This window comes from Coptis chinensis, chromosome 4 (assembly GCF_015680905.1).
Source record: "Coptis chinensis isolate HL-2020 chromosome 4, ASM1568090v1, whole genome shotgun sequence".
In the NCBI taxonomy this organism is placed as follows: domain Eukaryota; kingdom Viridiplantae; phylum Streptophyta; class Magnoliopsida; order Ranunculales; family Ranunculaceae; genus Coptis; species Coptis chinensis.
Window position 1 is genome coordinate 80,138,288 of NC_141459.1, and position 71,870 is coordinate 80,210,157.

Below are 71,870 nucleotides of genomic sequence, written 5' to 3' on the forward strand. Positions count from 1 at the left end.
GATGACAAAGCCAAGCAGTGCATTTTTCTGGGTTATGGAGATGAAAAGTTTAGTTACAAACTCTATGATCTGATTAACAAGAAGGTAATTCGAAATCGAGATGTTGTGTTCTTGGAAGACCAAACCATAGCAGACTTTGAGGAGGGTGAGAAGCTACAGGCTTTCACCAATGATCTTGTTGATTTAGAACCAGAAGTTTCTACTGTGGAACATGCAGAAGGCATTAAGAATACAGAGAACCATGAGTTTGAAGCTCATGATGAGAATCCTATTGCTCATGATGGGATAGAACCTATTGATATAGAAGATGCATATGAAATTCATGAACCACCACCTGAGCAAGCAGAAGTGCATCCTCCTAAGGCACCAGCAGATGGAGCAAGGAGGTCTGACAGAGAGAGACAAGCTTCAATCAGGTATCCATCACATACATATGTTTTACTATCTGATGGTGGAGAACCTATGTACTATCAAGAGACACTTGAAGGTACAAACAAAGAGAAGTGGTTGAAGGCTATGCATGATGAGATAGATTCTTTGCATAAGAATCATACTTATGAGCTAGTTGAGAAATCGGAAGGAAGAAAAATTCTCAAGAATAAGTGGATCTACAAAGTCAAGTATGAGGAGAACAATCCACACCCAAGGCACAAAGCTCACCTTGTTGTGAAGGGATTCGGTCAAAGAAAAGGGATTGACTTTGATGAGACTTTCTCTCCTGTAGTGAAGATGACTTCTATCTGGATGGTATGGGTATGACCGCAAGTATGAACCTAGAGATTGAGCAGCTAGATATTAAGACAATTTTTCTTCATGGAGACCTTGAAGAAGATGTCTACATGGACTAGCCAGAGGGGTTTGAGGTCAAAGGCAAGGAGCACCTTGTATGCAAGCTGATAAAGAGCTTGTATGGGTTGAAGCAAGCACCGAGGCAGTGGTACATAAAGTTTGATTCCTTTATGGCGAAGCAAGGATACAAGAAGTCTGCTTCCGATTATTGTGTGTTTGTTCAAAATTTCCAGATATGGATTTCATAGTGCTCTTGTTGTATGTGGATGATATGTTGATAGTTGGCCCGAACATCAACAAGATATCCAAGTTGAAGAAAGACTTGAGTAAGTTCTTTGAGATAAAGGATTTGGGTCAAGCAAAGTAGATACTTAGGATGCGGATCACTCGTGACAGAAAGAGTGAGAAGTTGTGCCTTTCTCAAGAAAGCTACATTGAGAAGGTGTTGAAGAGATTCAACATGGATCAAGCGAAGCCAATCAGTTGTCCGCTTGGTGGCCAATTCTGCATGACCAAAGAGATGTGTCCAAAGGGTGAGCATGAACAGAGTCAAATGGAAAATATTATTTATGCATCCGCAGTGAACAGCTTGATGTATGTAATGGTATGTACAGACCAGATATTGCTTTCGCCGTTGGTATTTTAAGTCGATTTCTGTCAAATCCGGGGAAGGAGCATTGGGAAAGTGTTAAGTGGATATTGAGATATCTCAAAGGTACTTCCAAATCATGTTTATGTTTTGGTGGAAGTAAGCCCTTACTTGAAGGCTACACTGATGCAAACATGGCAGGTGATGTTGACTCGATGAAGTCCACCTCCGGTTATCTGGTTATTTTTGCAGGTGGAGCAATTTCTTTTGGCAATCTAAGTTGTAAAAGTGTGTTGCCCTCTCCAGTACAAAAGCTGAGTATATTGCAACTACTGAGTGTTGCAAAGAGATGTTATAGATGAAGAGGTTCTTCGACGAACTAGGACTAACGCAGAAACAGTTTGTAGTTCTATGTGACAATCAGAGCGCCATCCATTTGAGCAAGAATTTGAGTTTTCATTCTAGATCCAAGCACATACATGTGCGTTATCATTAGACTAGAGAAGTACTCGAAAATAAACATTTGTGTATCGAGAAGATCTATACAGACAAGAACGGGTCGGATATGATGACCAAAATCTGACTGAAAGCTAAGTTTGATATTTGCTGTGCTATCGCTGGAATGGTAGCAGACTCCTCCTATTGATTTGGAAATTACATGGAGGTATCCCACCTCACTATTTAGGAGGGGGAGATCGTTGGAGTTATCCCTCACATGAGGAGAAGAAGAAGTTCAGTTTGTGTGAAGAAGAAGGGTTGAGCGCGCGCGCGCTCAGTTTGGTCTTGCCCAAGGTGCGACCCGCGCCCATGCCATGATCGACTTCCAGTGTTTTTAGGGCGCGCGCGTTCGAATTTGGCCTTGCCCAAGGCACGCCCCCGCCTATTTTCGTTAGGATTTCTATTTTTGTGAAACCGCGAGTTTGCAATATAAGGTTTGGGTTTTTGGCAAAACCTAACACATGTTGAGACACGAAAAATACACAGCACATAGAGAGAAAACGCAATTTTGAAAGCAATCAAGATTGAGAGAGAATCTTTACAGAGAAACAACCCTGTAAAGAGAGAGGAGTTAATCTAGTAAGGTGAGAGACTGAAAATAGTGATTGTAATCTTTTTTCCTACTTTATAAAAGAATTAGCTCTTGTGGAAGTAGGCATCATTGGCCGAACCACGGTATATCTTTGTGTTGTAGTATGTTTTTACTGTTTTATATTATTATCTGTTGTTAATAGTTGTTTAGCGAGTTTGGCATGTTAGTTTGGTTACACTATTATCTGTTGTTAATAGTTGTTTAGAGAGTTGGGTATGTTAGTTTGGTTGTAGAAAATATTTAGATTGTTGTCTGGAGTTGTTATTGATCCTAGTACAAACTATCTGTGTAGTGGGGATCGATAATATCGGTGTTAAACCCCAACATATGCATTATGCATTCCTTCAAATTAGTTGTTGCTATATATTGCACTGTTAGTCCCAATATTCTATCAATCAGTTCCGTGTTTGATTTTTGACCCTCTTGCAACATACACCTTCATAAGCCACCAAGTTATTCCTACTGCACAAAATGTTGTTGTAACAAGGTTGAATGAAGTTTTTTCATACCAAGCTCTGCAAGTTTGTTTTTAGGACATACAAGGAGTTGTTGAGTTTCAGAGTGAACCAAGCCTGGGGATTGACAGGTAAAAATTTGCTCCTAAAGAGTACCATGAAAAAAACTGTATAGGCCAATCAAAATTTAGTGCAACTGAGAGAATCATTCGAATGCTTGTTTTTCTTTCATTAAATGAATTCGAGCGGTTGTTGGCTTAGCAACAGGACTAAAAGTCGAAAACTAGAAGTATCATTTTTATTAATGTTGTCTATATTACTGGTCATAACTTTTGGCTGAAACGATAATTTTCATGAAACCAAGAAACGTGCGTACAATTCCAGCCCATAGAAAATCACACCTTATTTCGTCATGACAATTTCACAAAACAAACGAAAATTGAATGAAAATACTTTCACCTTTTTCTTGTTTTTATGTGATCACAATGAAGCACCTCGAGCACAAGTCCACAACTCGCCCAAATTTGTTGCTGACTCTAAACCATCCTACTAAATTTGTTAAACAATTGTTATAAATTTGGCCGACCAATTAGCTTCATTTCATTTTCACTGTCCTTGTCAATGTCTCCTTAGAAAAGAATACGTACATAAGATAAAGAACAACGAAAATAATAATACAAGTAAAAGTAAAGATTTAAAATAATTTTCACCATCAATATCGAAATTGAAAAACAATGCAAATTGCGTAAAGTACAAACTAATGAACAACTGGACAAACAAATATTATAAATAAAAGTTACATTTGCAACTTTGAGAGCAAACAAGTGAAGCAATGGGAGAAGAGGGAATGATGATACCCATAATTGATTTAGATGACTTCCCAAACCAAGCTGAAAAGCTAGTTTGTGCATGCAAGGAGTGGGGAAGTTTCAGAATTATCAACCACAAGGTTCCTCTTACACTTATGTCAGATATGAAGAGTGTAGTTAAGTCCCTTTTTGATGTTCCAGTTGAGATCAAGAAAAGAAATACAGATGTGATTGCTGGCAGTGGGTATGTTGCACCTAACAAGGATAATCCTCTTTATGAAGCTTTGGGTCTGTATGATTTAGGATCATCTCAAGCTGTGCAAGAATTTTGCAATCAGTTGGAGGTATCAACTGATCAAAGGTATATTCATTTTTTTTTTTTTTTTTTTTTTTTTTTTGAGTAATTTTAGCAACTGGACATTGTCACTTTGGACACGTAACATTGGTTCAATTTGCTAGGTTTTAGGAAAGATCAGGTCAATCTGTATTTTTCTTATCATTGTCAAATGCAGGCAGTCGAGTTTTGCTCAAATTTCTTAAAATCAAATCATTTTAAGGGTAAATTTTGTTGGCATAGTATGTTCTCTTTGGCTTCTTGATCATCAGCTTCACATGAAGTCAAGAAGGGAATCCTAATTTAATGGGAAGTGGCTCATATGATTTTTACACACTTTTAATCAACCAGAACCTAAACAATGCTTGAATTTGATTGGTTGTAAATTTTAATCATCATTCATCGTTTCATAAGTTGGCGCAGGATCTAAATTATCCAAACTATTGCCCATACTGCTACTTGTGCATTATCTATATTTAGGCATTTTGAAATTCTTCAACAATTGATGGATATTATGATGTATATACCCATTGGGGTTTGAATCAAGAACCTGAATGATACAACAATACTAACATTTTGTTGCTTGAAGATGTAGCACTACTAGAATGTTTATATTCTTCTGTTCTTATCCGACTGAGAATGAATTATGCCTATGCTGGATGACTGATGCAGAGACACAATCATGGTTTATGCGAGTGCATTGCACAACCTAACGACTGAAGTTTGGAGCAAATTAGCTGAAAGCATGGGGGTTGGGAGTGACTCAGTGAAGGAATGGAAATGTCAGTTCAGGATCAACAAATACAACTTCACACATGAAACTATTGGATCCACAGGGGTATGCATCCATACTGATTCTAGTTTCCTGACCATACTTCAAGAAGATGAGTGTGTTGGTGGCCTCGAGGTTATGCCCATATCATCATTGCCTATGGGGTCATTTGTACCTGTCGATCCCTTACCAGGGTCTCTCCTTGTCAACCTTGGTGACATGGCTACGGTAACCTTACCTCCTTATCAATCTCTTCAATTAATTCCACTAACATGCTGAAGAGCTACGTTTGTCAGAGAAATATGAGCTACCCTTAAAAGACAAGATTTATGTCCTGGCCAATACAAAGAATTTAGAATGTTCCACTTTTTAGGTTTACAAGGAAAACACATTGTCTCTATAGGGTAGCTTGGCATTTCTCGTTATAATCATGTAGACAATTGATTCACAATGTTTGGAACTGATCTGTTCTTGATGTCATGACATGTATTGGCCTTTTAAGCTGTGGAGCAATGGCACTCTCTATAATGTAAAGCATCGCGTGCAATGCAAGGACGCAGCGTTACGATTCTCAATTGCAATGTTCCTTTTAGGACCAAAGGACAAACTTGTGAAGGCCCCTCCTGAGTTTATCGATGCAGATCATCCTCAACTCTATGCTCCTTTTACCTTTATAGATTTGCGAAAGCTTCGTCTGTCATCTGGATCTCGAGCTGGTGAAGTTCTAGACCTTGCACGCCTCCCACCAATTGCCTCCCAAACCGTTTAGCTTTTGGTCCTGCTGACTCCCGCTCACTCTAGTACTGTCTAGTATGATATCCATGTCCTAACATTACAGCTTATATGATGATATGTTAAATTCTTCATCCTACATAGAAGGGCCTCTTTCTTGTGAAACTTATCTATTCTAGTCGTCTGTTATTTAATAAACAGTTTTCTAGCTTTGCCCGCCCGCCCGCCCACCCCCCCCCCAAGTTCTAGCTTTACCTCTCCAGAACTTAGGCTAATTAGCTTTATCCCTCCATTTTACCCCCCCCCCCCCCATAACTTAGGCCAATTAGCTTTACCCCCTAGTTCTTTCATTTAGAGGTTTACCCCCAAAACCACAACACATCCAAGTCAACTGAGTTTGACCGTAGTATTTTTGGTCAATACAAATGAAAATACTCTAATGCCTTTTTTTAGGTATAATTATATAAATATCCTGTGACTTTGGCAAATACAAAATTCAAATTCAAATCATCTAGGACATATGTCATGATCTTGTGAACTATATTCGATAGTCATACACCACTCTAAGGGTGTGGATGTCATTTGATAAGGATTGGTATATAACAAAATATATAAAATATATAATTTATTTTTTTTATTTTTTATTGTATAAAATATTATATAAAATCATAAACTAATAATATAAAATTGTAATAACAAAATAATAATAATAAATGATAAATATATATATTTATACTAATTTTTATAGTGGTAAAATGAATTATTCAAAACAAATAAAATTTTAATTAATTTTAATTTTCGGATCGGATATTATCCGATATCCGATTCAGATATTTGAAATCGGATTCGGATAAATTTTTTAATATTCGTCGGATTCGGATACGGGTTCGGATATCGGTATAAATTTTCGGATTCGGATTCGGATTCGGATACAGCCATATCCGAATCCGAACCTATCCGTTTGCACCCCTAGATGGTAGTGATGGTGTATAGCCATCGGATATAGTTCACAAGATCGTGACATGTGTCCTAGATGATTTGAATTTGAATTTTGTATTTGCCAAAGTCACAAGATATTTATGTAAGGGGACAAAACTAAAAAGGACAAAATTCCGAAATAATGAATCAAAAAGCCCACCCGCATTTCAAAAACACTCTCAAGGACAATAGTTGACTTTTGTCCGAAAAAAGACAATATCATTCTGGTATGCATTGCAGTGTCGGTGCGACTTACCTTAGTATATGCACAAACATCAATGCATACCAAACATCACAAAGAAAATGTTATGCACAAGTGTCATTGCATACTACCTCTTGGAATGCAAGGTATGCATAAACGTCGGTCGCATACCAAACATCACAAAGAAAAAAATGGTATGTACAAATTGTCGGCATACATACTACTTTGGTATCGCGAGATATGCGAGTATATCGGTGCATACCAAATATCACAAAGAAAATGGTATGCACAAGTGTCAGTACATACTACTTCTTGGTATGCGAGGTATGCACAGACATCAGTGCATACCAAACATATGAATTTGATTGTGGAAATGTATGTTGGCCGAATGGATGAAATTGTTAGTTGCAACTTTCAAGTGCCACTGATGTATGTTTTTGTTGGATAATGAATTTAAGTTGAAAACAAGTACTTTTTTAATGAATGTTACAATCTTTGGTTTACATTATATATTTTTCTTTTAATGAATTTAATTCATGCAATTGAATATAGTATAAGTATTAATTGTGCATTAACCAAGTTTACATCTTTGTGGTTTTGTACAAAACAAACAAACAAAATCTCTCGGTGCATACCATGTCGATTAATAGGATACATTGTTTTCAATTAGCGGTAATGTTTCAACCACACTACTTGTCTCTCCTTATGGATTTGCTTCAATGCAAAGCTTGAGATGGTTGTGTGTATGTATTGTGGTAGTTGACAATTAGTTTTTGTTGATGAACTACCACCACCAAAAGGCAAAACTGTCGGTTACACACCAAAAAGAGGGTATGCACCAAAGTCCGCGCATACCCTTTCAAGTGTCTTGTTCGAAAACTACGCGATACCCTCTCACATACAAAAATAATGTGGGTGACAAGGGAGATGAAATTCCGGGATAGATCGTAAACAAAAAAATGGAACCAACAAACTAAAATAAACTTTTATTGACTGAATATCCAATAGAGAATCATGTATGTTTACTTGAATGTATGTGCAACTTCCTCTATGTTTCTATCGACATTGGAAAAAATAATTGCAACATCGAATGCCTCACTCCTTTCCCCTCATTCCATTGCCCCTCATCTTTTTTTGATTCTTTTTTTCCCGGTGCAAGTCTTGCGATTGTGGTGGTCCGTCGAATGACATTTTTGGCACTTATGACGCTTTTAAAATTCTCAATTCTCTTAAAACATGGTCTACCAAGACCCTCTTGACATTTGGTGGTAGCACACTAAAATCCATAAGATAAACTTTGCAAAATCAACCAACCACATCATTAAAAAAATGTGGTATGCATAGTTGTTAGTGCATACTCAAAAGTTAGATCCATAATGAATCGAACAAAAAACATCGAATCAAATAAAAATAAACATATATTAATAAAATAGTTAACAAAACAAAGCGAAAAAACCTTCTAATTCAACAAACAAATAAAATGAATCAAAACAAACATCGAATCGAATCAATTTCGATTTGAATAATAAAGTTGAGACAAACCTTCAAATCGAATCAAATGAAATATAGAATCTCTAGATTCAGCTTTTTAATCTTCAATCGAAAGCGATTGATCTTGTTTTCCTTTTGCTTCGCTCGATGGTTTTTCCAATTTTTGTTTCTAGTTCAAATGAATGATGAGAAACATAGAAGGGTATAATTGGATATTAAAAAAGAAAAAAAGTCAAGTCAACATGGACTTGTCCTTTTGAATGATTAAAAACCAAAAACCAGTTTTATTAGTGATTATGACGTCTAATTTGTCCTAACCAATGATTTGTAAATCCGGTTGGTTTTATCAGTGATAAAAACTGGAATTAGGGCCTTTTGGCTTATTTCTTGTTTATGTAATTATACCTAAAAAAGGGCATTAGAGTATTTTCATTTGTATTGACCAAAAATACTACGGTCAAACTCAGTTGACTTGGATGTGTTGTAGTTTTGGGGGTAAACTTCTAAATGAAAGAACTAGGGGGTAAAACTAATTGACCTAAGTTCTGGGGGGTAAACCTCTAGATGAAAGAACGGGGGGGGATAAAACTAATTAGCCTAAGTTCAGGGGGGATAAAGCTAGAAAACTATTAAAAGGACAAAAGGCAATGAAGTCTTTTTACATGCATTGACCAAAAAGATAACAGTTGATTTGGATGTGGTGTGATCTTGAGGGGATAAATTTCTAAATAAAATAATTGGAGCACCAGTTTCTGAACATTATCTATCTAGTGAAGGCAACGATTCAATACAATTTCGCAATTCTTGAGGTGTGGATGAAGTGATGAAACCTTCAGGACTGGCATGACCGCAAGTCGTGATAATCTCGTACACATGCCGAGAAATGCACATCGGCACATGGAATTATCCGAAAACTGGGAAATACGAAAATTTCATCCGAGAACTTAAATTTTTGAGCCGTAAATACCGAAACAACTTGAAGTAGCAAGTGATAAAAAAAAAGTCCACTCCTACTCTTTGAGTTGTAGCGAGTGAAATGAATGAAATAAAACACAATTACATAAAAACAAGAGGACTCAACCTTCACAGAGCCGAAATTGGATCAGGTCCAAGAGTGGTTATTTTCGTGCATGGGTTTCCGGAAATATGGTATACGTGGAGGCATCAAATGATTGCAGTTGCAAATATTGGGTACCGGGCAATTGCACCAGATTTAATTGGGTATGGACTATCCGACCCGCATCCAGATTTAGAGAAAGCATCGTTTGATGATTATGTACTGGACCTTCTTGCCATTCTTGATACCTTGGGCATCTCTAAGGTATGGTCTAAATTTTGTATTGAGCTTATTTCTTGGGTTGGTTTTATGGTTATTGCTGACTATATGCTGAATAAGGGGTGGTGATAAGTATGGAACACTCTATTCCAGTTTTACCAAGTGGATGCAAAGGTGTTATTTCTTGGTATTTCAAAATTATATAGTAGCATGAGTAATGAAAGTGGCATTAAACAAAATAATGAGTGGTCACTATACTTAAGTGTAATAGTTCTGTTACTATACAAATCATGATATCTTAAGTATAATAGTTTTGTTACTATACAAAGCATGATGTCTTAAGTGTAATAGTTTATTTTATAAATTATAAATAGGACCTTCATTCATAAGCACACCATTCTTAAGTTTGATACTTATTCTTCTCTCTAGTTTTATTCTTCTACAACACATTACTTTTGGGTTTAGAACCAAAAATACTTTGAGAAACCAAAATTGATGTATACCTTCAAAACTCCTTAAGATCGAAGTATCAAACTTAGGATGATATGCTTATGAATGAAGACCCTATTAATAGTTTACAAAAGTAAACTATTGCACTTAAGACATCATATTTTGTATAGTAACAAAACTATTATACTTAAGACATCATGTTTTGTATGGTGATCACTCATTAATTTGTTTAATGTCACCTTTATTACTTCTCATGCTACTATATGATTTTGAAATACCAACATTATTGGCTTAAGAGCATCATCAACACATTGCCAAAACCCATTAATATGTGATGATATAGCAATTATTTTGAGAATTTGGATCCCCAACGCATTGTTAAAACCATTTGCATCTACCACCCATTGCCATAATCATAACTAAAATATATTGAAATTTAGCAATGATTGGGACGGGATAAGTTTCGCCGCTCCAGTTTAGAGAGTAAGACAAAATGAAACTTCTTATATAATATGTAAAAATTTAATTTTAAAATCATTTTAAAAAGGAAAATATTTTGGGACAGCACAAGTTATCGCATCCTAATTTTAGAATGAAACACAATAACTTGTGCCGTCCCAAATTATTTTTCTTTCTAAAATGATTTTAAAATTGAATATATATATATATATATATATATATTACAAAATGAGTTTCATTTTGTATTATTCTCCAAAATGGGACGGGAAATTTATCCCGTCCCAATCATTGCTAAATTTCAACATATTTTGGCTTGGATTCTAACAATGGGATGGTAGATGCAAATGGTTTTAACAATAGGTTGGTGACCCAATTTGTCAAAATAATTGCTGTCATCAAATGGAACCGCATTTGGCCCGTTGACGATGCTCTTACTGTATAAAATGTGAAAAATCAATTTTAAAATCATTTTAAACAAGAAAATAGTTTGGGAAGGGGACATAAGTTCTCTCGTCCCATTTATTGAACGAGAATAAAACAAAAATTGCATTGGTGCTTAACATAGCAATAGTACTGTTTGGAAGACACAAGAAAAACTGACGCGTTACAATTTTTTTTGTTAATGCATTGATGATGTTGTAAGACCTTATAGCATCATAAACACAGTTGCAAAAAAAATTTGGACACATTAGCATTTGAAACCATCAAAAAGTGCAATTGCTATCTTAAGCTTCAATGTGTTTTTCACTTTATTTCCATTTGATAAATGGGACTAGAAAACTTGTGCCGTCCAAAGATTTTTTTCTTTTTTAAAATGATTTTTTACATATCATATAATTATTCGGTTTTTGTCTTATTCGCAAAACTGGAATGGTGAAACTTGTCCCGTCCCAACCATTGTTAAATTTCACATAAATTTTGTTTGGATCTGGCAATTGTTGGGATTAGGATTTGGAAGTGACTTTGACAATGCATTGGAGATACAAATAGCCAAATATTTTGCCACCTATGACATTTGAAATCAAATTTATCAATGTGTTGATGATGCTCTTAGAGGACATTATTATTCTAGCAATGTCACATAGGATTATTTTTCACTCCAAAATGGTGTCGTTTCTATCCTATATCCAATGTTGCAATGCTAGCTGACTTTTATTGCTATACTTGAAAGTGGACGGCATAACCTTAGTTTAAATTTTCTATTATAAAATCTTAAGTTTCCTTTTTATTTTCTGTGTCAAACTTGGGACGGTTGAAGTTGTGTTGTCCCAATCCTTTCCATAGTTAAGACCATTTTCGCTTCCTATCCCAGCAAATGCTAAACTACATAACATAATTTGGTATTGGCATTGGGGTCTAAATTTCTTTATTTATTCCTTAAAGACTAAATCAATCTCCATCTTGTGTTCTAGCAAACGAAAAAATGAAAGCAAAACAAACCCCTAATGTTGTACTAACGTAAAGGACAAAAGGAAACTTAACGTAATTAAGAAAATTAAGAATAGGAAAATAATATCTTAGCAGCTCAAGTTTTGCCGTCCACGTTTTTAGTGTAGCAATTAAGACAAGTAGTGTTGGTACATAGGATAGTTATGCAGTTATGCTACCTTTTCGGAATGAAAAAATCCTATGTGAAATTAGTAAATTACTAAACTAGTAATGACTAGGGGTGTCAAAATGGCCCTCAAACCCTTAGCCCGCCCGCCCCGACCCAGCCTGGCCCATGGGCCGAAAAAGCCCTCAAAATGAGGCCTTCACCATTCGTGGGCTGGGCCTACCTGGCCCTCAAGCCTTTGAGGGGAGGATAAGGGCCTAGACTTTGAAACTTAAGCCCTCTCTTAAGCCCGGCCCTCATTAGGCCCTCAACATTTATTACATATATTTTAATAAATTTTTTACAATATATTTCATTTTAGCATTAATATGTTAAAAATCACTTAAAAGAACGTTTATCTATTAAGTTTGCCAACCTTATAATTTCATTATAATATTTTATGAAATGAATTTAACTGATCTTAATTGACTAATACAACTTTAACAAGTTTTTTTAGAAGTTTAAAGGTTTAATTGTGCATTCGATTTTATCATTTTTAACTAATGTTTCTAAATTTATTTTGTAAATCAAATGTATAACATAGTATCCGGCCCTCATGTTTGGCCCTCAAGCCCGGCCTTTTAAGCCCTCTCGAAAGGGTTGAGGGGCGGGTAAAGGCTTCGAGATTTAAGCATTGGCCCAACCCGACCTGGCCCTCGAGGTAAATAAGAGTAGGGCTGGCCCGGCCCTCAAAGTATGAGGGCTTCATTGTTTGAGGGCCGGGCTAGCATTGGTATCTATGTAGGGCATCGCCTCTGTGGGTGCGCCTATGTGAAATGATTGAATTACTAACCTTAGGGCATTGCCTCTGTGGGTGCACCTATGTATCGGGCTTAACCATTTGTATCTACCACCCATTGCTATAATTCAAACTAAAATACGTTGAAATTTAACTATGATTGGGGACGGGATAAGTTTCGCCGTCCCATTTTGGAGAATAAGACAAAATGAAACTTACTATAGAATATATACAAATTCGATTTAAAATCAGTTTTAGAAAGGAAAATAATGTAGGACAGCACAAGTTATCGTAAAATATTATGTAAAATTGCTTTTTTACATATTAAATAATAAGTTTCATTTTGTCTCCAAAATAGGACGGCGAAGCTTATCCCGTCTCAATCATTGCTAAATTTTGACGTATTTTGGTTTGGATTCTGACAATGGGTGGTAGACGCAAATGGTTTTAACAATGGTTTGGTGGTCCAAATTGTCAAAGCAATTGCTATAACATCAAATTGAAACCACATTTGGCAATTCGTTGACGATGCTTTTACTATATAAAATGTGAAAAATAAATTTAAAAATCATTTTAAAAAGGAAAATGGTTTGGAAAGACACAAGTTGTCTTGTCCCATTTATCGAATGAGAATAAAAAAAAAAATGGCATTGGTGCTTAACATCGCAATAGTACTATTGGGGCCTTGGGGGACAGAAAAACTGATGTGTCACAATTTTTTTTTGGCAATGCGTTGATGATGTTGTGAGTTCTTAGAGCATCATCAACACATTTTCCAAAAAAAATTGGACACATAATCATTTAAAACCATCAAAAAGTGCAATTGCTATCTTAAGCTTCAACGCGCTTTTAACGTTATTTCCATTCTATAAATTGGACAAGAAAATGTTTTCCGTCTAAAGTTATTTTCCTTTTTAAAATGGTTTTTCAAATATTTTTTACATATTATATAATAATTTTGTTTTTGTCTTATGGACAATGAAACTTGTCTCGTCTCAACCATTGTTAAATTTCACACAAATTGCTAGGATTTGGAAGTGACTTTGACAATGTGTTGGAGACGCAAATTGCCAAATATTTTGCTACCTGTCACATTATAAATCAAAATCAGCAATGCGTTGATGATGCTCTTAGAGGACATTGTTATTCTACCAATGCCACATGGGATTATTTTTCACTCCAAAATGGTGTCGTTTCTATCCTATATACCAATGTGGCAATTTTAGTTGACTTTTATTGCTATACTGAAAAGTGGATGGAATAACTTTAGTTTAAATTTTCTATTATAAAATCTTAAGTTTCCTGTGTTTTTTCTATGTCAAACTTGGGACGGTTGAAGTTGTGCCGTCCCAATCGTTTCCATAGTGTTAAGACTTAAGACCATTTTCACTACCTATCCCAGCAAATACTAAACTATAACTGAATTTGGTACTAGCATTGGGGGTGTAAATTTGTATATTTATTTCTAAAAGACAAGATAGAAACCAATTATAGCAATGCATTGGTGAAATGCAGTACTAAATCAATCTCTATCTTGTGTTCTAGCAAACACAAAAATAAAAGCAAAATAGACCCCAATGCTGTACTAAATACAGTTCTAAAATTCAGAAATTGCTGAGATAGGAACCAAAACCCGTCTGAAATCATAGTCACGATTGGGACGGCTAAAGTCCCAAATTGGACGCAAAGGACAAAAGGAAACTTAACACTTTATGTGAGACAAAATTAAGAACAGGAAAATGATATCTGGCGGCTAAAGTTTTGCCGTCCACTTTTTTAGTTTGGTACATAGGATAGCTATGGTACCTTTTTGAAGTGAAAAAAACCTATGTGGAATTACTAAGTTAGTAATACCATTGGTGATGCTCTTAGGGAATCACCTCTGTGGGTGCGCCAAAGGCTTACTGTTATGTATTGGGAGTCATTGCCACATGTGTGCCGAGTGCACACTATTGTCGGAAATATTCTTGGACAGTCTGCTTGACGCGTGCAAGGGTGCATTAGGGCACACCCTAAGTGGTGGTGCCACATGGGCATGCCATGGCACACCATTATGTCATAACTGGCTTAGCTGCATGTCACCGCTAGTATGAACAATAAAGTCTTCAAGGGGGATAGGGTTATGATATTCTCCAGCTGGATACTCCTTTTCCAAAAGTGGAGCTAGGAAGAATTGAAGGCTTAGCTCTGGTGATCTTGTGAGGACGATCCCTCCAAAAGTTCTCTCATGTGAAGACGTATAATCTTGTCAAATTGTGTTCTTTTGGGAATGTTAGGATATGGAAATGAGCTCATATTATGGTGCGATGATTTGCAAGTGGGCAGAGCATCTGCACCTAAAATAAGCCCTTACTTCAATTGGGAGGTCTTCTTTTAAATGTATATTACATCTTGTGAGGTATGCCTATTACTGCCCAACTCAATATAAATATAAACTAGCAAAGCAACTTATCCTCTATTAGGCATTCTATTTTATTTTAATTATCAACTATTAACAAGGCAAGATGGGGTTAGGAAGATTCCTCTATGTTTGGTGCGTATATACATCCACATAAAAATGGTCTGTAATGTATTGGTGCAGTAAAAAAATAATTCAGAATCTAATGTCATACATTGACCTCCAAGTGCAGCTGTACACTTGATAAAATCGACTCTGTATCTCCGAGAGTCTACTCTGCATGTATTCTCTCATTTCCTTCAAGCATCTTATATTTGCCAATCAGTGTGCACCTCTGAGAGTCTACTTTGTTCTTGTGTTTTTTGGTATATATGGTATTGGAATTGACTCTTAGTATCTTGTCAAGGGTATTCCATCTTTGTGTACTTGTAACACTACTTTTCTCAGAAATGAATTGCATTCTATCAAGAAAGAGAAAAAAGACAGGCCGAACATGCTTGCATTTCCTTCCATGTGTATGGATTGATACACACACATATACACACGAATATTGTGAGTTTTGAATATCTGAATCCAAATAGTTATTATTCAAATAGTTCTATAATGTTCACTCCAGTTATTTCTATAACAACGTATCTTCATCTTACTTTCATCAAATTCTTATTGTACTTAAACTACACCTAATATCTCCTTACCAAAGTTGTAGTACATCAAATTGCTAATCTTGTGTAGTTCTTTGTAAGCAATTAAAATGCTAAGCTAAGAATTAGTAGTCAAAATTATGTGATTCAATTTGACTTTTTTGTGCAGATAAGTAAGGATTAGTCTTATTTATAAGGTGAAAAACTGTGTTCAGTTTGACATGTCTACTACCTTTGTTATTTTGATATTTTCTTAAATTTGTGTAAAGTGACCTTCTCACTTCATACAAGTGATATAACATGCTCTGGCTTTCCTCATTGGCAAAGATTTTGGTGCCTTGCATGTTTCCTTGGTTTCCCTTCAAAACTCCAAGAGGGTGTTAGGTATTGTAACAGTAGGTGTTCCATTCATGCCTCCAAGTGCCCGTAAGTTCCATCAACTCCCTGAGGGCTTCTACATCTCCAGATGGAAGGTATTTCGACTCTCCCTATCTCTTAGAATTCATTTTAATTCTTTGTCTGCAGAAGAATCAATCAGATCCCCTCGATCAGAGCTGATTAAATTGAATTCGTTCAATCAATATTCATTTGTTTTCTTCTGACAAATTGACTCCAATATTTAATAGATACGTGCAAGATAGTTAAATCTAGTAATGTGCTTGGACTGAAATACACAATCATCATACAATGATACTTGAGTATTTGATGAGGGTTGGTACTGTTTTAGGAAGTTTTCAAGCTCAGTTTAAGTGCTTGTAAGCTCACTTTTTCCTACCAAAAACTAAAACGTTCGCCTTAATGTGCTTCATGGAAGGAACTCGGTCAAGCTGAGGCAGATTTCAGGCGTTATGATGTTAAGGTTGTACTGCAGAATATCTACATTCTCTTCTCTAGAATTGAAATCCCTATAGCAGAGAAAGACAAGGAGATCATGGATTTAGTGGAGCACTCTACACCTCAGCCACCTCGGTTCAAAGAAGATGACCTCTCAAACTATACAGCCTTATATGAAAGATCTGGATTAATTGGTCCGTTGCAGGTCCCATACAGGTAATGTTGTTTTGCAGCATTCAGCTAGTTGATTTACATGGCTTGTCTCAGGTTCTGTTGCATTCCTTCTTCCTCCTTATATTCTGTGTGGTATAGGAGAATAATTGCATGAAATTGGTGGCTGAGTTATGTATGATGTAACTGTTTCGAGGGTTTTCGTTTTGTGCTAAAATGTTTTGACACAAGGTTGGTAAATGATGAAGATTTTGCTTGCACAGTTTGTTTGTTGGATCTTCTTGCAAAACATAGTCATGCCAATCAACTCTTTCTAACATGATTATTCATTGTCCACTTTGCTATTACTAACTTAATATGAAGGCTTTAACATATGGAGTATTATCTTGACTTGAACAATCAGTATTTGCCCATATTAGTCTTAGATACCAATCCATAGGATCTTATAGGAACCAATTCTGTTTCTTTCTTGCTTTGGATTTTATTATATTATATATTTTTTTTAATATTTGTTATAAGGTACTTACACTGTTAAACTTCGGATTCACGCAGGTCATTGCGCAAAGAATTCACTATTGTTAATCCAAAAATTCAAGTTCCCACGTTAGTGATCATGGGTGGAAAGGATTACTATCTCAAATTCCCTGGAGTTGAGGACTACATAATGAGCGGAAAGGTTAAGGAATATATGCTTGACTTGGAAATTACATTCTTGCCAGAGGGAACCCATTTTGTTCAAGAGCAATTTCCAGACCAGGTGAACCTGCTAATCACCACCTTCCTCAAAAACCATACTTGATAAAGTACCTACCTTTTATCTAAGTTCATATTCCTACTGAATGATTTTGTAGAATATATTAAAATGTTTGGTCCTATATATTAGACTTTGTTTGTGTCCTCAATGAACTCAATTTGTAGTTTGTTGTGATGCTAAATGTTTTTATTTGCTGTGTGTTTTACCTGTGATGCTAAATGTTATTATACTAACATATTTCTGCACTTTTATCTTGGAAGTTGGAACTGCATTATATGTCTATATCTCATTCTTGTGGGAGTCGTGCGAGCTCAAATTTACATGTAGAGAAAAAAGATGTTTTTCTCATTCTGGTGTGAAGGGCGCGACCCGCGCTCCATTTATACATGGGCAAGGCGCGACCTGCGCTCAACTTTGCTTGGTCGAGGGCGCGACCCGCTTCAACTTTGCTTGGTCGAGGGCGCGACCCGCACTCTATCTTATTTCAGCATGAATTTGCCATTTTTCGGAAGTTTTATGAAATAGTATAAATATAGATTTTTTCTGTAGAAACCTAACTTTTCCAAAACAAAGAAAGAGAGAGATTATAAGTGAGCAATTCTTTGTGAGTTGAGTGTTCATTCTTTGTGAGTGAATTGAGAGACTTGTAATATGTTACTCCGGACATCTAGTAAAGCTTGGAACTCGCAGTGTGGACGTAGGCAAATTGCCGAACCACGATATATCTCGTCTTGTGGTTTGTTCTTCTTTTATATTAATTGTTTTACTTTAGATACTTGTTATTTGATATTGAGAAGTGTTGGGATTACTTTGGAGGGTGTTGAAATCTTGTCTAGTAAGAAAGATTGATCTTTGTGTAAGATTGATCTATTGTAGTGGGTAACGTTGTTTCTATAGTGTTATATTCACAACAATTAGTATTAGAGCTTAGGTTTACGACCTAGGAATTTGTCTAGACAAGGTGTTCGATTAAATTCCTGAGTTGAAGATTTTTTTTTTTAGGTTATTGTGTGTAACTTGAAAAAATGGCTCCCAAAATGTCAAATGCTAAGTTTGAAGTAGAGAAGTTTAATGGGAAGAATAATTTTGGGATTTGGAGAATCCAAGTAAAGGACATCCTCATCCAACAAGATTTGCATAAGGCTTTCAAGGAGATTAAATCTAAGGCGGCGAGTATGAGTGATGATGATTGGAAAGAGTTCGATCTACAGGCTTGTTCATCAATCCGGTTGTGTCTTGCTAATTTTGGGATTTGGAGAATCCAAGTAAAGGACATCCTCATCCAACAAGATTTGCATAAGGCTTTCAAGGAGATTAAATATAAGGCGGCGAGTATGAGTGATGATGATTGGGAAGAGTTCAATCTACAGGCTTGTTCATCAATCCGGCTGTGTCTTGCTAATGAGGTTATGTATAGTGTGATGGGAGAAGATACCGTTGCCGGTATTTGGCTCAAGCTAGAGTCTATGTATATGACCAAGAGCATGACTAACAAGATGTACTTTAAGAAGTGTTTTTATCGGTACATGATGGTGGATGGTTCAACGATGCAAGAACACGTTAGTGAGTTCCGTCGACGCCCAGCGAATTATTTGAATGTTGGCATAAAGATAGATGATGATGATCAAACGGCATGTTTAATATTCTCTTTGCCAGAAAGCTATGAACATCTAATGACTAACTTTATGAACAGAGAAGATGTAGATCTCGATGAAGTTCAAACTGCGCTTCTTTCTTATGAGTTGATGAAGAAGACATGAGTTGATAATAACATTGATGTAGGACAGGGGCTAGTGGCAAGAGGAAATTCGTATGAACAGAATTCTACAAGCAATGAGAATTCTAGGTCCAAATCAAAGAAGCCTTTAAAACATGTACAGTGAAAAAGGACATTACGCAAGTAATTGTTCTCACCTGAAGAAAGAGAACAAGAGAGATGGTCAGAAGAAAGGCAAGACAAAAATTGAGGCAAGTTATGTTTTAGGCTCTGAAGGGGATGAGTTCAGGCTCTGAAAGGTGGATTCTTGATTTCGGATGTTCCTATCATATGTGCCCGAATAGAAAGTGGTTTACTTCCTATGAGAGCATTGATGGTGGTTCCGTTTTGATGGGTAATGACGTTGCTTGTAAGACGGTAGGAATTGGAAATATACGGGTCAAGATGTATGATGGTGTAGTGAGGACTTTAACCGATGTGAGATATGTTCCTGAGCTAAAGAAAAGTCTTATTTCTCTTGGTACTTTGGATTTCAAAGGCCACAAGTTTGTGGGCGAAGGTGGAGTCCTAAATATTGTTAATAGCTCTTTAGTTGTTATGAAGGGTAAAAAACATGAAACTTTGTATACTCTGATAGGTAATACGGTGATAGACGATGTAGCAGTGGGTGCATGTAGTAATGATTCTAAGTGCACTAAGATATGACATATGCGTTTAGGGCATATGAGTGAAAAGGGTTTGTCTGAGTTGTGCAAGCGAGGGTTTTTGAAGAATTTGAATAAGCCAAGTATGGGGTTTTGTGAGCATTGCGTCTATGGGAAGCAGTACATAGTCAAATTTAAGTCAAGCAAGCACACGGCAACAGACATCTTTGACTATGTGCATACGGATGTTTGGAGACCCTCCAGGGTGGCTTCAAATGGAGGTAACCGCTATTATGTCTCATTCATTGATGATCATACTCGCTATGTGTGGGTGTATATGATGAAATCGAAAGATGAAGTGTTTGAGACATTTAAGAAGTGGAAGACAAGGGTTGAGAATCGCACAGATAGGAAGGTAAAGACATTACGGTCTGACAATGATACTGAGTATACCTTTGGACATTTCCAAGAATTTTGTATGCAACAGGGAATTGCCAGACACTGGATAGTCAGGGGCACGCCACAGCAGAATGGAATGGCAGAGAAGATGAATATAACCTTGCTTGAAAGAGCGAGATGTTTGTTGTCTAATGCCAGTCTAGACAAAGAGCATTGGGCAGATGCAGTGTCTATGGCGTGTTACCTATACATTAGGTCACCAATACCAGCTATAGATTGCAGGACACCTTATGAGGTATGGTCAGGTAACCCAGCTGATTATAGTATTTTGCGAGTGTTTGGATCGACAGCTTACTACCATGTGAGGGAAAACAAGCTAGATCCTAGAGCTAAGAAGGCCATATTCTTAGGCTTCGCAAATGGGGTAAAGGGATCTGATTGTGGTGTCTAGAAGACCACAAGTTCCGGTCGATAGAGATGTTACTTTTGATGAGACTTAGTGTTATCTTTCGATAAAAGGAAGTAGTTTGGTAGAATGGTGAGTCTATAGAAGTTTCAAGCTATTGAGCTTGAGTTATGCGATCACGATAGATGATGGTTAGATCATGTTGAGGTACCAAATCATGGAACCACCGGCAACAACAGGGAAGAAAAAAAGAGCATCCATGAACTTGTAGTGGGCGACCACTACAAGGCTAAAGAGACAAGTTAAAGAAGTGCATAAGTATGGGTACGAGAAGTCGGTGAAACACTATGGTCAGGTGAATTTAGTGGCATATGTACTGAATATCGAAGATGATGAGCCAGATAGTTTCAAAGAAGCTGTTAGAGATACTCATTACAGAGATTGGTTAGTAGCTATGTAAGCAGAGATGGAATCTTTTGATAAAAATCAAACATGAGACCTAGTTTTATTGCCAAAGGGCAAAAGGACTATCGGTAGTAAATGGTGTTCAGAAAGAAAGAGGTCATTCCTGAGTCCGACAGTACTGGGTACAAGGCAAGAGTGGTAACAAAGTGTTTTTCACAGAAGGAAAGAGTCGACTACAATGAGGTATTTTCCCCAGTGGTCAAACATATGTCCATTCGTGTATTATTGAGTTTAGTTGCTCACTTCGACTTGGAGTTAGAGCAACTTGATATGAAAACTGCTTTCTTGCATAGGGACTTGGAGGAAGAGATCTATATGAGACAACCTAAAGGGTTTGTCGTTGCTGAGAAAGATCACGTATGCAAATTGAATCGGTCACTATACGGGTTAAAGCAATCGCTCAGGCAATGGTACAAGCGCTTTGACACGTTCATGATGCAACATGAGTACACCCGAAGTAAGTATGATTGTTGTGTTTACTTTCGTAGGCTTCGTGGTAATGACTTCATATATCTTCTACTTTATGTAGATAACATGTTTATTGCTTCTAAAAGCATGGTGGAGATAGACAAGTTGAAATCTCAACTTAGCTCTGAGTTTGAGATGAAAGACTTAGGTGGAGCCAAGAAGATACTGGGCATGGAGATTGACCGAGATAGGCAGAATCGACGAATAGTTGTATTTCAGAAGAAATACCTTTAGAAAGTACTTTCGCGTTTTGGTATGGAGAATGCAAAGTCGGTTTCTACGCCTTTGGCTGGGCATTTTAGGCTTTCAGTTAAGTTCTCTCCTAATTCGGTGGAGGAACAAAAGCATATGACACATGTTCCTTATGCTAATGCAGTGGGCAGTTTGATGTATGCTATGGTGTGCACACCCCCAGACATTTCACAGGCAGTTAGTGTTGTAAGCAGGTATATGGCTAATCCTAGGAAGCAGCATTGGGAGGTAGTGAAATGGGTATTAAGGTACTTGAAGGGTACTTTAGATGTGGGATTAGTTTATGGTGGAGGCACTTGTTATGTCAGTGGATATGTAGATTCAGATTATGCAGGTGATCTAGATAGACGACGATCGACTACTGGTTATGTGTTTATGATGCATGGTGCACCGGTTAGTTAGAGGTCTATGCTACAAGCTACAATTGCTCTATCTACTACTGAGGCAGAGTGTATGGCAGTAGCAGAGACAGTGAAAGAGGCATTATGGCTTCGAGGTCTTCTGGATGATATGGGTATTGAGCAGAATAATGTTGTTTTGCATTGTGATAGTCAGAGTGCTATTCATTTGGCGAAAAACCAGGTTCATCATGCTCGGATCAAACATATTGATGCCTGTTATCACTTTATATGGGATGTCGTTGAAGATGGTGATGTAGCACTTGAGAAAGTGGACACCCATGACAATCCTGCTGATATGCTGACTAAGGTTGGCACTGGAGTTAAGTTCCAACACTGTTTGGACTTGCTCCAAATCCTACATGCTTGATAGAGCCTTTTGTGGGCATGGCCCTTAGGGGCTGATGGACTGTGAGTTTCTTGCTAGATGTGTTATTGCTAGATGTGTTCGGCTCGGTTTTATGTGTTAAAACCTCACTGAAGTGGAGAATTGTAGATAAAAAATATGTTTTCTCATTCTGGTGTGAAGGGCGCGACCCGCGCTTATGACTTTGGTGACTTACAGGCTCTTCACCGCGACCTGCGCTTAACTTTGCTTGGTCGAGGGCGCGACCCGCTCTCCACCTTATTTCAGCGCGAATTTGCCTTTTTTCAGAAGTTTTTTGAAATAGTATAAATATAGGTTTTTTCTGTAGAAACCTAACTTTTCCAAAACAAAGAAAGAGAGAGATTATAAGTGAGCAATTCTTTGTTAGTTGAGTGTTAATTCTTTGTGAGTGAATTGAGAGACTTATAATCTGTTATTCTGGACATCTAGTAAAGTTTAGAACTCGCAGTGTGGACGTAGGCAAATTGCCGAACTACGATATATTTCGTCTTGTGGTTTGTTCTTCTTTTATATTAATTGTTTTATTTTAGATACTTGTTATTTGATATTGAGAAGTGTTGGGATTATTTTGGAGGGTGTTGAAGTCTTGTCTAGTAAGAAGGATCGATCCTTGTGTAAGATTGATCTATTGTAGTGGGTAATGTTGTTTCTGCAGTGTTATATTCACAACATTACAGTATATGTAGCATCTGACTGGTAATGTGTCATCTTATCATTGAGTTTGTATCGTTTTCATTAGTAGTGTCCTTCACAGTTCAACAAACTGGAAATGACAGTAATGTAGATGCTACTTGATAGGAAGGGAAAACCAAATTGCTGATGCCTCAGTTTGAAAGTAGCATTGGCTTTGCCCTAAACTGCCTTTCAAATCTACAAGAAGTATTTTAGAATATAATATCATTTTTCTCTTTTGATTAAATTTTTTGTTTAAATATATTATGATGCTTTGCTTTTAATATCTTTACAAGTAATTCACATTTAAGAGTTGAGATTATGCTGATGCATAAAATGTCCATGAGGTATCATCTGCCTCAACAAAATGACTTGGCATTCGGGTGGATTCTGGAAGGGCAATACGCAGGGTTGGCCGGTCTGGTTAGGGAAAAGAGAATTAAGTAGTCAGTCTTACCAGTCAGAGTAGGGTTAACTACCTCTATTGACCATAGGGTGGTGGGTGGCCTAATAATGACCAACTGATCAATGCACTCTCAGATTGTCAAGCCCCGATGCTAAATTAGAGCGTGAAATTGATCATCGACCATTGCTGTACGGCTACAGCGTTTGCTACACCATATCTATATGGATGCCATCTTCATGGCTGGAGTCAGACTCGCTAACCTTTTAAACTGCGGGTATTTAAAGCAAATCTGACGCTCTCAAGATAAGGATCAGCTTATCTGAAGTAATTTCACTTAAGGATATGGACTAGAGACATTTTCCCGTTTACTCTTCCTGTATATAACCTTTGAATATTTAAGCAGCTTCGTCGGAGGAAAGACTAAGATTAGAACCTGTCATGTAAGTATAGGTTATGAAGAATATTAATCCTATAGCTCTGGAAGGCTTTTGGTTCCACGATCCTTGAATATTCAGAGTCTCTGGTGCACCTGTGCTGTTATCTGCACGGAGTGCCTTTGTTCAGGAGTCAGGAAAGCTTTGTTGGTCGATGTATACACTTCTGCAGGATGGGGGCTCCTGGTTCTACTGCAACCCCAGTAAGGAAAATTGCGGACCCTTGATTGCCCATGTCATAAGTTTGGGAGGTGGGGTGGACACTCACTAGTCATATACCATGGAAGGGTACGCAATATGGGATTCAGAGCTGCTGCTCCTAAAATCTATTGATTCGAGATTTCGATTAATGCAAAAAATGCACAGATGCACCTACCATAATTGATCAACCTTTGCAGGTAGACAGAATTGGGATTATCAATCAGTCAATGGACTTGAGAAAGTTGTAGTCAATGAAGGTGTATATTTGAATGTGGCATGTACAGAACCACATGTTTGTTCACATCGCATTCATCTTGATGGCGAAATATGGGCTAATTTGCATATTGAATTTCTCCTGATCGAATCAATTCAGTATGCTGAATACATGTGAAAGATCAATATATTGCATAGATTGTACATTTACATCCTCCTCAACAGTGCCATGCAATTGTTTATCTAATGGACAGTGTTCTAAAAAAACGCTAGGCGGTGGGAGAGTGTCTAGCGCCTAGGCTTTCTAAACGGGCTAGGCACTAGGCGGTTTTTTTCCCTAATATATATAGTAATATACACCTATACTACAAGAAATGAAGAAAATCATTTACTATAACTCAAAAAATAAATACAAACAAAAATATTTATTACAAAAATGTGTAACAGTTGAAGAATCTCGACTTCATATAAAAACATATTCTTTGTTATAGTGGCATATAATTTATATTAGATTTTAGTCTTTTAAACTCATTCAAATCTTAAGCCTACACGGGCTTTTAATTTTTGAAATTTAATCATAAAAAAAAATGACTGGACCGCTAGAGGCCGCCTAGCCCGCCTAGACCTTCTTAGTCAATCTACCGATTTTTTAAACGACTTGGGCCTAGGCGAGGTCGGTTGGGCACCGCCTAGAGACCGCCCTAGACCGATTTTTAGAACAATGCTAATGGAGGTACAAAATACATAAGAAAATCAACCAAGTCATTTACAAGTTTTGCAAATAGTCCGCGGCCCGTTTGTTTCCCTATAGCAATGACATACGGTGCTACTACCAATGATCTCTCTCTTCCTCTTAATTGACAATGTAGTGTTTTGGCAATACCATGGTGCATTGATCACACCATTCACAATGTGCATAGCAACCATAGAATCAGAGTTAACTTGTACCTTGTCAACACCATCTTTCAGACATATATCTAGTCCATCTTCAATTGTCAGCAGCTCCTGATGCAATATGAACTTCTTGGAATTGGATGCAGAGTAGGAAAATAATACTGCACCATTCTCATCTCTAGCTATACCACCAAATCCTTGGTTAACAGATTTCAAAGAGCCATCTGTATTCAGCTTGACATAGTCATCGTCTGGTCTGTACCATTTGCACAAAATGGGCTCTTTTGAGATGAAAGTAGCCTGCATATAGTTTTTCATCTCTTCTAGAATCTTTACAAGTACCTGCTGAGGAGGGCTATTGAATCTAATCAGAATTCGTTCTGCCTAGCCATTTGCCTGGCAAACAAACTCGCCTATAAAAAAATGCAGTTGGCAATCGGATTCGGCATGTTTTTTTTGTAAGGAGAAGCTCTGAATTCGTCCGTGGGGACGGAGGAGATTGACACATTTGGAAGTCTTCAAAGTCAATTCACTTGACGTCCTAAGACATGTAACCATTCGAAGACAAAAACACTAGATCAGCATATCTTCCAAATTAAATCATTGCACATTGCCATCTTCATTTGTTAATTATATTGGAGGACAGGACATGTTTGGCATTGACCATCAAAAACTTGTTTATCCATGTTAATTAAGGATGGGATCTCATAATCAACCTTTATATAATATAATATAAGCTCATCTTGACTTGGAAAATGCCTTCATAAGCAACATTTTATCTTCAAACTGGGATACTGGATACTGGATACTGGATACAGATCTCTTTCTATGGATCAAATTCAGCACAAATTTGTAGACATCAAAGACCTGAAGCTCCATGTAGCCGAGATTGGAACAGGTACCAAACTATCCTAAACTTTGTATATATGTTTTTTTCCATATCTAAATCCAAGTTTACTGCTGTATTCAGGTGACAAAGTGGTGGTGTTTTTGCACGGCTTTCCAGAAATATGGTACTCATGGAGGTTCCAAATGATTGCAGTTGCAAAATCTGGATACCGTGCAATCGCACTTGATTTTAGAGGATATGGGCTATCTGAAATACCACCAGAACCCGAAAAGACTACATTCAAAGACCTCGATGATGATCTTGCTGAGATTCTTAATGTTCTTGAGATTCCCAAAGCTTTTTTCGTTGGGAAAGATTTTGGAGCATCAGTTGCTTATACTTTTTCAATTCTTCATCCAGAGAGAGTTCAGGGAGTTGTTACACTGGGTATCCCGTTTATTCCTAGTGCTCTTGTTGGTCAACTCTTTAGTTCACTTCCTCAAGGGTTCTACGTCATGAGATGGAGGGTATTGTAAATTCTTTTCCCCCACTGTTAATTAAAATCTATTGTAGTATTTGGGACGAAGTAAGCTAGGTGCTCTCATGCTCACAAAATTTCTTTTGTAATGATCTTAAATAGATACCGGGAAGAGCTGAAGCAGATTTTGGACGATTTGATGTCAAGACAGTAATAAAGAAAATTTACATCATGTTCACTAGTAGTGATCTCCAAGTAGCAGAAGATAATCAGGAGGTCATGGACCTGGTTGATTCGTCTACTCCATTACCATCGTGGTTCACGGAGGAAGACCTGTCTACTTATGCAACCCTGTATGAAAAATCAGGATTTCGTACGCCATTAACTGTTCCATACAGGTATAAATTTAATAATTTGCACAGTCAAATAAGCCCTAGATCTTTTGTTTGTATCAGTTGCGAAAACTACTATGATACTTATGTTGTGTGGTTGTTTGGCAGGGCTTTACCAGTAGATTTAGGTGAAAATGTTCCTAATGTTTCCGTTCCATCAATGTTGATTATGGGGAGGGGTGACTATGTCTTGAAGTTCCCTGGGTTAGAACAGTACTTAACAAGTGGAATGATGACACAATTCGTTCCTAATTTGGAAGTCACGTTCGTGGATGAAGGTACTCATTTTGTTCAAGAACAATTCCCAGACAAGGTGAACGAACTTCTTACAAGTTTCTTGAGCAAACATGCTTGAGGGAAGTACTGTAATAAGTCGCTATGAAGATCAATCAATCCAGTAAAGAGTCCGTCGTTGTTTTTCATCTAAGCTGGTTGTTCACTATATATGTATGCTTGGAATTGCAAATCTGTATACATAATACAATTCAGATGTGTAATAAATGGTTGGAAGGTTGTGGCAATTTTGATAACTCCATAACTATGAATGGCTAGTGAAAATCCTTGGATATTTCTAAAACTCAATATTGAGAGTGTACGCCTCATTTGAAAGCTACAAAATTCAAAGAGGGCACACCTCACTCGATAGTATTCCCGAAAGTCAAACTATATCAGAAATTAATGTATCACAATTACAATGGTTTCTATATATATATATATATATATATACTAGGGTAAACCCTGCGACGCTACTCCGAAAAATGAACAATCAATGTTCATGTATGTTTTGGGTATGAACATTTATTGTTCATATTTGTTTTGGGTATGAACAATCAATGTTCATATTTGTTTTGGGTTCATGTTTTTTTTTTGTATGAACACGGATTGTTTATACCTAAAGAAGGTATGAATAATCAATGTTCATATCTGTTTTGGGTGTGAACATTTATTATTCATATCTGTTTTGTTCATACCTTCGGCGCGAAACAAATTGGCATAAGGCGAACACGCGCTTTCGGCGCGAAACAATATACTTGTGGACTTGCGGTTAGAGGTAATTATTAGAAGGCAAGTGGCTTAGTATTCTCAATTCTCAAACATCTTGGACCAACAGGCGGAACATAAAGTGGAAACCTGAGTTAATTTTCTGCCATGCCAAAATCCAAAGGGGATCCGTATAGACCAGATGTGTCTCTTAAAACAGCAGCCTTATTTCTACGTCACCATGGCCTTTGCAATGTAGAAGTACACTGTTGTCTGCTCAGAACGCGCTTCATTGGCTAGAACTAATAGACCAAATGGTCCTAATGTGCTTCTTCCAGCAGCCCCATTGCCGGTGCTACAATTGTAGCCAACATCAGCTTCCATGACTCCTAAAGCTTTCTTGTCGACCTCAAACTCTGCGGTTATGTCTAACTGTCACCAGTAAGGAAATGCCATACAAAAGTGAGGCTAAAACTGCTCTTAACATGTTTTGATAACATTAAAAGTTAAGAGAAAGCACACACCTGTGAGGCTTTGCCCACAATTGAGAGGCACAATTGACCCAGCTTAAAGCTTCACAGTGTTGAATCCATTCGTGTTCAATCTCAAGCTCTCTACCTCCTTTACAGGCCATTGAAGTACATTGGTCTTAGTCTTATCATCAAATAAAACAACCCTTGGAACAGTCTGTAAAAAGAAACAAGGGAAAAAAAATATAAGGCCATCATACATCTTAATACTCTTTTAATAATTGAATTCATCTAATATTAATGCAATTCAATTTGCAAACCTATACCTGAACTGATGCCCACCCTTTCTGAATATCAGCGAGTTCGCTGTCAGTCTCTCCAGTCCAGCCCCATAGTATTCTCCTCTCTTTGTTCTGATCGTAAAAGGTTTTTGATGCGTAAAACTTTCCATAATCATATCTGAGTCCAATTCCAACATCCAACTCAGAATCATCTGGTGTCCAAACATCCTTCTCAGCATCATAGCTTCCAAGTGCATAGTAATCATGTTTGTCGTCATCAAGGCTGGCTCTAAGAACATGCTTCACTCCGGGGCCATTAACAGACGTGTCAAGGCCATACGTCCCTGTCAATGAGACAGGATAAAAGTCTATACATTCCCACATTCCAATACCAGGAACTTGATGAAGCAAGCCATCCAAGAGTGTGTACTTACTGAAGTCTTTTGTTTCGTAGACAAGGGATATTCCGGTTTTGTTAACCTTTGATCCAATCGTGATTCTCCAATTCCCATTTGGTGCAGAGCATGCAGTGGTGGGGTGTCATGGAAGTCCTTCATTCCTATTCCAGGTGGTGGGACAAGGATCGGGTTTCCAGCGTACTTAACCCAGTCTAAGAGAAGCGGGTCAGAGGGGTCGGCAGGGTACGCTAGGTTCTGAACTTGGACACTCTCATTTGTGGATCCAGTATAGGGCATGACAATGGAACCATCTGGGAGGATCGTAGCTGACCCAGTCCAGACACCATTAACTCAGAAATGCATAGCGACATTTACATTAATCTTAGCTAGACCGTAATCAATATATTTGTGCGCATTTCACATTTATTTGTGCGCCAAAATGACAGTAACTCTGTCTCCAGAATCCAGACACAATGTCACCTCCTCATCACCTCCTGGGCCACTAAGTACCAACCAAAACAGCCTAAACAATAGCTGCTAGATCATTGTAAATTCTCAAATGAGTCTACATAAAAGTGTGATCAGATTCTAAAGCCATACTTGACATAGAGTAATATTCTGATTACCGAAGATGCGAAATTTCATCCATCTTCTAAATGTACTTAAACATAAAACAACACCAATACAAGCATATATATCAATAAGATATGAGAAGCATAATAGATTAATAGATAAAACAGTGTTCTACCAAAGTGAGGGTACATTGAGGAGAAATCCAGCAAAAGATTACAAAGAAGGGGCTGTAAGAGGACCCCACAAAAATATGCCCTGAGGAGAAATATCACTATTTACGATCATAACTTGTCCATAAACCCCATGAGGACCTTAATTTGAGTTGCCAAGATCAGCACCTCTGTCGTAAATCCCATGCCTGAAGAACACTTAATTGAAGAATTAAGTAATTGTCTTGTATGTCTGCTTGGAAAGCATTAAATAAGAGCGTAAGTAGAAAGTGAAAATATTATCTAGCAAAAGAAGGAACTAAAGATTCAAAGTGAAACAAAGACATAAAGCGATGTTATAGTAAAAGTAAATAGAAACTGACCACGTTGCAAAACTGGTTGTGAAAGACTCTTGGCTAGTGTGAACAAAAATTGAATATCTATTCAACTGCAGGAAGTAAAGTTTTTAAATAAAATGAGTGCAAATAGATGGACTTGTTGAATAAGTAAATGTAAACAACCATGAAAAGAAAATAAAACTAATAATAAGGAAAAGAAACTACTTATGCATTGACCTGACAAATGCTTAAAGCAAGACTTCAGGGTATACGACATTTGTAGTAAACTTTTCAGCGTTTGGAAGTAGAAGAATACTTATGCGGGCTGCGAAAGTGCACCTGGATAATGCCACATATAACTGGCCATGGCTGAAAACTTCAGTTCGAAGATCGATTCCCATAAACTTCACAGATTGTCCTTGTGATTTATTTATAGTCATGGAATAAGCCAAACGGATAGGAAATTGTCTTCTTGTCATATCGAAAGGAAAATCTGAAGAGGATGGTGACAAAGAGATCCTTGGAATAAATACACGGTTATCCGATTTTTCACCTGTAAGAATTCTGGCCCAGATAACGTGTGGTTGACATTGCAACACCATCAAGCGAGTCCCCATTGCATAACCCATCTCTGGGGGCAATATTGCAGCAGCGGCATTATTGGACAACCCTCTTTTTAGCTTGAGTCGAAATGGTGGCGTAGGTGGGATCAAGTGAGTTTAGGTACTCATTTGGATCTCGATTAATATTTCTTGGATTATTTGCATCCGCCTCATCCAACTTGTCGTGAGCCGGGGAAAGTCATAGTTTCTCCGGGAACATACGTAAAGCTCTTTGCATTAATGGCATTGACATCATCATTCCTTGCAGAAAGAATTGTCCGCTCAGTTAAATAGTCAGGGGTGACAGTGGAAGTTTCATCCAAATGAGGATAAGTAGAAGAAATCAGGTCCTAAAAATGTATGCAATGATGGATCGTTTAGGGTAGCTCAATAACCGCTTCAAGATTGTTTCCAACCTGATGACATAAAATGTGAAATAGAATATTATGAGAATTCTAATATAGAGGAATATTATAAATTAGGACAAAAATGTTCGTACCTTTGTTAAGAACTCTGCAAATAGTAAATTCTCATAAGTGCCACGCTCTAATCTCATGTTCTGTACCAAGGTGAGAACATTGACGTGATTCCAAAGAAAAGAGCATCGCAAGGAAGCACGAACAATTTGCTCTCGGGCCCCTTTGGGTATAACTGGTAGGCATTGACGGAAGTCACCACCAAGAACCACAGTAATCCCCCCGAATGGGTTGTCATTGTCTCGAATATCACGAAGTGTGCGATCAAGCGGACTTCCAAACGTAACTTGTTTTGCATCGGGACCTCATCCCATATGATTAGGTTAGCTTGTCTGAATAATTCAGCTTGTGGTGAACATTTACTGAACCCACATACAGAGTTATCCATAATATCTAATGGGATGCAAAAGGTTGAGTGAGCAGTTCGACCACCTGCCAATAGCAAAGAAGCTATTCCGGATGAAGCCACCATAATAGCAATGTGTCCTTGAGTACGACACGTAGCAGCAATGGTGTTGTAAACAAAAGTTTTTCCTGTGCCGGCTACTCCATTCAAGAAAAATAGTCGTCCACTGTTATGAGCCACTGAATCTGTCATTTCACTATATGCAAAGTGTTGCTCAGCATTTAAGTGGATGGCATTGGCGTGTGTCTCTTCATTGCGTGGATCAAATTGAAATTGTCTTTGCTCCCATATAAGTCTGTTCCCAGCAACCAAGCTCCAATTTCTAATTGGGAGTGGCATTGTAGGAAAATGAGTAAGAGTTCTACCACCTGACTCGTAGAGAATATCATTTAGGAGAAATAAGCCATAATCTTGTACTTGGGCATCTGTAGGATGAGGAATGAAAAACATGGTTTGAAGCTTGTGTGGGAGGTCATCACAAATGCTTTCGCAAAATTCATTCCATAAGGCTTCGGGTTGCACCGGATTGCATTCTGTGAGAATACTACATAAAAGTCGACGAAGTTGATACCCAGTTTGCATTATTGCAGCCTCTTGTAAACATTGCACCCATTCTCTGTCGTCTTCAAGAAGTCCACGCATAACACACGCTTCTTTGAAAGTAGGAAGCGGAGGACCATTTCCAATTCTCTTTAGATCATCAAAGGATTGCGGACCTTTTACAACAGTTAGAAGTAACCACAAATAAAACCGCTCACCAGAGTTAGGACTTGCAAAGTACATTATGCCAATAGCAGGTGTTTGAGTCCTTTTTGTCCATCTATGCCACCTTTTACTCTAAACATAATATTTTGGAAATTCTTGATATGTAAGCCCTTGTGCATCAGGGTCTGAAGCACACTGCTCGAAAAATGCAGTTAGAGTTGACTTTTGTTGCTGAGCCCTTAAGAGAATAGCATCTGTTGATTCATTCGGATTGTAAACTACTCGATGCATTCCAGGGAGATGAAGTGCTAATCTCACAACAGATGGCTTCTCTTGGTGAAAAGAAATCCCGAACAACCTCCAAACCGCTTCAGGTGGCCCGATATATCGTGCATCTAAATATTGTTGTATCTCATCCAAGTCATTGAACACCACTGTTGTCCTGTCATGTCCTTTGAATATGTATTTGTGAATGTATTTGACACAACGTATCCCGGCACAAACTTCGACATTAATATGGCAATCGAACATCTTAGAAAGATAAGGATTGTATGGAACAACATCCCTATTATCAACTTCATGCCCTCTAACATTATATTTCTTGCCAGTGTCACGACGACGGTAGATAGGATATCCAGTCTTATCCATGGTGGTAACATTTTCGAAAGCACGGGGATACTGACTTTTGCAACGCCTATTTACCATACATGGACAACTTGGATTTTTTAAGCCACATGGCCCATGAACCATACATTTGATAACAGTGTGGAACAATTCAGGCTCATTATCTGGATCAGGAAATTCAGCACAAACAATACGGTCAACTTGAGCAGGCACACGAATTTTGTCTTGATGTCGAAGATATATAAGGGCGTGCATATGTGGTAGACCACGTTTCTAAAATTCAATTGTGTAAACATGTGCAACATAAATACCAAGCACACCTTTGTCTCTGATCTCTCTCATTAAGGCTTTTCGTTTGAGTTCAAACACACGGGCTACCACTTCCGGTCGATCAGTAGCAGTTTCGTTCTTCTGCAAGGCCTTAATAACTTCCTCCCAATGCGGGTTCGCAGTCATGGTGAGGAATATATCTGGATGATTGTTGAACCGAGTTATAGCCACTGAGTCCTGGAATATCTCAAACATATGCCTTAGACTACCGAAGTATGATGTTGGTAGAACTACGCGCCTTCCAACTTGATCTGGATTTAAGGTTTCTGCTGGGACATCAGTGAGATTTTGATATAATTTAGCACGAAGTACATCTTGCCTAAATCTGTAGTACCGTAATCTGTTTTGTTTAGTGGTAGCCCATGCATCAACTAAGAATTCCTGAAATAGTTTTTTCCCTCGTAGAATAGAAGAATATTCGTTGGGGCGCTGAAATAGCAGGTAAGAATAGAAGTCCATCTGTGTGAGGTGGTCAGCAGTGGTGGCTGAAGTTGAGGGGTCTGAACGCCTCAGATCTGGTGACCACCCAAGCTCTCCATGAGGAAACATTAACACATAGTGCAAAGGTAAGTAAGCTGGATGACATTTACTGATATGAACAAATTCATTTCCCCCTTTAAGATAAATCACAATGTCTCGCATAATGTCCCACTCACTGCCATCTCTGGGTAAAATAACAGCAATCTCATAAGCTAATGGCAAGTTGTAGCGGCGTCGGTCAGTGGCCGCACTATAATGTAAATAAGCATGGATGTTGAGATTTTCATCATTCCCAACAGAAGCCGATCTAAGAACCTCGTATGCATGGAGGAAAGTGTCAGAGAAACGGTTATATTTGAGCATAGTTTTGTGCAGGATCCTAAGAAAATCTACATCCAGATTAGGATTCTGAAGCTGTCGAATATCCAATGCTGCACTTGGATCATAAATATAGAGTTGAGAGTACGTTGCCTATCTGCCTGGATCGGGAATAAAAGCTCCTGTTCGGTGCCATAGTTCTCCATGTATAGTGAAAGGTCGTGGACCTCGGCCAACAAAGACACGTTCATCAGCACCTAGACTTGTAAATGCAAATGCCTGATTGTACTGTCTTCTATACTTTCGAAAAGACTTTGACTTGCGATCATTTCCCTCGTACAAAGCTTTAAGGGCAGCAGGCAACGTCTACAATGGAGGCATTTTTATTTTCCATTGCAAACAGCAAGTCCCAAACCGAGGATTTGTTAGCGACGATCTACTCAACCGTTCGTCTTTCCAATGAAGTGCATGGCAGAAAGGACACTGAACATTCATTTCCCCTAAGGAGTGACGTCCTTGTTCAATTGGACGGTTAAGAATATTAGAAGGAAGTACATCATCTTCATTGTCTGTCATGTCATCATTTCCATCATATTGTTGTTGTCTACATAATAGCGAACGTGTCAGCAAAGTAGACGAAGGTGCAAATAATGATCAATGTTTCGATAAGAACGGGCGTATACCTTGCATTTTGGTGATGTGATGTTGAAGCACCATTTGATGTTGTTGCCTGTGGTATCGCATGAAGTAATGATGAGGTTGAAGACTCAAGGGGGCATACACTGTAGAGAATACATGTAAGAGTTTACTGTAAAAGTCAAGATCATACAGGTAATAAATAATTGCCTATTTAAATACCTTGCATTTTGATGACCCATTGCAGAATCAGTCTGAGCACGTGATGGGAGGAAATCTGTAAATAGCCTTACAGGATTAAGATGTCCCACGACTCGTTGAAGAGATTCAAAGGAAGTGAGTAGCTCGAATCCAGGAGTAGGTGTAACAGGGCTATGGTGAGTTGGGCGTCTCACAACTTGAGGCGGAGTACGTAGATTTGGAGGAAGGATATTTTGTGAGGACCCGGGCAACCGCTGGAAACCGCTGGAAACCGGATAAGACTGGTGTGGTAGATTGTGCGAACAAACAACGCGAGTTATTATTTTGTTTAAGGTTTTTTTCTCGTTCCCTTCTAACACGTTTTGCCACTATTCCTTTTGTTAATATCTATAGCAAAGGAAACAATATGAAAATCTATATAACAATAGCTATAAATGTGTTGGAGTAGTGACAAAAATATGAAATTTCAAAAATAAAATCAATAAAAAAACGAGACAGAAAGTAAGAGCTCTATAGTAACACGATAGACACTATAATACAGCTGGGTGGAGAAATAATCGTAGACAATGGTAGAATAAAACACATTGACAATATTAATAGGGGAAGTTCAATTCGAAGCTGACCTGAGCACCAGACGACGGTTGAAGAGAGGGAGGAATGTCATCCGTTGGGCGCTGAACAATTAATAAATATAAAATAAGAGGAATGCATCAAAGCAATGATGTATAGATAGTAAGTCATGAGGTGATCAAGTAAGACCTGGAAGGCACGAGGTGGCTGAAGATTCAGCCTATCTTGGGGAGGAATGTAAATACGTCTTTTTTGGTTTGAAAGTTCCTCAGACGGGTGCATTGGGCGCTTGCCCTTATCGACATTTAGTCGGGTGGGTTGCTTAATAAAGAGAAATAATAAAAAAAAAAAGATAAGATAAATCAGAAAAGATTAAGTCAATGCTAAGCAATACAGAAGAAGGAAAAAAAAATAATAATTAGGAGCAACGGACATCGCACAAGTACAAAGGGTAGTAAAATTCATAACAAAATAAAAGAAAAGTGTGAGAAGTTGAAGTAGTACCTGAAAGGTAGGTGGTGGTTGAATGGCAACGGACATCGCACAAGTTGATAAGTGCTCAAAAAGTGCTATTTAACCCTCGATTATGCCTCTTGTTTAGCTATCTTAGTGGACTAATAGTGTTTGTAAGTTATGTTTTATGATTCTACAGGTCAAAGAGAGAGTTTTGTGGAATATTAGAGAAAAAGGGGTAAAACGAAGCAATTCGGAGCATTAAGGATCACATGGGAAGCCCGTGGACAATCATGGAGAAGGTCAAGGAATTAGAGCTATTAAAGATGCGACTTGGACCTATTTTAAAGCCTATTTGGAAGCCCAAGGCCAAAAGATTCGTTGCTTGGACCAAAGCCTGCAAAAAAGGATAGAAGGATAGAGCAGAAGAGACAAAATCGGCTTACGCGTCTGGGACGCATGGATCGAGCTTCCAGACGCATTGATCGCATCTGAGACACATGAATAGTGCATCCAGACGCATGGATCGACACTGTAGCCAATTTCTTCTCAGTTTTGGAGACGAAGTTGGACTCTGAAAGAAGTCTATTTGTATTAGGAAACAAATGACGGTTTGGAATGCTTCTAGAGCTCATTGTAATCTTTATAAATAGAGGACCTAAGTGCCTCATGTAATTTGCCAATTCACTTATATTCTTGTCTCCAGAACTTGAGGCAGGGAGAGATTAATAATAAAAGATCGGTTTTACCTAGCTGAGTCTTAATAAATTAGTCTTTCTAGTCTTATGTTCTTCGACTCTTCTTCTTCTTGTTCTTCCTTCTTTATGGAAGGCTAATCTTCTCCTTCAAGGGAGGAGATGAAGCCAGTGCTTAAGGTTTAATGATTCTTCTGGTTCATGGTGTTCTTCAATCAGGTTAGTTCTTTATGTTTTTAGTTATTAGTTCCATTGCCCACACCAGGGGATGGAAGTATAGAATAGGGTTTATGTTTTGCAATATTAATATCATGTTAGTGTTCTTTACTTTTCTTCTAGTAGTATAATTATTTAGAGTTAGAGAAGTATTCTTTGTGTTGCCTTAGAAGGGGTAGCTCAGGGAGTGGTTGCTTAGGGGAAGTATTCTTTGTGTTTGCCTTAAGTGATGATTCATTGAATGGCCGCCCTATTAGGAAGTACTCCTTGATGTTGCTCTTGGTAATACATTGAATGGCTGCCCGAGCTTACATAAAAGGAAAGAAGATATTAATAGCATAAACATAGGAACAACCTTAAGTAGAGTAAATTGTTAACGATGTTTTGTCCAAGAGGGCATCGGCACTCGCTCGATTGCCTAATTGTAGTCTACTTGTAAGAACAACCATGAAGCAGAACGTCATAGATTAAAAGTATTGGTAGCTTCTAATCTCTTGAATTCCCTATCTTATAAATTCTCAATAGTTTAGTTAGTTTAGTTTAGTTTAGCATTAGAATCTAAAATCTCTACAGTCATAGTTTTTAATCCCTTAAATCCCTCTCCAATCCTATCCTTCACATAACATACACTTAAAAGTGGAACGATATCCTACTCATCCTTTACTTATTAAGGGATAATTAGGTTTTGATATGCTTTTGTTTTGTTCAACAACCATACACCATCTACATACACGAAAAGAAGCTTGTCAAATGGTGCCACTGCCGGTTTAAGTTGTTTATGTTTAACGTTTTCTTTCAAGATTAGAACTTTGGATATTGAGGTAATTTTAGCCACATCATCCATCCTTTTAAGAAAGAAAGAAGCTTGAAGGACATCTCGAAGACAAGATCTACCATCCAGGTTAGTCGAATCTTCATTCTTTTTATTGCTTTCTCTAGTATAGTTGCATCGTAGTTTAGTTTTATTGCTTTTTAGTATAATTGCATTTATGACCTTTTCAACAATTGAAGTTGTAAGCCAACACAGGGAAATATCAAACTCTAGTGTTTTGATAAGAGCTCAAAACTGTAGTTTTAACCCCTTAATAATCATACTGTTAGACCAATTATGTGAATAATAAGTAAGAGTTAATACTGATTACGTGTTTTTGTGCATTTCAGGCTTCAAAGTCCATTATGTGCAGAAATGTGCCACTTTAGCGAGATAAAGGAGCAAAAGTCAGCAGAACTTCCGAATGCCATATCTTTGGACTCAGACCTCGGAATTGGGCCTACCTTATGTCAAAACGACCGGCTCGAAAAGAGCTTTGCAATGGTTCAAGCCTTGACCCAATCAGAGGAGCAGAAGTGGACGAAAAGTCTGTTGAAGCCGAATCTAGCTGAAGAGGCCTTTTTGGACTGAAAGAATTGGGTTTTGGGCCTGATTCTCTGGCCCAAAACATGGCTCCAAGCCCATGCACAATTTTTTGATCTGAATGTATAAAAACAAAAGCTTAGCTCTTTGTTAATGGGATTTTAGTAGAGAATTAGGGTAGATAGGTTATAGTAAAAAGTAGCCATTAAAATAGCTTCTAGATCTAGTTTTATTGAATTGTTTTACTTAAGTTTAGTTTCAAATCAAATTCTTGTCTTAGATTAAACTATTAGAATCATAGTTCTTCATTAGTATTAATAAATAAATAGCTATTTGTTAATTTCGATTTTTGTCATTTCCATTTCTAGATCTAATTTCAATTCTTGTGTTATTTCATTTTAGTCATTAAATTAGATTTCATTATTGTTTAATTAAGTAAATTTCAATGCTTTATATTATGTTTAGTTTTAATCTAAATGGAAATGATTGCGTAATGATTCAAGGCTAAAACCTCCATTAGAGGGGTTGATGAAGCCTTGATGAAAACTTAGTGGTTAGTATAGAATTGGTTTTAGAATCTATTCCACTCTAGAAGGTCGTGTTTCGCCATGAGAATGGGTGGACGACCTCACATGCTAGTTAGTATCCGGTAGGAATGCCATGAACACTAGGGATTAGAACTCGAAATTCTCGCCGTAAGAACGTGAGAATTGAGATACAACATTCTACGCTAGGTTGTTAAGTTGGATTCGAGGTGGATTCAATTCCCATCTAATTTCTTTATCTAGATTCAAACAATCGTATTTCCGTAGCTTTCGTAGATTAACTTTAGTTTATATTTTATCTTGTTATTTATTATATTATTATATCTTGTTATTTAAATTAACGCGTCTTTAGCATAACATTTCGTAAAGCTCTCATTAGACTTACGACTGATTTCTTAGACTTAGAAAACAATCCATGCTAGGGAACTAGGAGTGGAACGAACTTCCTACTCCACTTAGTGCAATTCGCATCGAGAGTAGAAGCTTTGATAATTGAGATTAAAAAGATCAGTTTTAGTTTACTTACGTAATGAATTCATCGTTCATTTCGTAGGTAAACTACTCATTTTACATTTATCAAATGGCGCCGCTGCCATCTTAGTTGCACTTTAGCATTGTTTTCTTTGTAGAAGTAGTCATTTTTAAGTCCCATTAAACCCACCCACCCTTGGTTGTTTCATACTGTGGTTGCCCATTTCAGCTTTGATAAATTCCGCGAGAAAATACACGGGCGCCCACGCTTCAAGGAGAGCGACCAGCTAAGTTCTTTGGAATTTCATCTACCACCGAAGCACGCCACGCCCATACCAAAGCGACGGCGCCAAACACCGTGAATTTGAATTTAATTTGAATTTACCAAGGAGAGGCCAAAGCTTTTAGCTGATTTTTCGAATTCGGACGGTTTTGATTCGAACTTTGATCTTTCATATTTTTCAGTGTTCTAACCTCGCTCTTCTATACACCGAACAAGCGTAAACAAGATGCTATTCATAAGCGAAGCAAGGACGAATCGTATTCCTTTCTTCCACACCTCGCATCTCCTCGTTAGAGGTTTATACTAGTATATCGAATTGTTTGGAGTGTTGCATGTTTAGTTAAGCTCGACTTAGTCTTGCATGAGATTAAGGTGCCGGTCGAACAAAACACTTAACGTAAATACACAACAACAAAGAACAAACAAGTCTATCTAGTATACCACACACTACACCTCTAGCTACTATTTCACACACACCACCGATATAATGGGGAAGAAAGAGACTCTCTCTCGGACTTCTACAAAGCCTTGAGCGATAGCCCCAAATCTTGCATCGTTTCTAGCAGACCCGGTGGGGATTTTTGAATCCCTCCAAATATTTTTAATTTGTTACCCGTTTTTCATGGTTTAGACCATGAAAAACCTTATCGACACGCGTAGGATTGAACAAGTCCTAACAACATTCCACCATCCTACGGTTGGTACGGAACAAATTAAATTAATGGTATTTCCTTTCACCTTAGCCGATAAAGGCGTCTTGGTTAACGCCCAAGCGCCTAATTACGTGGACTCGTGGGCTAAACTTGTTCAAATTTGTTTATGGAACATTTTACCCACCCCTAAAGACGGATGAGATGCTTTCCAAGATTCATTTCTTTTCGACAAAATCCTCATGAATCATTTTCGAGGCTTGGAATCGTTTCACCGATCCGCTTTATAGAGTGTCCACACCATAACCTAGCAAAAGACACGTTAGTTAGGTGCCTTTTTCAAAGGACTTCAACATCACCATAAAGAAGTCCTTGACATAATGAATGGGGGTAGTTTCTTAAGTAAAGGAGCCTCGAGGCTTATAAATTTTAGAGGACCAAACTAAGTTTAAATAATAATTGGGGGTAGTGACGATTACTCCCGCTCCGCTAGTTCTACTAATCTGATTTAAGGCCGCGGTATGTTTGAAATTAAACACGATTCGAGCTTAAAACTCTAATCGAATCACTCACTAAAAAAGGTAGAGGCCATTTCGTACAACAAAAGCCTATCCCCGTCATGAATGTAAATTCAAACCCATGTAGTTTCATTTGGAGTCCCGAGCATCCCGACTCCCATCGCCCCTATAGCCTATGAATAGGCTTGTTCCATTAATAGTGAACCTAATGCCCCTTGGAGACAAAATCCCAACTCGGTTGGAGAAATAACCAACAAGTCACACCTCAAGGGTACAATAATCAATATGTTAGGCCCATGCACACGGCTTTAACCAAGCTCCACCACGACAAGGACGGTCGGGGTAATTTTAATAATTATAACAACCAAGTGCAACCTCGACAAGGTCAAGCACAAGGTCAAGGTAATTATAATAATTATAATGCTAATAGAGGTATCGTTAGGTAAATAATAATTATCAGAATCCACCAATAAATAATTCACGTGAAATAGTTCAGGTCCACACCACCGTGACTACTACACCCACACAACCGGATCGCCTTTGACACCTTCATACAAGTGAGCCAAAACTTTTCCAAACCATGGCTCAATCTAACCAACAAACTTCTACAATCCGTTAATAATTTAACCCAACAATTGGCTCAAGATAAAGCCCAAACCAAAGGTGTGTTGCAGGTCATGCAATACCTAATCCTAAAACAACAAACACGACCTTTGAGGTAACCGATAATACTAGTAATGAATATGAAAATGTAGGTGAGATAAATGCCATCACCACTCTCCGCTCGCGTAGTGGTTGATACCAAGGTAACTATGCCTATAGTTACCCCCACCGATAACCCCTACACCTACTATTTTACTAGATACCGAAATAGAAACTGAAGAGCCTACCACTGTAGAGGTACCGATTCACAACACAACCTAAGAAACAGAAAGCCACGGTTAAACATCTAGGTGATACCATTGCTAAATATAGGCCCGAAACCACCGTTTTCCACAAAAATTAGCCATGTTAACTAGGGATACAAATTACGAGGAGATTAGGGGCGTTTTCAAGAATCTAACTATAAACCTTCCCTTCCTCAAAGCTATTAAAAGCTACCACATCATGCTAAGTTTCTTAAGGAATTGTGTACTACTAGGCGTAAGACAAATATACCAAAAGACGCTTTTTTAACGAACAATTCCCAACCTTATCGAACATAATGGAATTGTTAAGTACAAGGACCCCGGTCGCCCCATCGTACAATGCACCTTAGGAGATTCCTAAACGACGATCGCGTTATTAGACCTGGGGGCTAGTGTTAACTTACTCCCATTTTATTTGTATAGACAAATAGGTCTAGACAAGATGCAACTCACTAAAATGACGTTGCAATTAGGTGATCGGTCTATTAAGTATCCTAAGGGTGTAGTCGAAAATGTCTTTGGTAAAAGTTCAGATTTCTACTATCCGCTGATTTTGTAGTCCTCGATACGTAAGTCGCTAACGACTCTGTCCGATCATTTTAGGCGTCCTTTCCGGCAACCGCCAATGCGCTCATTAATTGCGTGATGGTTCAATGTCCATGTCTTTTGGCCATCTTGTTGTTGAAGTCAATGTTTTTAAAACAAGGACACGCGGTTACCCGATTCGTCTATGGATGGAGAGGTTAGCATGATCGAAAGCGTTGCTTTCGAGATTATTTCAACAACACGCTTCACGATAATCATATGCCCAAAAATTCTTTCCTTTGGAAAGTCGACTCAACATTTTCATTCCTACACTAGTCGATACACATATTATTGATGAGGGACGGGATAAATAACTTTCTCAAAGATGTAGAGGACTACCATAGTAATGTGGATATGACCAATCTAGATAAGGAATTCGATGAGTTTCTTTGAGTAGGTGACAATTCACCCTATCAAGAACTAACTTGCACAACATCCACCTCGATTCCCCTCCTTCCACCCTTTCAAAGGAATCTCGAGTTTGCACTCGATCCTTTTGTTTCTCCTATGCTTCATAATTTTTTAAATCCTCCTAGCAAACAGATACTTCAGAAGGACAAACTATTTGACACCTTCATTTTCAAAATTGAGGCAGTCCTACACACACAATGAATGAGTTCGGTGCTAAAACCACATCCTCATCAGGTATGCGGTGTCTTTCTACAACTTATCCATATCCACCATATTCTCCACAACCATTCACTTTTCCACACTTATTTACTAGAACACCCACTCATTCAAAAATTAAAAAAGAAGGTGCATGATAGGTTACACAATAGGGTTATCCGACTTCGTTTTCATTCCACTAGGCTGCGTCGTAGGAAATCTTGGTGCTTGATTGTGTTTGGATATGTTTTCTGTGATATTTATTTAAGGAATGATCCACAACTATTTCGGTTGTTGATATATGATCAACTGCATGTTCATACATATGTTTTAGATAAAGTCTCGAGTATCTGACTATAAACGACTCAATTTCTGTGTTTGGTGCACTTCCTTTCACTTTAATATATTGGTGAGTGCACCATTAAGGTAACCGGGCCCTCCTTATGGAGTGTGTGGCTGTAAGTACCGGATCCTAAGTCCACGGTTCACATAGTTCACGTTTTCCACTCTTGCATGTTTTTCTCGGATTTTTTAGTCATGTTTCTCTATGGTGTGAATTATGTCTTTATTGCTTATTGTTTTTCCTTCTAAAAATAAAATTAAAAATAAAAAATAAAAAATAAAAATACACATAGTAATCTAGGAAGTCTCGGGAATCTGACTTTAAAAGACCCACTGCTAAAAACAAATTTTCTAAGCTTCGTTGTAAAAAATTTGTTTGGGGTGGGTGTTAAATGTTTCCGCATACTAAAATGTTTTATGTCCCATTAGAGTTGCTTAGGCCGTTTTATTGTATTACGATTCGGATTGACATAATCTATTAATTTAGAGTTCATTCGTTCACATAACTTACGTCATGCACGCACTTCGAGGCGTTTTCCACTATCTTGTATGTCATCTGAAGTCGGAATAGAGTGTTTTATGGATCATTGGATAGGAAATTCTCTCCTGATCATTTCCATATCTCATTCATAAAAAAATCGGACCGGTAACGGCGGCAATTTTGATTTGAAGTTCAGCGAAAAAATCGAAAAAAAAATCAAAATTTCGATTTTGGGCTTAGGCCCAACCAACAACCCCCCACAACATTGCATTGAAGACAAGACGCAGCTTACCTCCATGAACGATTCGTTTCTTCTTCCTCCATTCCGCCATTAACGCCAAAGCTTAAACCAAAACCTAAAACAAAATAAAAATTAAAAAGAAAATACAATAAACCCACGCCCAAAATCAAATCCCAACCCAAATCGACTCCAAACTCCACCCACCACAAACACCACCAATTCAAACCACCAAAAACCACCGAAAAATTCGAAATTCAAAACTGCCGCGCCACCACTCCACCACCACCACTGTTGCTTCAACCGGCCTATTAAAATCCCACCACCACATCACATTTCAACCCTCACTCCATTCCAAACACTAGATGGCTCAACAACGCCGAATTTTACCGAGTAAGTTTTCACTGCCGACCACTTTCGCGCCGTTTTACGGTGACGAAATGGCTAGTAGAGACTGGAGTAGTTTATGGTACTTTCGACCGAAGCCTTCTACCACGAAGACTTGGTCCGGACGGTTCTACAACACGGGGAGTTGGAGGGGAGTAGGATTTTGTGTTGGTAAGGAAGAAGAGGAAGGAGTTGACATCGGATTTGTTGGTCGAGATTCTAGGCATTCGCCTATAATCCATCTGGATGCCACTTTTACAGAGCCCCGTTTGACGGGGTAGAGCCTTTGATGGGCGGATCGTCATCAATGGGAGCTACAATACAAACTCCCATTGGTTCGCCAGACATCCACCGGGACCAACCAACCGGCTATTTCGGTGGATTGGTCGGAATGTCCTAGGGAAGGACAAGGTCGGTGACATCGGTCGACCTGCCTCCACATCTTATGGGTACTCCAGAGCGAAACGATTTCTGTATCTTGGAGTTTTTTGAAAGCATGATAGGGGGTCGGAAAGTCTTTGGCACCTCTTCCCGTGTTAATTACCAAGATCATGTCTTGAAGATGAAAGCGGCTCCGGCGTCGATAGGATTTACATTATCCCGCACCGTAACCCGCGCCAGATCTATAGGGTGTGTCCAACAACGCTGGAAATTGCCCGAGGATAGGGAACGGGATGAGATAGAGGAGGAGGATGAGGATGATTCGGAGGAGGATGAGGAGGACGTGACTTGCTTTGATACGGATGCCTTCCAGAGGTGTTGGTCTGATGCAGAACGCATGGCTGTGCTTCATAGGGGCATCGTTCACTAAACACTATCTGTCACTGCGGACCTCCGGACTCGACAGGCGACTATTCATCACAACTTCGAGATCCGCACCCGGAGAGATGATGAGATGGGATGGGAGCGAGGGCTGAGATGGAAGCCCAGCGCCGGTTTAGAGTGGATATGCTTGCACGCTTCCCACCTTCATACTGGACTCGCTCGAGGACACAGCCTACGAGGCATGGCCGCCGTCGACGCGAAGGACGACTGCGGCTGCTGGACCTTCGGGGAGCCCGTGAGCCACCACTAGAGTGTGCCCCTCCGCCACCGGTGGCGAGGTGTTTAGAGAGTCCGAGGATTGATAGTGGTTGTTGTTTTATTTATTTTGTTGTTTTATTGTAATGTAACTTTTATTTTCGTAATTTGAATTTTGTAGTGAAAGGTACTCCGAATGAAAATTTTAATATAAGGGGTTATTTTCAGTATGTGTGGTTATTTCATATTGATCCCACCTTCCCAACTTGTTTGGGGGTGGTTTTATCAATTCAAGCTTTATTTTTATATAACCCTAGTGTTAGAATTTATTGCGGAGTAAGGTGAAAATATGGCCGTTTAGGCATATCTATGATTGAGAATCATTGTAGGATGAAATCTAGATTAAATAGGTACATTCAATCATAAAATCAACCTACAAGATACTGGGTTTGAATTAGAATCAAGAAAATGAGTTGTTTCGTTTTGGGTTTGGAAATTTTAGGATTTCCGAAACCGCCGTAAATACTTTTGGCAACTTCCCGATCCGTTTTAGCAACTTAAAACCTATATAAACTTCATACATTCTACACTCACAACTCACACTACATCTAACTTCCATCACGCACCCTTCACACCCGCGATTCCCGTTTTCGTCTCCATTTTCGCAAATCGCAGCAGAAGGCCGCGGAGGAGGGCGCGCCTCTACACTTCGACATAAAATTTTACTCGAGCGCCGCCACGCTTCAAGTCAAGCGACTTCAAGGCAAACACCGGAAATCCAAAATACAAAAAGAGCGACTCGCCTCTAGTTGAAGCGCTTCGGCGCCGACTCCGTGGACCGAAAAATTCAGTTTTCCGCAAGTTGTGCCCGGTTGTTTTGCACTGTTCCAGAGCGTAGTTTTGAGATGACATCTCCTATAATAATACCGAACAGTCTTTTCGAAGATTTGTTCCAAAGCACTACTTACGGTGCTTGTGGTTTTGTGAGGTGATCACATACGTTGGTCGGGAACCTCTTATGGTAAGACCGGGCTGAACTTTATTCTCCAAAGACTTGCATCTTATTTTTATAATAACTGCATTTTCTTTGAGAGACCGGATGGAGAACAAGTGTTCTCCATCAACATTGACGATGAACCAATGGAAATTACCAGGTTCTTGCTAGCATTTGTTCTTGGACTTGCTATGCCCGCTGAGATACAAGACCCATGGTGCTATTGGGTCGATAATATGCATGTCTACACTTATGAGTTTTTGCACGAGGCTTATGGGGCAGGCATTTTCCGTATTGAGGACCAAGGGGACTATAACGTTGCCCTTGGTAGCCTGTCCATGAACATAGGAACTGTTATGTTTTGGATTATGCTAAACATTTTAGGGGAATGGCATTTTTCTTCTGTGAATGACGCCACTTGCAGCGTTTTCCTTGCTTTAGCCACGGGACGCCGGTTCTATGACCTTCCCAGAACTTTGATGTCTAGTTTAGCACGAGCCCATACCATGAGGCATAAGTACCTTCTTATGCCTGTTCTAATTTCACGTATTATGCTATGTTTCTTTCCTGTTTTTTGTACACGTTTCACGGATTGGATTAGGGTAGACACGGTGCGACCCACCAATAGTATTATTCGATCTTTCCGTGCAATGACTTGGCAAGGGTGGCGGATACAACCTCACCAAGGTTGCACCCTACACCCCATCAGACCAAGTGGCACTTAATAGGTTAGCAACCATAGATGATAAATGGCGTGAAGCCTGGCAAATTATCATAGCATGGCAGGACGCGAAGGAGCCTCACTTCTTTATAGAAGTAGAGGATGACGAAGATGACGAATAACAGCGGGAGTGGAGGTAAGTTTTTTAGTTTCAAGCCATTCGTGCGCTTATGTCCCAAGCAATTTAATTGTTAACCCCATAATGGGTGGAACTCTTATAGAGTTCATCGTTTTTTTTATTTCCTATATTAGTATATTCTAACCTTGTTTTGCAGATGTTCCAGAATTTCACGCATTTCCATGGTATTTTTCTACCCTCTTTATTTAAATGCTTTGAGGACAAAGCATTCTTCTTGTTTGGGGGGGGGGGCATAGAAACACGTGTAATTAAGACATCTGCTAGGATATAAATATATATAATATGCATTTGTTTTCTAGTTAAAATTTCAAAAATTTAAAAATATAAATAAATAAGTCCATACTATACACTTAGGAATATTGGTATTGTTTCTTTCTCCATGCTCTTAACAATCTAGAAGTCTCACGTAGCTGTTGCATCAGAATAATTGTTAGAAACTTAGGTTAATATATAGGTAATAATCTTTACATCTATCTATAAATATATTACATGAGTATCTATGATTGTTAGCGAAGAAGTTTTTCAAATCTAGGCTAGAGTACTTATTCTACAAATCCTGTGAGAATATAGCCTAAAGCCTTATATGAAATGAAAACATTTGAGAAATGACACAAGGGAGAAGTAAAATCCGGATAGAGAAATCACACGTCCACTTGCTTGATCACTAAACCATATCCTAAGCGAGAATTTAGGCCCTTTTGGATCGATATAGCTAGAAATTCTGACCTAAGTATATTTTTTTTGCTAGTAAGCCCTAATCGAGCCTTTCATTAGCCCTTCCATAAACCACAATTCCTTTACCCTATTACAAAAACAAAACAAAATAAAAAAAAATAAATCAACCTACCCAATTTAGAATAAGTCTGAGAATAGAATGATGAAGAAAGAAGAAGAGAAAAAACACGGTAAACAAACAAAAATTAGTTAGTTGCTTTTAAAATAAAAAAAAAAGTTTCCATCCAAAGAAAAGAAAAATAAAAATAGAAATAAAATAAAAACTCCAAAAATAGAATAAAAGGGAGTCAAAAGCCAAAGAAAAGAAAAAGAAAAAATATGGCTAAGGATGGAAACAAAGTGTAGAAGCAAAAGTAAATAACAAGGTTTCTCTAGTTACGTAATATGAAGACTCTATTATCTCAGACTTGTCCTTTAGAATATCCATTTCCTTCCTTCTTAAACCATCTCCTAATCCCCGTAACACCTAATAAAGACCTCTAGCTCAATTAGGAATATGTTAGTGTGATAGTAAGTGGCAGATGTGTTTGATCGACTCCGGCTTCCTTGTTGTCATTGAGATTGTAAGGTAAAGTGTGCCCACTGCATTAACTTCGGAGTAAATGAAACTTGAGTGGAAAAATCAGAGTGTTGTTTCTTGACTATTATTGTGAGAACCTACTTAAGGACGGTATTCCGAGTTCTCAGAAACAAACCTGCTAAACATTTAATAGTACTACTCATTGTGTATATGTTTATTGTAGATGATAGATTATTATGCATATATTAACTTAGGTTTCTGACTTGGTTATTCTTATTCAATTGCTAGAGAGATGTATAGATAGTTGAGCATGAATAAGAAAACAATAGTTTTATTTTCTTAGTCGTTGTAGTATAGATGAAGTTTGTGAGTACCTTCACTGGAAAACTCTCACGAGGCTATAACTCGTCCACTAGGGAATTCCTAGTGGTTTAAGGCCTTGTTGCATATGGTCAATGCAATCGCACTCAATAAACGAGAGTAGTTAGAACTCCATTTTTGGTCACTTATTCTAATTTCTCATCTTTGCTTGAGGACAAGCAAAATGCTGTTTGGGGGTGGTTTGATAAGAGCCCAAAACTGTAGTTTTAACCCCTTAATAATCATATTGTTAGACCAATTATGTGAATAATAAGTAAGAGTTAATACTGATTACGTGTTTTTATGCATTTCAGGCTTCAAAGTCCATTATGTGCAGAAATGTGCCACTTTAGCGAGATAAAGGAGCAAAAGTCAGCAGAACTTCCGAATGCCATATCTTTGGACTCAGACCTCAGAATTGGGCCTACCTTATGTCAAAACGACCGGCTCGAAAAGAGCTTTGCAATGGTCCAAGCCTTGACCCAATCAGAGGAGCAGAAGTGGACGAAAAGTCTGTTGAAGCCTAATCTAGCTGAAGAGGCCTTTTTGGACTGAAAGAATTGGGTTTTGGGCCTGATTCTCTGGCCCAAAACATGGCTCCAAGCCCATGCACGATTTTTGGATCTGAATGTATAAAAACAAAAGCTTAGCTCTTTGTTAATGGGATTTTAGTAGAGAATTAGGGTAGATAGGTTATAGTAAAAAGTAGCCATTAAAATAGCTTCTAGATCTAGTTTTATTGAATTGTTTTACTTAAGTTTAGTTTCAAATCAAATTCTTGTCTTAGATTAAACTATTAGAATCATAGTTCTTCATTAGTATTAATAAATAAATAGCTATTTGTTAATTTCGATTTTTGTCATTTCCATTTCTAGATCTAATTTCAATTCTTGTGTTATTTCATTTTAGTCATTAAATTAGATTTCATTATTGTTTAATTAAGTAAATTTCAATGTTTTATATTATGTTTAGTTTTAATCTAAATGGAAATGATTGCGTAATGATTCAAGGCTAAAACCTCCATTAGAGGGGTTGATGAAGCCTTGATGAAAACTTAGTGGTTAGTATAGAATTGGTTTTAGAATCTATTCCACTCTAGAAGGTCGTGTTTCGCCATGAGAATGGGTGGACGACCTCACATGCTAGTTAGTATCCGGTAGGAATGCCATGAACACTAGGGATTAGAACTCGAAATTCTCGCCGTAAGAACGTGAGAATTGAGATACAACATTCTACGCTAGGTTGTTAAGTTGGATTCGAGGTGGATTCAATTCCCCTATAATTTCTTTATCTAGATTCAAACAATCGTATTTCCGTAGCTTTCGTAGATTAACTTTAGTTTATATTTTATCTTGTTATTTATTATATTATTATATCTTGTTATTTAAATTAACGCGTCTTTAGCATAACATTTCGTAAAGCTCTCATTAGACTTAAGACTGATTTCTTAGACTTAGAAAACAATCCATGCTAGGGAACTAAGAGTGGAACGAACTTCCTACTCCACTTAGTGCAATTCGCATCGAGAGTAGAAGCTTTGATAATTGAGATTAAAAAGATCAGTTTTAGTTTACTTACGTAATGAATTCATCGTTCATTACGTAAGTAAACTATTCATTTTACATTTATCATGTTTCTTGTCTGAATCTTGACAAACGGACTATCGTCTGTGGGCAGTGGTATTTAAGCAATCCAAGTGATTCACCATAACCCTAGAAGAGACAGCTTTAGACAACGAGCGAGATACTAGCTGCAAAACCCAACCCAGTTGAAGGAAAGTAGTTTTACATTTTAGTATAACTTAGAATAATTGCATACTATTAAAGCATTGTAGGATAGTTTTTCGTTATTTTCCCATAGCATTTTCTAGTGTATGCCCCGTCGTCCATATCATCGTCTAGTAAGAACACAACAGTGGACAAGGTTTAACAACCGACTCACAAGAATACTAGACGAGATTGATACAATGGCCGCACGCAATGATGGAGGTGTTTTGGACACCAATAATCCTGAAACTATCCCACCCATGCAAGCACAACAGAGGAAGAAGCTGAGTGATTTCTATTCACCAATCATTGGAGACCCACCCAGCAGTATTGTTTTTCCAGAGACAGAAGCTAACCAGTTTGAACTTAGAGCATTAGTAATCTCTATGCTTCCAAAGTTCAATGGTTCAAACAATGTTCAGCTTTACGTTCACATGAACAAATTTCTATCAGTCCTTAGAACTTTCAAGAACTAGAATATCAGGGATGAGAGTATCAAGTTAATTCTTTTTCCACTCTCACTCGAAGGTAAAGCATCCGAATGGGTAACTGCACAGCCGATCAATTCAATCAACAACTGGGAGAAGTTGAGAACAAAGTTTATGAACAAGTTCTACTCACCCCAGAAGACAGATGCCATGCAGCAAGCCATCAACAATTTCAAAGGGAAGGTGACTGAAGAATATCATCAAAGCTGGGAGAAATTCAATAATCTGCTAGTCTCATGTCCACATCATGGTTATGATAAGAGGACACTAGCTCATTTTTTCTTTCGAGGACTTTCTACTATGAACAAGCAGATGATACAGTCAATGGATCAAGGTAAGTTTACATCATTGGATGGAGAGGAAGCCTACAACTTTCTCGAGAATTTAGTTGAAGACACTCAACAATGGAGTACTAGCAACGATGACGTAGCTAGAGTGGAGGGGGTGCCGAAGCAATTTGGCAACCAAATTCAAGAAGACCCAAATCAAGCGATGATATTAATTATGGCAAGCCTATCAACAGGACTTGAAACTCTGAACTAGAAGTTTGATCAGTTCTCCATGAATCCTCCAAAAGCAAACAATTTCTAAGCTAAACCTCAGCCAACCAAGCCTTGTTATGCTATTTGTGAGCTATGTTCTGATGAAGGCCACACCACTGAAGAGTGTTCGTACTATCTGGATACTAATGCAGAGGCATGTAGTATCAACTCTTTAGGAAGAAATAACCAGTTCAATCAGGGACAAAATTATTAGAAGCCACAAAATACAAATCAGAGGAATTTTCCTCCAGGATTCTAAAATCAGTCAAATCAGTACCAGAATAACCAGTATCAGTTCCAAAACCACCAACAACCATACAGAAATCAACAGTCATACCAGAACCAACAATACCAAGCCAACACAAATAGAGAGTTAGTACCAGATATTATGAGTGGATATATTGCCCCTACGCCTGGCCGAAAGTCAAAGCAAAAGCGGTTATCCCACATCCGGAAGAAGCTATCACCACCATTGTCAATGAGCTGAAACAGACAAATCAAAGAACCCAGAAGTTGGAGAGTAACTTTAGTGTCATTCAAGGACAGATAGGGCAAATCGCTGCTGCCTTGACGGAAAGATCGAAAGGAGCATTACCAAGCCAGCCGGAGCCAAATCCGAAAGGAAGAGGTGTCTTGCAGGTGGATAACCTAGAGATTACTCATTCGAATGAACAAGTTAATGATGTCACCACTCTGAGGTCAGGCAAGAAAGTTGATAACAAGATTGTTTATGAACCAGGAAAAGATTCTGCGGAGCCTGAGGTAACTTATGTTCCCACCATCCCACCCAGTTTTAACATTCCAGATATATCTAGTGTTGTGCCACCTGCTGAAGAAACTGTTGCAAAAGAAGCTGAAGGAACTATTGTGGAAGTAAGTAAGAAGAAGCCATCATGAGTGACTCCACCTGTCACTCCACTATTTGTTACCAAGCCAACCGAAGCCAAAAGAAGAGAACCAATATTGAAGAATCCGCCAGCACCGTTTCCTTCAAAACTAGTGAATACCAGGAAGGATGACCAGTACAAGGAGATTTGCGATGTATTTCAGAATTTGCATATTAATATCCCATTTCTTACCGCCATCAAGCAAGTCCCCTTATATGCCGAGTTCTTGAAAGATCTAGTAAAGAAGAAGACCAACATTCTGAAAGAAGCTTTTCTCGCTCAAAGATGTTCATCCTACCTATAGAATCTATCGGTTGTGAAATTGAAAGATCCTGGAAGTCCAACTGTTACATGCAGAATCGGAGATTCTTTGGAGGAGCAAGCTTTATTAGATTTGGGTGCCAGTGTGAATCTTCTACCATATTTTGTCTAAGAGAAGTTAGGCTTGAAGGATCTTAAACTGACTGATGTTACTTTACAGTTGGCAGATAAATCAGTGAAGATACCTAGAGGACTCATCGAAGACGTCATAGTCAAGATCGAAGATTTCTATTATCCGGTTGATTTCATAGTACTAGACACAGAACCTACATCTGGTAGGCAGATACTAATCATTATAGGCAGACCATTCTTGGCCACTGCAAATGCACTCATAAACTATCGAAACGGTAATATGACGTTATCCTTTGGTAATATGAGAGTCGAAACCAATATTTTCCATACGTTACAGCAACCATAGGAGGTGTGTGCTATGAACGAGGTATGCATGATTGAAGCGTTAGCACAGGATTATCTGACTCATTCATATCCTGCTGACGAGTTGTTGAAAGCTTAGAAAGACTCAGACTATGAGGAACTTAGTGTCGAGGAAATCAATACAATTTTGGATTCATCACCTATCACAGATGACAACAAATTCAAAGAAAAGTTTGAATCGCCTATGTCTGATGGACCATCTAAAGAGCTTAAGAAGGAGCCGCCTAATCTAGAATTGAAACCTTTGCCGTCTACACTCAAGTATGTTTTTTTGGGAGATTTGGGAACCTACCCAGTAGTCATTACATCAGATTTGACTGAGGAGCAGGAATCCAGGTTAGTAGCACTTTTAAAGGAATACAAGTCAGCTATAGGTTGGACAATTGATGATATCAAGGGGATCAGCCCTATGATAGTTCAACATAGGATTCATTTGGAAGAGGATTCCAAGATTTCTAAGCAACCACAGAGGATGCTTAATCCGAAGATGAAGGAAGTAGTTCGAGAAGAGGACATCAAACTCCTTGATGCCAGCATTATCTACCCTATTTCTGATAGTCAATGGGTTAGTCCAGTTCAAGTTGTGCCAAAGAAGTCCGAAACCACAGTAATCGAGAACGAGAACAATGAGTTGATTCCAACAAGGATTCAGACTGGATGGAGAGTTTGTATCGATTACAGGAAGCTGAATAGCGCATCGAGGAAAGATCATTTTCCATTGCCTTTCATCGATCAGATGTTAGAAAGATTAGCTGGACAAGCTTACTACTGCTTTCTTGATGGTTACTCAGGATATTTTTAAATCTATATTTACCCTGAGGACCAAGAGAAGACCACATTCACATGTCCTTTTGAGGATTGTCTGCATCATCTCTCCTTAGTCCTTAAATGTTGTTGCGATACCAACTTAGATCTGAACTGGGAAAAGTGTCACTTCATGGTAAAGGAAGGGATAGTGCTGGGTCACCAAGTTTCAAATGAAGTAATTCTAGTAGATCGAGCGAAAATGTCTACAGGAAGTAAGCTTGTTGTCAAAAGATCAGTTTTGAGATGGAAACCTAAGTATTCCCCACCTATTAGTTTATGGGATTTACTCCCTGTTGACCTTCAAAGGAAGATTATTTCTATGGCTTGTGTAGGGTTCGGTAAAAGTCCATTTGCACATAAGAGGAGAGTGCGTAAGCTAGGTTGCTGTAAGAATTGCCATTCAAACTTGTCTGGGGTTCTGACCATTAAGAGAAAATTGTTGGTACAAGGTATACTTTTGTCAATCACATGCTGAGAGAGATCAGAAGAATTCCTACAAAGTGGAACCTAGTGGGTGGGAATACTAGGCTTGAGGATCTGACTATAAAAGACTTAAAAGTCTTGAGAATCTGACTTTAAAAGACTCACATTACGTCTTGGGGATCTGACGTAAAAAGACCTAAATATTTGTTTCTTGAACTAATTCTGATATTCGGCATCAATGGTAATATCCTACCATTTTCTCATCCATTTCATTTACTTCTTTATACATTGAGGTCAATGTATGCATAAGTAGGGGGAGGGTGTACTTGAGAAATGAATTTCGAGTTTTCAAAAACAAAAATATTTTTGTTTCTATATCAGTAGCATGAGAAAAATTAATTTTAATGATGAGTCCGCGATATATATTCTATACTGCTTAGTGTTGAGTTTGATAAATAGTTGATATTATTGATTTCATTACCGCTTAGACTATTTATTATGCTCGGACATAGTTCTTGTTGATAGAATTCTTTATCAAGGCACCACCATAATACTTGGTCAATTTTGTGTACTTTTGCTAGAAGAGAGATTTAAACCCCTAGTAAAACTGAAGTAGAATTTTTTAGACTTAGCCCGTGAGACTTGAGCTTTATACCCATTCTTTGGAGAGTTCTTACAAAAAATCCGAGTCTTAGTGACTCAACATCTTTCAGTTCTTTATGTCGTTGTAATATAGTCTCATTATTTTGTTAATTTGGTTAATCACGAAGTGACATCAATTGGGGAGATAGCCATTAGGTCTTGTAGTCTATTCGAAACAGAGTATCATACTGATAAGTCAAGTAGTGAACCCATTCAGCCTTTATCCCACCTAGTAGGACCATCATGTTAAACCCTTTTGAGCCTTACGATAAGCCATTTTCTTTCATAAAACCCTTTACCCTTTACCCAACTCCAGACAAGGAGTATAGCCAAAATCTTTACAGCCATACCCATATGTTTCTGAGAATACGAGGGGCACAAAGAGAAAGAAATAGCACAAAAGAAATATTACAAGGAAATACCAGAGAGATACAATGGAGACCATCATTCTGTTCTAAGTGAAAAAAGCTAGTGGAAAACAAGCATATCCAGTACTAATCAAAGATATACCACTGAGCTAAAAAAAAAAAAAAAAAAAAAAAAAAAAAAAAAAAAGTTGAACAGAATGGATGGAAAAGCTAAGACAAAGGAAATTTTTTCTCTGCAATACAGAATTTGAAGAAATCTTCCAAAGAATGAAGGAAAACCCTTAGTGTTTGCAGAAACAACTTTAGAATCCTTTTTACCGTTCCTTCATAAACCAATACCGAAGCCAAGTTACAACCCATGACTTATTACTACAGTATGGTACAAAGTCTAGAATAGGTGAGAGGATGCTAAAGTGAAGGACCCGACACTTCATATGTGATTGACATTCTTTCCATGAGACTACTTTTATTCAGAAGTATGTTTTTCAAGGTAGTATGTAGGATGTTCATATGCATTATTCTTTTCCCCACATACATGAGGTAAAATAGTAGACCATCTTCTGAGAGATTCTTTTCTAAGAGTATGACCGGTGAGGATTGAAAGTTGAGATTATCTACCTATAGTAAACTAGGGATTCCATTTCTTGGATAGGAGAGTATAGGAGATTGACTAAGTACACACATAAGCCTTGATTAAGAATTTTGTCAATTTTTACTATCTCCCATCATAATCTATGAGTCTTTGCAGCAATGTAGTTAGCAATGGAGACTGTCTGTTAAAGTAAGCACAAAGTGGGTAAGGAATTTCTCTCTCTAAAAAATACTATCATTCTTGAACATGCTATTGATTGATTTTGTGGGTATATCACCTGAAAACCCTCACGAGACTATAACTCGTCCTTTTTAGGGAACTTAAAGGTTTAAAGCCTTGTTGCATATAGTAAATGCAATCGCGATGCCTGCGAAAATGAGTTAGGATTTTATTTTATTTATTAAGATGTGATTTTGATCACTTATCTATTTTTTTATCTTATTTGCTAAGAGACTAGCAAAAGGCTAGTTGGGAGTTGTGATAAGTGCTCAAAAAATGCTATTTAACCCTCGATTATGCCTCTTGTTTAGCCATCTTAGTGGACTAATAGTGTTTGTAAGTTATGTTTTATGATTCTACAGGTCAAAGAGAGAGTTTTGTAGAATATTAGAGAAAAAAGGGTAAAACGGAGCAATTCGGAGCATTAAGGATCACATGGGAAGCCCGTGGACAATCATGGAGAAGGCCAAGGAATTGGAGCTATTAAAGATGCGACTTGGACCTATTTTAAAGCCTATTTGAAAGCCCAAGGCCAAAGGATTTGTTGCTTGGACCAAAGCCCGCAAAAAAGGATAGAAAGAGAGAGCAGAAGAGACAAAATCGGCTTACGCGTCTGGGACGCATGGATCGAGCGTCCAGATGCATTGATTGCGTCTGAGATGCATGAATAGTGCGTCCAGACGCATGGATCGACACTGTAGCCAATTTCTTCTTAGTTTTGGAGACGAAGTTGGACTTTAAAAGAAGTCTATTTGTATTACGAAACAAATGACGGTTTGGAATGCTTCTAGAGCTCATTGTAACCTCTATAAATAGAAGACCTAAGTGCCTCATGTAATTTGCCAATTTACTTATATTCTTGTCTCCAGAACTTAAGGCAGAGAGAGATTAATAATAAAAGATCGGTTTTAACTAGCTGAGTCTTAATAAATTAGTCTTTCTAGTCTCATGTTCTTCGACTTTTCTTCTTCTCGTTCTTCGTGTTCTTCCTTCTTTATGGAAGACTAATCTTCTCCTTCAAGGGAGGAGATGAAGCCAGTGCTTAAGGTTTAATGATTCTTCTTGTTCATGGTGTTCTTCAATCAGGTTAGTTTTTATGTTTTTAGTTATTAGTTCCATTGCCCACACCAGGGGATGGAAGTATAGAATAGGGTTTATGTTTTGCAATATTAATATCATGCTAGTGTTCTTTACTTTTCTTCTAGTAGTATAATTATTTAGAGTTAGAGAAGTATTCTTTGTGTTGCCTTAGGAGGGGTAGCTCAGGGAGTGGCTACCTAGGGGAAGTATTCTTTGTGTTTGCCTTAAGTGGTGATTCATTGAATGGACGCCCTATTAGGAAGTACTCCTTGATGTTGCTCTTGGTAATACATTGAATGGCTGCCCGAGCTTACATAAAAGGAAAGAAGATATTAATAGCATAAATATAGAACAATCTTAAGTAGAGTAAATTGTTAACGATGTTTTGTCCAAGAGGGCATCGACACTCGCTCGATTGCCTAATTATAGTCTACTTGTAAGAACAACCATAAAGCAGAAGGTCATAGATTAAAAGTATTGGTGGATTCTAATCTCTTGAATTCTCTCTCTTATAAATTCTCAATAGTTTAGTTAGTTTAGTTTAATTTAGCATTAGAATCTAAAATCTCTACAGTCATAGTTTTTAATCCCTTAAACCCCCCTCTCCAATCCTGTCCTTCACATAACATACACTTAAAAGTGGAACGATATCCTACTCATCCTTTACATATTAAGGGATAATTAGGTTTTGATAGGCTTCTGTTTTGTTCAACGACCATACACCATCTACATACACGAAAAGAAGCTTGTCACAAGTACAAAGGGTAGTAAAATTCATAACAAAATAAAAGAAAAGTGTGAGAAGTTGAAGTAGTACCCGAATGGCAGGTGGTGGTTAAAGGGCAACCTATCTTGGACTGGAGCAGAATTATGCTTCTCATGGTTTGAAGGATCCTGGTAAGGATTCAAGGGGCGCTTGCCCCTGTCCGCTATTTGGGAGGCTGTGAAGAAGAAGGCATGAACGTAAAATGCATGAATATGTCAAGCTGACATCACATAATTCAAATTAAGGTACACAATCAGAGCATCATTCTTACAAGTACTTGGATATAAGAGTGAAGTCCCAGTATACTTGTGGAACTACGGAAGCGAGTTCTCCTGAATGGCGTCTGTTATGTGAGGAACTACCTAGAAGCACATGACAATGGCACGAAATTCATCCATAGAGCATAATGAGCTGGTGACAATTAAGCGTTTGAACTAAGTGCATCTTGTTTTCCCAAGATAATAATTTCCTCTTTTTCTCAATCAATTCATCGTTCCATATGAAGAAAGTGTAAGTCAATCCAGTAAGAATTAAGTTACAAAGTTGCACAATACTGTCAAGTTACCATGAATAATAAAAAGTTCATATTAAAGCTTTAAGGATTTGCATATGGCAGGTTTTAATACCAAAAAAAAAAAAGTTTGATGTATCAAAGTAAGCCCTGCTTGCTTCCACTATTGCGACACAACAGTAGACACCACATTAGCTAAATTAATAATAAGATAATTTAAATTCAAACTTGTGGGGGTAAACCGAAAAGATCTTACCTGATGAGCATAGATGTGTGAGAGAGCGGCATCAACTAAAAGCTAAAGAGAGCGACGATCGGGAGAGTTGTGTGAGAGAGCGGTATCAACTAAAAGCTGAAGAGAGCGAGAAGAGAGAGGCGGTCGGGAGAGTTAAGATGTTGATATGTGATTTTTTTCCAAAAAAAAACAACACCACAAATTCCACTTCATTTATCACAAATCTAAGCACAAGAAGTAAAACCTATAAACCCCATAAACATAAACAACTATAAAGCATGATACTACACAAACAAGCAGTAAACGGATCGAATAAGCAGACACCATGAACACAAACAAAAGAAAATAGAAAATCACAGCCCATCATGCACAATGTAATCCCCCAAAAACCCCTCTTTCTAAGCAACTCAAAAAGTAACAAATAACCAAACCCCAGAGTCATAAACAAAGAAAACCCAAACCACATTCCCAAACATTAACACAAATACGTCTTCTTTCTTCTTAGACACCATGAACACAAACAAAAGAAAATAGAAAATCACAGCCCATCACGCACAATGTAATTCCCCAAAACCCCCTCTTTGTTTGGCATAATAAATCTAAGCAACTCAAAAAGTAACAAATAACCAAACCCCAGAGTCATAAACAAAGAAAACCCAAACCACATTCACAAACATTAACACAAATACTTTTTCTTTCTTCTTTTACTTCAACAGGACCCTTCAACAAATGCAACAGATATAACAGCAAAACCCAACTCTAAAAAAAGCATGTTTTCTACAAAATAAAAGATGTCCTCGAAGAACCCCAAAGCGAGTGCAAGTTCTTACCTTTGCAATGTTGCGTGTGTTTTTTTGCACTAAGAGAGCAAGAAGATAAACCGAAAAGGTCTTACCAGCTAAAGAGAGCGAGAAGAGAGAGATGGTCGGGAGAGTTAGAGTAAATTAGAGTAAATTGAATCCAACGAGGGCGGATGTTGATGTGCAATGCAGCAGACGGCCCCGTATGAATTAGATTGTCCACGTCACAAGCTGAGAAAACATGGTTAGAGCCGTCGGATGGGGTCCTTACGGGCCCCATACTGCTCTGTACTGTTAATATAGATATATATCCAAGATGGCTTGCAGCACGAGAAATGGTCTTGTCTGATCCATACATAACCAAAAATCAAAATTTGTTGGCTCTGATCTATAAAAGTAGATTAAAATTTAAAATTGAGTTTGAGCTGAATCAAATTCGACCCTAATTCAACAAAATTTATAATATACAAATGAATCCCATTTCTTAAAAAGTTTGTTTAATTTAATTTAAATTCAATGAAAATGTTGTTCTTCAAAACTGACAATCACAAATTTATTTATGAAAAATTGGAAACAACCAAAAGTCCAAAACTAAATGATTTGACTAGTAATACACTAATACATACACATTGTGCCTTCAGCATTTCAGTTTCCCAAGTCTCATTGAGCGTGATTGGTTGACCTTGTCTTCAGGACAGCCTACCACATGATCACTCTGCCTTCCCATTATCACTTTCATAGAATTTTATATTAATCTATTAAGTTCTTTTATAAATATGCGTATAATAAGCTGACCACGTGAGGTGATTACCGTAAATAACAAATGAATGAGAAGCACTGGCATCACTTATTAGATGGAGGAAAATGTAGTGTCAGGTAGTCAGGGCATCACCAATGGGGCCTGGATACGGGCCTTTCTCTTCAAATTTGAAGGACCACTCCAGAAAACAACCCTCCAATGCAGCCCCTAAACAGGCCTCCATTTTTACCATCCTGGATATCTATCTTCATATCTATAGATGTTTTTAGAGGAGCCATAGCCGCCCAAGCCCATTCGCATATGACCTTTTATTTTGTAAAACAAACAGAAACACATTAAATTTTGGGTAATTGCCTGAAACAGCCATAATAAATGCACATTGTTCTCCAACCGGCCATGCCTTTCAATTTTGACCAATTCAACGAGTTTTTGACCCTTTTGCCCTTCTGTACTACACACTCTCTCCTCTGCAACACACTCTCTCTCTTCTTGTACTTCTGATATTGACATGCACAGTCATATCTATCCGCTAGATTCTCTTAGCGATACGGACCAATAATTAATGACCATTGGATTTCAATCCAGCAAAAATGAAAATGGACTTTAGCTATTGTGGGATCACAAACCAGCAACTTATGGATCTACTATCATCAACTTTTACATTGTTTTTTTTGTACGGACATGCAACAACATTCACCTTGATTTTTGTGCCAAACTATAAAAGTGTTTACAAATCTCCAAAGCTTCCAGTTTTTTTTACTTTATCTTCTTGGTTATCCTCTCCTTCGTGATTTTGGTAAGGTTTTTCATGGAGGACAAGAACACAAATCTTGATAATGGATTTTTCTAAGGTTCATCTTCTTGAGTATTCTCTCCCTCTATGGTTCTCATTGTTTATTGATATGTTTTGAACTTTGGTTTGTTGTCTTCAGTGTTGGTTTCTTTCTAGGTCGTCTTGGGTGTGTTTTTACGTAGTAGTGTATAGAGTTTTTTAAGGTTTTCATAGTTGTGTTTACTATTTCCATGTTGATTTTGTTCTTGTTGCATGGAGTGAAGAAGTATGTAACAAGTGAGGTGAAATTGAGAGTGTTTGATGTATATATTTTCTTAGAAGGATTCATGCGTCTTGTAGGTTTTTCCAAGCGCATGAAATTGAGTTTTTGTATGATGTACTTGATGAACAAGTCCCTTTCTAGATCGATGAAAAAATTGACTACTTGAATATGATTCAAAAGCAGAAGAAGATAGTTGCGCAGTCATTGCGGTGAGCTCGGATTGCCTTTTCAGTCGCGGTTCCGCCAGGTTTTAGCAATGAAAACTCGGTGGATGCCACTGTAAGCGACACTTACATGTACCGTCAGCAACTTGAGTTTGTTTTTACGTAGTACTGTAAAGAGTTTTTTAAGGTTTCCATAGTTGTGTTTGCTATTTCCATATTGATTTTGTTCTTCCCTTGTTCTTTTTGCATGGAGTGAAGAAGTATGTAACAGGTGAAGTGAAATTGAGAGTGTTTGATATGTATATTTTCTTAGAAGGATTCATGTGTCTTGTGGAAGGTTTTTCCAAGCGCATGAAATTGAGTTTTTGTATGATGTACTTGATGAACAAGTCCCTTTCTAGATCGATGAAAAAATTGACTACTTGAATATGATTCAAAAGCAGAAAAAGATAAATGAGCAGTCATTGTGGTGAGCTTGGATTGCTTTTTCAGTCGCGGTTCCACCAAGTTTTAGCAATGAAGACTCTTTGGATGCCACCATAAGCGACACTTACATATACCGTCAGCAACTGGGGTTTGTTTTTTCGTAGTAGTGTATAGAGTTTTTTTAAGGTTTTCATAGTTGTGTTTACTATTTCCATTGATTTTGTTCTTCCCTTCTTCTTTTTGCATGGAGTGAAGAAGTGTGTAACAGGTGAGGTGAAATTGAGAGTGTTTCATGTGTATATTTTCTTAGAAGGATTCATGTGTCTTGTGGAAGGTTTCTCCAAGCGCATGAAATTGAGTTTTTGTATGATGTACTTGATGAACAAGTCCCTTTGTAGATCGATGAAAAAATTGACGACTTGAATATGATTCAAGGCATGATACAAAAGCAGAAGAAGTTAAGACAACTGAGCAGTCATTGTGGTGAACTTGGATTGCCTTTTCAATCGTGGTTCCACTAGGTTTTAGCAATGAAGACTCTGTGGATGTCACCATAAGCGACTTGGGTTTCTTTTGAAATCCCACTTCCACTTCACAGATCACCTTATGGAGTTTTGGAAGTATGTTTCACTGTATAGGTTTCTACTTGAATTGATGTAATGGTATTTTATGGTTTGTGAAACAACCAGTTTATTGTGCTTGAGTGTCAGCACAGAAACTGTTGATGTTCATATGTTTTGTTTGTGATTATATCAGGGGTACCCTTATATCATTGTTGTTGTTTATAAAGAGATAATGAGACCCTAATAGAAAGAAATCTGGGTAGAAATCTGTATGGAAACTCAATAAGAAGAAAAAAGAAAAAATACATTTAACATTCACAAAACTGGGCTGGACGTGTTATTCAAAATGGAGGTAATTGGCAGCGTTTTTTATAATGCGATATAAAGAATTGAAGCCATAAACAAGAACACAATTAAGACTATCAGGTTGACTTTAATATACACCTATAACTTATGTACAAAATAGTATTATCTAATAACAAGTTAAACAAAAGTTAACTTTGATAAGTTTATTCAACCATTTATTCAATATCAAGTAAAGCAAAAGTGTAGCATTTAATAACACATACTAGCATCTCAGTTCCATATTTCACCATTGTTCCCACCCAACTCTGTTACAAGCTTTTCCGTAGTTCAATATTTAAATAGTTTTCTTATACAAATAGCCAAAATGTTAGGATGTCCCACCCTTTGTAAAATGACCAGACTCAGAAGTTGCTGATAGTTAGTACATTAGAATGTGTCTGTACTAAGATAAACTGGTGAGATGAAGAATCTAGTTTGGGCGGAAAAAATCTTTGCCACGTGTTAGGAGCGATCATGATAGCATTAATTATTCGCCGAACTGTTGAAGAAATGATGGTTTTTTAACCTTTAACTGGCACGTGTCAATAGTAATATGTTTGAGCTATAAGGACTGTTCAGTGCTCATTTTCAGACCAAAAAAAAAAAAAAAAACCGCCCAAAATCCCTAATTTTCCGACCATTTCCAATCTTTCAAAAATGAGAAAGCTTAATTTGACTGTTCATATGTCACTCGATAAAATGCATAAATTGTTCAAGACATTTACTACTGAAGAGAGGGAAGATTTTGAGAAGTCTTGCTTCGGGAAGTTTTTAAGTATTAACGAGAGAATGCACACCACTACTACGCTAGTGTATGTTATTTTGGGACACCAAGTAGGTAAACTTTGCTATCGAATCGGTAAGAAGGATTTGGTGTTTAAAAAAGGTGATGTTGCTCTTATAATGGGTCTTAGTGTGAAGCTGGTTTCTAATTCATTCTACACGGCAGATATCAAAATCCCATCCCAATTTCGTGCAAGGTTTTTTAAAGGAACCACGATTTCTGAAACATAAATATTGGAAGCTAGAAGCTTGGCAAAATCCAGTGTTGGTGAAGAAACGTCAGAATGATGTGTTTAGGCTGAATAGGTTGTATATACTGTTGCAAGTTGTGCTTCCAGGATCTGCTAGGACAATTGATGGGAGGTATATTGATCTGGCCGAGAATTTAAATGCATTTGACAGCTTTCCTTGGGGCACACCTCTGTTTGAAATGTTGGAAGACTCTTTGGAAGACATGTCTAACCTGGTGAGTGTTAGAAAGGATTCTTTCGCAGTTTATGGTTGTTTAATTTGTTTTGTTATTTGGGTATATCTTCACATCCCATCTCTTGGAGCTCGGAGACAAGTTGATGGTAGGTTCCCTAGAATACTAGATTGGGTAGACTTGCCTTCCAGAAACATACATCTACTTACTTATCAGAAAAAGCTTCAGCCTCTTAAGGGGAAGGCAGTGGTGTTAGAAAGTCTAGATCTTTCTGAAGGAGAACTGAATGAAGAAGTGCTAAAGGATGCTTTGGGGCAACATCCCATGCAAAGTGGTGCAGCAGTTTCAGGGACATACAATAATGAGGAACTTTTTCAAAGACAGGCAAAAGTAATTAAAGGCCTTGTAAGTAACTTGTTTTCTTTTGACATTTGAAGTACTCACATAATCTTATAATGTTATAGAAGTTGTAATATGATAATGGAATTGCAAATGTTGTTTGGACCCATGTTGTTATGAAGCACTGATAATGTGTTGTTATTGAATTGCATGTTGCAGCATTTTTCATATATGAGGCAGTAATATGTTATGGTACCATGAGTGAGCTATTGTTAAACCATATACGTCAGCAACTACAATGTATAAATAGTGAAGTGGGATCTTGCATGTTAAACCCAGAATGATAATAGGGTACCTATGATAATATATGGGTAACCAATTTGACATGGCTACCCTTTTGACATTTGAAGTACTCATATAATCTTATTTAAAAGTTAGAGAAAGTTGTAAATATGATATGGGTACCCTATTATATAGTCTTGAATTGGAATTGCATATGTTGTTAGGACCCATGTTCTTATATGAAACACTGAGAATGTGTTGTTCTAGAACTGCATGTTGCAGCATTGATTCATATATGGGTGAGCTATTGGGAAACATGATATGTCAGCCACTACAATGTATTTGTAGTGGTTTACAAATAGTGAAGTGGGATCTTGCATGTTGATCCCAGAATGATAATAGGGTACCCATGATATGGGTAACCAGTTTTTGACATTTGAAGTACTCATATAATCTTATTTAAAATGTTATAGAAAGTTGAAATATGATATGGGTACCCTATTATATAGCCTTGATTTGAAATTGCAAATGTTGTTAGGACCCATGTTGTTATATGAAGCACTGATAATGTGTTGTTATGGAATTGCATGTTGCTGCATTATTTCATATATAAGGCAATAATATGTTAATGCATGTACCATGAGTGAGCTATTGTGAAACATGATATGTCAGCCACCTCAATGTATCTGTAGTGGTTTATAAATATTGAAGTGGGATCTTACTTATATTCTTTGTTATGTGCTCTAACTAATCTAAAACAGGTCAGTAAGGAGGTTAAGGTTGTTGGGGATATACTCCAGAGTGAAATAAGGACTGGCATGGAAACAATAATTCAAGAGATTGCTCATGGTGGATTGAAAGGTGGTATGGAAAGTTCAGAGGTTGAGGTTCTGACTTTCTTCACCAACAATGGATTTTGCCAAGCTTCTAGCTTCCAATATTTCTGTTTCAGAAACCGTGGTTCCTTTAAAAAACCTTGCACGAAATTGGGATGGGATCTTGATGTCTGCCGTGTAGAATGAATTAGAAACAGGCTTCACACTAAGACCCATTATAGGAGCAACATCACTTTTTTTAAACACCAAATCCTTCTTACCGATTCGGTAGCAAAGTTTACCTACTTGGTGTCCCAAAACAGCATACACTAGCGTAGTAGTGGTGTGCATTCTCTCGTTAATGCTTAAAAACTTCCCGAAGCAAGACTTCTCAAAATCTTCCTTCTCTTCAGTAGTAAATGTCTTGAACAATTTATGCATTTTATCGAGTGACATACGAACAGTCAAATTAAGCTTTCTCATTTTTGAAAGATTGGAAATGGTCGGAAAATTAGAAATTTTGGGCGTTTTTTTTTTTTTTTGTCCGAAAATGAACACTGAACCGTCCTTACACCCTCAAACATATTACTACCGACACATGCCAGTTAAAGGTTAAAAAACCATAATTTCTTCAACAGTTCGGCGAATAATTAATGCTATCGTATCGTTCCTAACACGTGGCAAAGATTTTTTCCGCCCAAACTAGATTCTTCATCTCACCAGTTTATCTTAGTACAAACACATTCTAATGTACTAACTATCAGCAACTTCTGAGTCTGGTCATTTTACAAAGGGTGGGACATCCTAACATTTTGGCTATTTGTATAAGAAAACCTTTTAAATATTGAACTACGGACAAGCTTGTAACAGAGTTGGGTGGGAACAATGGTGAAATATGGAACTGAGATGCTAATATGTGTTATTAAATGCTACACTTTTGTTTTACTTGATATTGAATAGAGGGTTGAATAAACTTATCAAAGTTAACTTTTGTTTAACTTGTTATTGGAATACTATTTTGTACATAAGTTATAGGTGTATATTAAAGTCAACCTGATAGTCTTAATTGTGTTCTTGTTTATGGCTTTAGTTGCTGATGTATCATACATAAAATGCTGCCAATTACCTCTATTTCGAATAACACGTCCTGCCCAGTTTTGTGAATGCGAAATGCATTTTTTCTTTTTTCTTCTTATTGAGCTTCCATACAAATTTCTACCCAGATTTCTTTCTGTTAGGGTCTTATTATCTCCTTATAAACAACAACAATGATATAAGGGTACCCCTGATATAATCACAAACAAAACATATGAACACCAACAGTTTCTGTGCTGACACTCAAGCACAATAAACTGGTTATTTCACAAACCAAAAAATACCATTACATCGATTCAAGTAGAAAACTATTCAGTGAAACAAATTTCCAAAACTCCATAAGGTGATCTGTGAAGTGGAAGTGGAAGTGGGATTTCGAAAGAAACCCAAGTCGCTTACGGTGACATCCACAGAGTCTTCATTGCTAAAACCTGGCAGAACCGTGAGTGAAAAGGCAATCCAAGCTCACCACAATGATTGCTCAGTTGTCTTCTTCTGCTTTTGTATCACGCCTTTAATCATATTCAAGTAGTCAATTTTTTCATTGATCTAGAAAGGGACTTGTTCATCAAGTACATCATACAAAAACTCAATTTCATGCGCTTGGAAAGACCTTCCACAAGACACATGAATCCTTCTAAGAAAATATACACATCAAACACTCTCAATTTCACCTCACCTGTTACATACTTCTTCACTCCATGCAAAAAGAACAAGAGAAGAATAAAATCAATATGGAAATAGTAAACACAACTATGGAAACCTTAAAAAAACTATATACACTACTACGTAAAAACAAACCCCAGTTGCTGACGGTACATGTAAGTGTCGCTTATGGTGGCATCCACAAAGTCTTCATTGCTAAAACCTGGAAGAACCGCAACTGAAAAAGCAATCCAAGCTCACCAGAATGACTGCTCAACTATCTTTTTCTGCTTCTGAATCATATTCAAGTAGTCAATTTTTTCATCGATCTAGAAAAGGACTTGTTCATCAAGTACATCATACAAAAACTCAATTTCATGAGCTTGGAAAAACTTTCCACAAGACACATGAATCCTTCTAAGATAATATACACATCAAACACTCTCAATTTCACCTCACTTGTTACATACTTCTTCACTCCATGCAAAAAGAACAAGAGAAGAACAAAATCAATATGGAAATAGTAAACACAACTATGGAAACCTTAAAAAAACTCATTACACTACTACGTAAAAACAAACTCAAGTTGCTGACAGTACATATAAGTGTCGCTTACGGTGGCATCCATAGAGTCTTCATTGCTAAAACCTGGCGGAACCGCGACTGAAAAGGCAATCCAAGCTCACCGCAATGACTGCTCAGCTATTTTCTTCTGCTTTTGAATCATATTCAAGTAGTCAATTTTTTCATCGATCTAGAAAGGGACTTGTTCATCAAGTACATCATACAAAAACTCAATTTCATGCGCTTGGAAAAACCTTCCACAAGACACATGAATCCTTCTAAGAAAATATATACATCAAACACTCTCAATTTCACCTCACCTGTTACATACTTCTTCACTCCATGCAACAAGAACAAAATCAACATGGAAATAGTAAACATAACTATGAAAACCTTAGAAAACTCTATACACTACTACGTAAAAACAAACCGAAGACGACCTAGAAAGAAACCAACACTGAAGACAACAAACCAAAGTTCAAAACATATCAATAAACAATGAGAACCGTAGAGGGAGAGGATAATCAAGAAGATGAATCTTAGAAAAATCCATTATCAAGATTTGTGTTCTTGTTCTCCATGAAAAACCTTACCAAAATCACGAAGGAGAGGATAACCAAGAAGATGAAGTAAAAAAACTGGAAGCTTTGGAGATTTGTAAACACTTTTATAGTTTGTCACAAAAATCGAGGTGAACGTTGTTGCATGTCCATACAACAAAAACAACGTAAAAGTTGATATAGTAGATCCATAAGTTGCTGGTTTGTGATCCCACAATAGCTAAAGTCTGTTTTCATTTTTGCTGGGTTGAAATCCAACGGTCATTAATCGCTGGTACGTATTGCTAAGAGAATCTAACGGATAGATATGACTGTGCATGTCAACATCAGAAGTACAAGAGGAGAGAGAGTGTTGCAGGAGGAGAGAGAGTGTGGTACGGAAAGACAAAAAGGTCAAAAACCCTTTGAATTGGTCAAAATTGAAAGGCATGGCCGGTTGGAGAACAATGTGCATTTATTATGGCCGATTCAGGCAATTACCCTTAAATTTTGCTTGCCTTGAGACCTCAACTCCGACGCTTATACAAGGACTGAACTTTAATTTTCCACCAGGTTGATTAGAGTGTAGAGTACAGCACCATGAGCCTCTCCTGCTGGCAATAGCAGCCATTATCCTAGATCTTAAGCTCTCCTCTAACCTTGCTCTTCTCCTCTAGACAAACTTTCTCTTGCCTTCCCCTTCCCCCCCCCTCTCTCTCTCTCTCTCTCTCTCTCTCTCACCCCTGTGTGCGTAGTGATATGACATCCACAGAACACCCATTGCTATTAGGAAAAACATCTACGTCCATAGCAGCAAAAGTGCAATTACTACAGTAGCAAATGAAAAATCTTCTTACCTCAAAAAAGTAGGTTCGAATAGAGTGTCTTAACCAAGAAGAACAGGATAGTGAAAAACTCTTGGTAATAGGGAAATTGTTTGGGGGATTCCCAATTAACCTAGATGATTTGGGGGAAGAACTTCATCGTATATGGCAAACAAGATGGCACATAACGATGGAGCTCATCACCAAAGAACATGTCAAGATTCTGTTTGAGCAAGAGGATGAACTAAGACATGTTACCACCAATGGCCCCTGGCTCATTCACGGTCATATTCTGTCAATCATGAATTGGGTAAATTTTAGCACATTGAAGAGTATAATTTGGATTTGATCAACTACTGGGTTTAGATATGGGGCTTGCCAAGAGAACGCATCAATAAAACAAATGTTAAAATCATCGGTGAGGAATTGGGAAAGGTCTCTGCGGAGGATGTATCTTGTTTTATTGAATTCAATCAACCAGTAGCAAGGGTTCGTGTCTTGCTGGATATCAAGGAAAGACTCACAAAGGACTTAACAGTCATGCTTGAAACAGGATCCTCCTTTCATGTAAAGTTTAAATATGAGAAGCTAGACCTTTTCTGTTACTTCTGTGGGGTAATAGGACATGACCACTATGTTTGCCGCATTAGAGCACACCATCGATATGAGATGATAAAATGTGGTGGTTCCAGCAAGGATGTAAAACCAAACTTCACAAGCATGATGAAGGCAAACAAGTTTTTTAATGGGATAGCCTGCAAGGAAAAACAAGTGGTGATCATCTCTGGACAACCAAAACAACCTTGTTTCAACGAGATTCCAGCCCCTGGTTTAGGGGGATTTTCCGGTCATGGTCGATCATCGGTGACACATGGCTTTTCAGGGAAAGGTAAGTCCAGTATGGCATCGAGACAAAACCAAAATATAGCCATTGAGAACTCTGCAAGAGGGGCTCAGAAACTGGGACCATCTGGCTCTACAACAGTTGGAAACACAGAGGTACACATGGAGGTGGACTCCAGGCTCAGTAGTTTTGATTTAAATGGGCCACAGTCCAATACGCATCTTGGGCCTAGCCCATCCTCTGAAATTACCGGTTTGGTGTCGGGCTCTGGATCGTGCTCTGGAACCGAGCTTTTGACTCTGGCCCAAGCCCAGGATGATCTCTTTGGACCCCATGCATTGGCTAACCGAGAGATAGATCTGCCTACAGTTTCCAGCCCATAATATTCCAATTTGAAGCATCTGGAATCCCTAGACACAGACCACCACAATCCGACACCTTATCTCCTCTATAGGGACCCTTTGGGAACCCAACCTGATCTATGCCTAGCTAATGCAGATGAGCGAATCCAAGATCTGGGGAATACATTTGCTGACCACGCCATACTTTTCCAACACACCAGACTGGTTCGAAAAGATGGCAAAGCTTTCAAGCAGCTGGCAGTGCGAAATCGAGATTTGCTAGAAAAAAAATGGCAGATCTACCCACTGTTGCACTTCATTACCACAAGATCCTAGCTTCAACCCCTCCAGCCCAGATACAAACAACAAAAGAAAAATCTCACCTTTGAGTCTCAACATGGCTGAAAAAACAAAGAAGCAGGAGGAGATGTTGGGTAGAGGGGTGAGGAATGCTATCAACAGATCAAAGAAGGCTAAGATTATGGCTAAGGAAATGAGACGGCAAAGAAAAGGGAAAAGTTTTATCCCAAGGAATGCCCACATCATATCTCTCTCCAGTGAATCCAATGAGAATCATAGGAACTAGGATACAAGGATGATTCCATATCAGCAAGAGGGGGAGCAGTATGATTCAGATGATAATGTATCACATCCCCCACCTTTGGCAACTGATGACTCAGCTATGCGAAAGACTATAGGAAGGAAAACAAGTGGTCAAGGTCAAGGATCTGCTCCAGCTCCAGAAGATAGTGAGGAAAGTATTTGGGAACACTATGCTAGGTCAGATGATAGGTCCATGGATATGTCCATTTCGAGTGGTTCTACTAGTACAAATAAAAAAAGTGCACATCATGTAAATGCTTCAAAAGGGTTCGCAGTGACTGTCCCTACACAGTCACCTTCACCTCAATGACGATCTACGCCTGGAATTGCTAGGGTATTAGCTCCTTCACGGCAATTCAACATATAAAGGACCAGATGGGGGTGGTGGGAGTGGATGTAGTGTGCTTGTCTGAAACAAAAGTAGATAGGAGACGTATAGAGATGGTTAGCAAGATGTTAAAACTAGGTGGATGCTTTTGTGTTCCTGCTGAAGGCTTGAGTGGTGGTTTGGCTATCATATGGAAAGATGGAGTGGACCTGGAAGTTCTTGGGGCTACTAAGAATCAGATAATAGGTAAAATTTTGAATTACTACAACAAAATTTC

General features: G+C 38.0%; 6 protein-coding genes across 6 annotated transcripts; 3 read left to right on the plus strand and 3 right to left on the minus strand.

Annotated features, from left to right (window-relative positions):
* The first annotated feature begins 3,692 nt into the window (after positions 1-3,692).
* Positions 3,693-5,782, plus strand: LOC147505016 (2-oxoglutarate-dependent dioxygenase DAO-like). Its single transcript, XM_086557616.1, has 3 exons — positions 3,693-4,093; positions 4,739-5,066; positions 5,341-5,782. Exons 1-3 carry the CDS (start codon positions 3,756-3,758, stop codon positions 5,605-5,607), a joined length of 933 nt encoding a protein of 310 aa, XP_086413742.1. The 5' UTR covers positions 3,693-3,755; the 3' UTR covers positions 5,608-5,782.
* A 3,125-nt stretch (positions 5,783-8,907) lies between these two features.
* Positions 8,908-17,755, plus strand: LOC147505017 (epoxide hydrolase 1-like). Its single transcript, XM_086557617.1, has 4 exons — positions 8,908-9,562; positions 16,173-16,271; positions 16,613-16,848; positions 17,356-17,755. The coding sequence occupies exons 1-4, from the start codon at positions 9,278-9,280 to the stop codon at positions 17,600-17,602; spliced, it is 867 nt and encodes a 288-aa protein (XP_086413743.1). The 5' UTR covers positions 8,908-9,277; the 3' UTR covers positions 17,603-17,755.
* A 6,351-nt stretch (positions 17,756-24,106) lies between these two features.
* Positions 24,107-25,832, minus strand: LOC147505018 (uncharacterized). Its single transcript, XM_086605443.1, has 2 exons — positions 25,443-25,832; positions 24,107-24,205 (listed from the first exon to the last, which is right to left on the minus strand). The coding sequence occupies exons 1-2, from the start codon at positions 25,830-25,832 to the stop codon at positions 24,107-24,109; spliced, it is 489 nt and encodes a 162-aa protein (XP_086461569.1).
* A 48-nt stretch (positions 25,833-25,880) lies between these two features.
* Positions 25,881-27,734, plus strand: LOC147505019 (epoxide hydrolase 2-like). The gene is made up of 4 exons (XM_086557618.1): positions 25,881-26,412; positions 26,485-26,870; positions 26,984-27,219; positions 27,322-27,734. The coding sequence occupies exons 1-4, from the start codon at positions 26,343-26,345 to the stop codon at positions 27,566-27,568; spliced, it is 939 nt and encodes a 312-aa protein (XP_086413744.1). The 5' UTR covers positions 25,881-26,342; the 3' UTR covers positions 27,569-27,734.
* Positions 27,735-28,425: 691 nt separating this feature from the next.
* On the minus strand, positions 28,426-32,670 carry LOC147505020 (beta-fructofuranosidase, soluble isoenzyme I-like). The gene is given in 5 exon segments (XM_086605444.1): positions 28,426-28,610; positions 28,719-28,881; positions 28,991-29,482; positions 29,485-29,693; positions 31,845-32,670. Coding segments are annotated over 5 exon segments (1,875 nt in total).
* A 54-nt stretch (positions 32,671-32,724) lies between these two features.
* LOC147505021 (uncharacterized) lies at positions 32,725-36,033 on the minus strand. The gene is made up of 8 exons (XM_086605445.1): positions 35,941-36,033; positions 35,805-35,855; positions 35,203-35,435; positions 35,028-35,126; positions 34,900-34,948; positions 34,572-34,710; positions 33,595-34,457; positions 32,725-33,489 (listed from the first exon to the last, which is right to left on the minus strand). The coding sequence occupies exons 1-8, from the start codon at positions 36,031-36,033 to the stop codon at positions 32,725-32,727; spliced, it is 2,292 nt and encodes a 763-aa protein (XP_086461571.1).
* Between the last annotated feature and the right edge of the window lie 35,837 nt (positions 36,034-71,870).

Excerpts from the sequence above, each read along its gene's own strand:
- LOC147505021 (XM_086605445.1), bottom strand. The coding sequence starts at position 36,033 with ATGCACCCGTCTGAGGAACTTTCAAACCAAAAAAGACGTATTTACATT. Across the intron at positions 34,711-34,899 it reads TGACAGACAATGAAGATGAT|ACGTTGCCTGCTGCCCTTAA; the intron begins GTACTTCCTTCT and ends CCTCCATTGTAG. Across the intron at positions 33,490-33,594 it reads CTACTGATCGACCGGAAGTG|AAACGTGGTCTACCACATAT; the intron begins GTAGCCCGTGTG and ends ATTGAATTTTAG.
- LOC147505018 (XM_086605443.1), bottom strand. The coding sequence starts at position 25,832 with ATGAAAAACTATATGCAGGCTACTTTCATCTCAAAAGAGCCCATTTTG. Across the intron at positions 24,206-25,442 it reads AGATCATTGGTAGTAGCACC|GTTCTAATCTTAGTCTTTCC; the intron begins GTATGTCATTGC and ends CTTACATGACAG.
- LOC147505017 (XM_086557617.1), top strand. The coding sequence starts at position 9,278 with ATGAATGAAATAAAACACAATTACATAAAAACAAGAGGACTCAACCTT. Across the intron at positions 16,272-16,612 it reads TCTACATCTCCAGATGGAAG|GAACTCGGTCAAGCTGAGGC; the intron begins GTATTTCGACTC and ends GCTTCATGGAAG. Across the intron at positions 16,849-17,355 it reads CCGTTGCAGGTCCCATACAG|GTCATTGCGCAAAGAATTCA; the intron begins GTAATGTTGTTT and ends GGATTCACGCAG.
- LOC147505016 (XM_086557616.1), top strand. The coding sequence starts at position 3,756 with ATGGGAGAAGAGGGAATGATGATACCCATAATTGATTTAGATGACTTC. Across the intron at positions 4,094-4,738 it reads GAGGTATCAACTGATCAAAG|AGACACAATCATGGTTTATG; the intron begins GTATATTCATTT and ends TGACTGATGCAG. Across the intron at positions 5,067-5,340 it reads ACCTTGGTGACATGGCTACG|CTGTGGAGCAATGGCACTCT; the intron begins GTAACCTTACCT and ends TGGCCTTTTAAG.
- LOC147505019 (XM_086557618.1), top strand. The coding sequence starts at position 26,343 with ATGGATCAAATTCAGCACAAATTTGTAGACATCAAAGACCTGAAGCTC. Across the intron at positions 26,413-26,484 it reads TGTAGCCGAGATTGGAACAG|GTGACAAAGTGGTGGTGTTT; the intron begins GTACCAAACTAT and ends TGCTGTATTCAG. Across the intron at positions 27,220-27,321 it reads CCATTAACTGTTCCATACAG|GGCTTTACCAGTAGATTTAG; the intron begins GTATAAATTTAA and ends GTTGTTTGGCAG.